This window comes from Anser brachyrhynchus, assembly GCF_964034855.1.
Source record: "Anser brachyrhynchus genome assembly, chromosome: 3".
Classification (NCBI taxonomy): Eukaryota; Metazoa; Chordata; class Aves; order Anseriformes; family Anatidae; genus Anser; species Anser brachyrhynchus.
In genome coordinates this window covers 12973806-13045894 of record NC_137696.1, presented here as the reverse complement: position 1 = coordinate 13045894, position 72089 = coordinate 12973806, and positions in this window count along the sequence as shown.

Below are 72089 nucleotides of genomic sequence, written 5' to 3'. Positions count from 1 at the left end.
ATAACCAATGCCTGAGTCACCGGCCAATGAGACATCACACAAATAAACCACCCAACCTCCTGTCTACTACTGACAGCAGCAATCGCTATTAAACTGGGCCTAGTGCCATTTCACTTCTGATTCCCAGAAGTACTACAAGGATCGCCACTAATAACAGCCCTGCTACTCTCGACCCTCATAAAATTCCCCCCACTAACCCTGCTCCTACTAACATCCAAATCCCTTGACCCAGCTCTACTCACCGCCATGGCCCTAGCCTCAACAGCACTAGGAGGCTGAATAGGACTGAACCAAACACAAACACGCAAAATCCTAGCCTTCTCGTCCATCTCCCACTTAGGCTGAATCGCCATCATCCTAGTTTACAGCCCCAAATTGGCCTTACTTACCTTCTACCTATACACAATCATAACATCAGCCGTATTCCTAGCCCTTAACAAAATCAAAGCCCTTAACCTATCCATGATCACAACCTCATGAACAAAAACCCCAGTGCTAAACGCCACCCTAATACTAGTACTTTTATCCCTAGCAGGCCTCCCCCCATTAACAGGCTTTATACCAAAGTGACTTATCATCCAAGAACTAACTAAACAGGAAATAACACCAGCAGCCATGGCAATTGCCATGCTATCACTGCTCAGCCTCTTCTTCTACCTACGCCTCGCATACCACTCAACAATTACCCTTCCCCCCAACTCCTCTAACCACATAAAACAATGATACACTAGCAAAGCCCCAAGCACACCTACTGCGGTCCTTGCCTCACTATCAATCCTCTTACTTCCCCTGTCCCCAATAATACATGCCATTGTCTAGAAACTTAGGATAACACCCCAAACCGAAGGCCTTCAAAGCCTTAAATAAGAGTTAAACCCTCTTAGTTTCTGCACATTAAGACTTACAGAATATTAACCTGTATCTTCTGAATGCAAGTCAGACGCTTTAATTAAGCTAAAGCCTCCCTAGACAGATGGGCTTCGATCCCACAAAACTCTAGTTAACAGCTAAATGCCTAAACCAATTGGCTTCTGCCTACAAAGACCCTGACGCACCCTAGTGCGCATCGATGAGCTTGCAACTCAACATGAATTTCACTACAGAGCCGATAAGAAGAGGAATTAAACCTCTGTAAAAAGGACTACAGCCTAACGCTTCAACACTCAGCCATCTTACCCGTCACCTTCATCAACCGATGACTATTTTCCACTAACCATAAGGATATTGGCACCCTGTACCTCATCTTCGGGGCATGAGCAGGAATAGTCGGCACCGCACTCAGCCTATTAATCCGCGCAGAACTAGGACAACCAGGAACTCTCCTAGGCGACGACCAAATTTACAATGTAATCGTTACCGCTCACGCCTTTGTAATAAGCTTCTTTATAGTCATACCCATCATGATCGGAGGATTCGGCAACTGATTAGTCCCCCTCATAATCGGTGCCCCCGACATAGCATTCCCGCGAATAAACAACATAAGCTTTTGACTCCTCCCCCCATCATTCCTCCTCCTACTAGCCTCATCCACTGTAGAAGCTGGCGCCGGCACAGGCTGAACTGTCTACCCTCCCCTAGCAGGTGACCTTGCCCACGCCGGAGCTTCAGTAGACCTGGCTATCTTCTCACTCCACTTAGCCGGTATCTCCTCCATCCTTGGGGCCATCAACTTTATCACCACAGCCATCAACATAAAACCCCCCGCACTCTCACAATACCAAACCCCACTATTTGTCTGATCCGTACTAATTACCGCCATCCTACTCCTTCTATCACTCCCCGTACTCGCCGCCGGTATTACAATATTACTAACTGATCGAAACCTAAACACCACATTCTTCGACCCCGCTGGAGGAGGAGACCCAATCCTGTACCAACACCTATTCTGATTCTTCGGACACCCAGAAGTCTATATTCTGATCCTACCGGGGTTCGGAATCATCTCACACGTAGTCACGTACTACTCAGGCAAAAAGGAGCCCTTCGGCTACATGGGAATAGTCTGAGCCATACTATCCATCGGCTTCCTAGGATTCATCGTCTGAGCTCACCACATGTTTACAGTAGGAATAGACGTTGATACCCGAGCCTACTTTACATCAGCCACTATAATCATTGCCATCCCTACCGGAATCAAAGTATTTAGCTGACTAGCCACCCTGCACGGAGGAACAATCAAATGAGACCCCCCCAATACTATGAGCTCTAGGATTTATCTTCCTATTTACCATCGGAGGATTAACAGGAATCGTTCTTGCAAACTCTTCCCTAGACATCGCCCTGCACGACACGTACTACGTAGTTGCCCACTTCCACTACGTCCTATCCATAGGCGCCGTCTTTGCCATTCTAGCAGGATTTACTCACTGATTCCCACTACTCACTGGGTTTACCCTACACCAAACATGAGCAAAAGCCCACTTCGGGGTAATATTTACAGGAGTAAACCTAACGTTCTTCCCCCAGCACTTCCTAGGCCTAGCAGGAATACCCCGACGATACTCGGACTATCCCGACGCCTACACACTATGAAACACCATTTCCTCCATCGGCTCCCTAATCTCAATAGTAGCCGTAATCATACTAATATTCATCATCTGAGAAGCCTTTTCGGCCAAACGAAAAGTCCTACAACCAGAACTAACTACCACAAACGTTGAATGAATCCACGGCTGCCCTCCCCCATACCATACTTTCGAGGAACCGGCCTTCGTCCAAGTACAAGAAAGGAAGGAATCGAACCCTCACATGCTGGTTTCAAGCCAACTGCATTCACCGCTCATGCTTCTTTCTTATGAGACGTTAGTAAACCAATTACATAGCCTTGTCAAGACTAAATCACAGGTAAAAATCCTGTACATCTCATGTGGCCAACCACTCCCAACTAGGATTCCAAGACGCCTCATCACCCATCATAGAAGAACTCGTTGAATTCCACGACCACGCCCTAATCGTTGCCCTAGCTATCTGCAGCCTAGTTCTCTACCTTTTAGCCCACATACTAACAGAAAAACTCTCGTCCAATGCTGTAGACGCCCAAGAAGTAGAGCTGATCTGGACAATCCTACCTGCTATCGTCCTGGTACTCCTCGCCCTCCCATCCCTACAAATCCTCTACATAATGGACAAAATCGATGAACCAGACCTCACCCTAAAAGCCATCGACCACCAATGATACTGAAGCTACGAATACACAGACTTCAAAGACCTATCATTCGACTCCTACATAGTGCCCACCCCAGACTTACCCAACGGCCACTTCCGACTGCTAGAAGTTGACCACCGCGTAGTTATCCCAATAGAATCCCCCATCCGCGTGATCATTACTGCAGGAGACGTACTCCACTCCTGAGCAGTCCCAACGCTCGGAGTTAAAACAGACGCAATCCCAGGCCGACTAAACCAAACTTCATTCATTACCACCCGGCCTGGGATTTTTTACGGACAATGCTCAGAAATTTGCGGGGCTAATCACAGCTACATACCCATTGTAGTAGAATCAACCCCACTCCCACATTTCGAGGCCTGATCGTCCCTTCTATCATCATCCTAATCATTAAGAAGCTATGCAACAGCACTAGCCTTTTAAGCTAGCCAAAGAGGGACTTCCCCCTCCTTAATGATATGCCACAGCTTAACCCCGCACCATGATTTTCAATCATAATTATAACCTGATTAACCCTAGCACTCCTCATCCAACCAAAACTACTAGCCTTCACCACAACCAACCCCCCATCAAATAAGACCTCCCTCACTACCAAACCCACACCATGATCCTGACCATGAACCTAAGCTTCTTTGACCAATTTTCCAGCCCCAATCTATTTGGCATCCCCTTAATCCTACTATCCCTACTCTTCCCAGCCCTACTATTCCCGTCCCCAAACAACCGATGAATCAACAACCGCCTTTCTACTATCCAAACATGACTCCTTCACCTAATCACAAAACAACTAATAGTCCCACTCAACAAAAATGGCCACAAATGAGCCATAATATTTACATCCCTAATAATCATACTTCTTACAATCAACCTTCTAGGCCTCCTTCCATATACATTCACCCCAACCACCCAACTATCTATGAACATAGCCCTAGCCTTCCCACTATGGCTCGCCACACTACTAACAGGCCTACGAAACCAACCATCAGCCTCTTTAGCCCACCTATTACCCGAAGGTACCCCTACACCCCTAATCCCCGCACTAATCCTGATCGAAACAACCAGCCTACTAATCCGCCCCCTAGCCCTCGGAGTCCGCCTTACAGCCAACCTTACAGCAGGACACTTACTCATCCAACTCATCTCTACAGCCTCCATTGCATTAATACCCACCCTTCCTGCAGTATCCATCCTAACAATAATCATCCTACTACTCCTAACCATCCTAGAAGTAGCAGTAGCCATAATCCAGGCCTACGTCTTCGTGCTCCTTCTAAGCCTATACTTACAAGAAAACATCTAATGGCACACCAAGCACACTCATACCACATAGTTGACCCAAGCCCTTGACCAATCTTCGGGGCAGCCGCCGCCCTACTCACAACCTCAGGATTAATCATGTGATTCCACTACAACTCATCCATACTACTAACCCTAGGCCTCATCTCAATACTCCTAGTAATACTCCAATGATGACGAGACATTGTACGAGAAAGCACCTTCCAAGGCCATCACACTCCCACAGTCCAAAAAGGCCTACGATACGGCATAATCCTTTTCATCACATCCGAAGCATTCTTCTTCTTAGGGTTCTTCTGAGCGTTCTTCCACTCGAGCCTGGCCCCAACCCCAGAACTAGGAGGCCAATGACCCCCAACAGGAATTAAACCACTCAACCCGATAGAAGTCCCCCTACTAAACACAGCCATCCTACTAGCCTCAGGCGTTACCGTAACGTGAGCCCATCACAGCATCACAGAAGGAAACCGAAAACATGCCATCCACGCCCTAACCCTAACGATCCTCTTGGGATTCTACTTCACAGCCCTACAAGCAATAGAATACCACGAAGCCCCATTCTCAATCGCCGATAGCGTCTACGGATCTACCTTCTTCGTTGCCACTGGATTCCACGGACTCCACGTAATCATCGGATCCTCCTTCCTGACCGTCTGCCTCTTCCGACTGATCAAGTTCCACTTTACATCAGACCACCACTTCGGATTCGAGGCAGCAGCCTGATACTGACACTTCGTAGACGTCATCTGACTATTCCTCTACATAACCATCTACTGATGAGGATCTTGCTCTTCTAGTATATTAATTACAATTGACTTCCAATCTCTAGAATCTGGTATAAACCCAGAGGAGAGCAATGAACGCACTCATGTTCATATTCGCCCTATCATCAATCCTAAGCGCCGCCCTAACCGCATTAAACTTCTGACTCGCCCAAATAAACCCCGACTCAGAGAAACTCTCACCGTACGAATGTGGATTCGACCCACTTGGATCTGCTCGATTACCATTCTCAGTCCGATTCTTCCTCAGTAGCCATCCTGTTCGTCCTATTCGACCTAGAAATCGCCCTCCTACTCCCCCTGCCATGAGCCGTCCAACTCCAATCCCCCCTAATGACCCTCACCTGAACTGTAGTGATCCTCCTTCTCCTAACACTCGGACTGGCCTACGAGTGAATTCAAGGGGGCCTAGAATGAGCAGAATAACAGAAAGTTAGTCTAACCAAAAAGATAGCTGGTTTCGACCCAGCAGATTACAGCCAACCCTGTAACTTTCTTATGTCGCCCCTACATTTAAGCTTCTACTCAGCCTTCATTTTCAGCGGACTAGGGCTAGCCTTCCACCGAACCCACCTAGTATCCGCCCTACTATGCCTTGAAAGCATAATATTATCGATATTCGTAGGCCTATCAATATGATCCATCGAAAACCAAGTCTCCTCATTCACCATGGTACCAATTCTCATGCTAACCTTCTCAGCGTGTGAGGCGGGCACAGGCCTGGCCATCCTAGTAGCCTCCACCCGCACACATGGCTCCGACCATCTACACAACCTAAACCTCCTGCAATGCTAAAAATCATCCTACCCACAATCATACTTCTTCCAACAGCCCTGCTGTCTCCACCAAAATTTCTATGGACTAACACCACCTTATACAGCCTCCTAATCGCTGCCCTAAGCCTACAGTGATTAATCCCAACCTACTACCCCTACAAATTTTTATCCAACTGAACAGGAATTGACCAAATCTCATCCCCCCTCCTAGTACTATCCTGCTGACTACTCCCACTCATAATCATAGCAAGCCAAAACCACCTGCAACAAGAACCCCTACAACGCAAACGAATCTTTATCTCAACCTTAGTCGCAGTCCAGCCATTCATCCTACTAGCCTTTTCCACCACAGAACTAGCACTATTTTACATCTCATTTGAAGCAACCCTCATTCCCACCCTAATCTTAATCACCCGATGGGGGAACCAACCAGAACGCCTAAGCGCTGGCATCTACCTGCTATTCTACACGCCAGTAAGCTCTCTACCCCTGCTAATCACAATCATACACCTATACGTGAAAATTGGCACCCTGCACCTGCCAACCCTACAACTAACCCACCCAACCCTATCCACCTCATGGACAGGAATACTATCAGGTCTAGCACTGCTCATAGCATTCATAGTAAAAGCCCCACTATACGGCCTACACCTCTGACTGCCAAAAGCCCACGTAGAAGCACCCATCGCAGGCTCAATACTCCTCGCCGCCCTACTACTAAAGCTAGGAGGATACGGAATTATACGAGTCACTCTATTTATGGGCCCACTGTCCAACCTCCTGCACTACCCCTTCCTAACCCTGGCCCTATGAGGCGCCCTAATGACTAGCTCAATCTGCCTACGACAGACAGACCTAAAATCACTAATCGCTTATTCATCCGTTAGCCACATAGGCCTAGTTATCGCCGCAGGAATAATCCAAACCCACTGATCATTCTCAGGGGCAATGATCCTAATAATTTCCCATGGACTAACTTCCTCCATACTATTCTGCCTAGCCAACACAAACTATGAACGTACGCACAGCCGAATTCTACTACTCACACGAGGCCTACAACCTCTCCTACCACTCATAGCTACCTGATGATTGCTGGCCAATCTAACAAACATAGCCTTACCCCCAACAACAAACCTCATAGCAGAGCTAACCATTATAATCACCTTATTCAACTGATCTGCCTTCACGATCATCCTAACAGGAATCGCAACCCTACTAACCGCCTCCTACACCTTATTCATACTACTAATGACCCAACGAGGCTCAATCCCCTCCCACATCACATCTATGCAAAACTCAACCACGCGAGAACACCCGCTCATAACACTCCACATTATCCCAATATTCCTCCTAATCCTCAAACCCGAACTGATCTCCGGAATCCCCTCATGCAAGTATAGTTTAAACCAAACATTAGACTGTGATTCTAAGAATAGAAGTTCAAACCTTCTTACCTGCCGAGGGGAGGGTTTAACCAACAAGAGCTGCTAACTCTTACATCTGAGCCTAAAACCTCAGCCCCCTTACTTTTAAAGGATAACAGCAATCCACTGGTCTTAGGAACCACCCATCTTGGTGCAAATCCAAGTAAAAGTAGTGAACCCCACACTACTAATCAACTCCCTCACACTACTCACGCTGACAATCCTCCTAACCCCAATCATCCTGCCATTTCTATTTAAAAACTTTAAAAACACCCCACAAGCCACCACCCGCGCTGTTAAAACCGCATTCCTAATTAGCCTAGCCCCTACAACCGCATTCATCTACTCGGGAGTAGAATCTGTCACCTGCCACTGGGAGTGAAAATTCATTATAAACTTTAAAATCCCCCTGAGCCTAAAAATAGACCAATACTCAATAACATTTCTTCCAATCGCCCTATTTGTAACATGATCAATCCTACAATTCGCCATATGATACATGGCCTCAGAGCCATACGTAACAAAATTTTTCACCTACCTACTGACATTCCTAGTCGCCATACTCCTCCTAACAACCGCAAACAACATATTCCTCCTATTCGTAGGCTGGGAAGGAGTACGAATCATGTCCTTCCTTCTCATCGGCTGATGACAAGGCCGAGCAGATGCCAACACCGCCGCCCTACGAGCCGTAATCTACAACCGAATCGGAGACATCGGACTGATCCTGAGCATAGCATGACTAGCTTCAACATTCAACACCTGAGAGATCCAACAAGCCGTACACCCCCACCAAACCCCAATCCTCCCCCTCATAGGATTAATCCTCGCAGCCGCAGGAAAATCCGCCCAATTTGGACTCCACCCATGACTGCCCGCAGCAATAGAAGGCCCCACCCCAGTATCAGCCCTACTGCACTCCAGTACCATAGTAGTAGCCGGAATCTTCCTGCTCATCCGCATGCACCCCCTGCTAGCCACCAACCAGACAGCCCTAACTGCCTGCCTATGCCTAGGTGCTCTATCAACCCTATTCGCTGCCACATGCGCCCTAACCCAAAATGACATCAAAAAAATCATTGCTTTCTCAACATCCAGCCAACTAGGACTAATAATAGTCACTATCGGACTAAACCTCCCACAACTAGCCTTCCTACACATCTCAACCCATGCCTTCTTTAAAGCCATACTATTCCTATGCTCAGGGTCTATCATCCACAACCTAAACGGAGAACAAGATATCCGAAAGATAGGAGGCCTACAGAAAATACTCCCAGTCACTACTTCCTGCCTAACCATCGGAAACCTGGCGCTGATAGGAACCCCATTCCTAGCCGGATTCTACTCAAAAGACCTCATCATCGAAAGCTTAAACACATCATACCTAAATACTTGAGCCCTACTCCTAACCCTTATAGCCACAGCATTCACCGCAACCTACAGCATCCGCATAACCATCCTAGTCCAAGCTGGACAAACCCGAATCCCCCCAATAGTATCAATAAACGAAAACAACCCACTAATCACCGCCCCCCTAACCCGACTCGCCCTAGGCAGCATTACAGCAGGAATAATCATTACCTCTTTCATCACACCAACCAAAACCCCCCCAATAACCATACCCCTTATCACCAAAACCGCTGCCATCCTCATAACAATCCTAGGAATCATCCTAGGCCCCTCATGTACAGGGCCACACCCCTCTAACGGCGCAAGCTTACATAGAAACATTATTAACAGACCTAGACAGATACAAAAACCCCTACAAGACCACGTATTAACTAACCCTGTTAACCCGACTCAGGAGCGCCTATAAGAGCGATTAAAATCTGTGAAAGGAACTCGGCAAATTAATAAGGCCCGACTGTTTACCAAAAACATAGCCTTCAGCAAATTAAACAAGTATTGAAGGTGATGCCTGCCCGGTGACTTAGGTTTAACGGCCGCGGTATCCTAACCGTGCAAAGGTAGCGCAATCAATTGTCCCATAAATCGAGACTTGTATGAATGGCTAAACGAGGTCTTAACTGTCTCTCACAGATAATCAGTGAAATTGATCTCCCCGTGCAAAAGCGGGGATGTGAACATAAGACGAGAAGACCCTGTGGAACTTAAAAATCAACGACCACCGCGAATCCTCAATCAACCCCACTGGGGCCACTACCATCGCAGAGCCTGGTCGATATTTTTCGGTTGGGGCGACCTTGGAGGAGAACAAATCCTCCAAAAACAAGACCATACCTCTTTACCTAGAGCTACCCCTCAAAGTGCTAACAGTGACCAGACCCAATATAATTGATTAATGGACCAAGCTACCCCAGGGATAACAGCGCAATCCCCCTCAAGAGCCCATATCGACAGGGGGGTTTACGACCTCGATGTTGGATCAGGACATCCTAATGGTGCAGCCGCTATTAAGGGTTCGTTTGTTCAACGATTAACAGTCCTACGTGATCTGAGTTCAGACCGGAGCAATCCAGGTCGGTTTCTATCTATGACACACTCTCCCCAGTACGAAAGGACCGGGAAAGTGGGGCCAATACCACAAGCACGCCCCCCCCCTCTAAGCAGTGAAACCAACTAAACCGTGAAGAGGGCCTTCCCCCACCACTTTCAATCCTAGAAAAGGACCAGCTAGAGTGGCAGAGCCCGGCAAGTGCAGAAGGCTTAAGCCCTTTCCCCAGAGGTTCAAATCCTCTCCCTAGCTTCACCCATGATTCAAATAACAACACTAAGCTGCCTCGTTATATCCCTCCTATACATCATCCCAATCCTGATTGCCGTAGCCTTCCTAACCCTAGTAGAACGGAAAATCCTAAGCTACATACAATCCCGCAAAGGCCCTAACGTTGTCGGGCCTTTTGGCCTACTTCAACCATTTGCGGACGGACTGAAACTATTTACCAAAGAGCCCATCCGACCCTCTACCTCTTCCCCACTTCTATTCATTCTGATACCAATACTAGCCCTTGTCCTAGCCCTCACCACTTGAGCACCACTACCACTCCCATTTCCCCTAGCAGATCTAAACCTCGGAGTTCTCTTCCTAATAGCCATGTCAAGCCTAGCCGTCTACTCAGTCCTATGATCAGGCTGAGCCTCGAACTCAAAATACGCACTAATCGGAGCCCTACGGGCAGTAGCACAGACCATTTCATACGAAGTGACACTGGCCATAATCCTGCTATCAATAATCATACTAAGCGGAAGCTACACACTCAGCTCCTTTGCCGTCGCACAGGAGCCTCTATACTTCATTTTCTCCTCATGACCCCTAGCAATAATATGATACGTATCCACCCTAGCAGAGACAAACCGAGCTCCTTTTGACCTCACAGAGGGTGAATCTGAGCTAGTCTCAGGGTTTAACGTTGAATACGCCGCAGGACCCTTCGCCTTATTCTTCCTAGCTGAATATGCGAACATTATGCTAATAAATACACTTACAGCCATCATATTCCTAAACCCAAGCGCCCTAGGGCCACCCACAGAACTATTCCCCGTCATCCTAGCCACAAAAGTCCTCCTACTATCTTCTGGTTTCTTATGGGTCCGAGCTTCATACCCACGATTCCGATATGACCAACTAATGCACCTACTATGAAAAAACTTCCTACCCCTCACACTAGCTCTGTGCCTCTGACACATCAGCATACCTATCTGCTATGCAGGCCTACCTCCTTACATAAGGAAATGTGCCTGAACTACAAAGGGTCACTATGATAAAGTGAACATAGAGGTATAACAGCCCTCTCATTTCCTGTTGACCTTAGAAAAGTAGGAATTGAACCCACACAAGAGAAATCAAAATTCTCCATACTTCCCTTATATTATTTTCTAGTAGAGTCAGCTAATCAAGCTATCGGGCCCATACCCCGAAAATGATGGTTTAACCCCCTCCTCTACTAATGAACCCTTACGCGACCCCAATCATAACCTTCAGCCTCATCTTGGGCACCACAATCACAATTTCCAGCAACCACTGAGTTCTGGCCTGGACAGGACTGGAGATCAACGCACTAGCCATCATTCCCCTAATTGCCAAATCCCACCACCCACGAGCTGTAGAAGCCGCAACGAAATACTTCCTAACCCAAGCAGCTGCTTCCGCCCTGGTCCTATTCTCTAGCATAACCAATGCCTGAGTCACCGGCCAATGAGACATCACACAAATAAACCACCCAACCTCCTGTCTACTACTGACAGCAGCAATCGCTATTAAACTGGGCCTAGTGCCATTTCACTTCTGATTCCCAGAAGTACTACAAGGATCGCCACTAATAACAGCCCTGCTACTCTCGACCCTCATAAAATTCCCCCCACTAACCCTGCTCCTACTAACATCCAAATCCCTCGACCCAGCTCTACTCACCGCCATGGCCCTAGCCTCAACAGCACTAGGAGGCTGAATAGGACTGAACCAAACACAAACACGCAAAATCCTAGCCTTCTCGTCCATCTCCCACTTAGGCTGAATCGCCATCATCCTAGTTTACAGCCCCAAATTGGCCTTACTTACCTTCTACCTATACACAATCATAACATCAGCCGTATTCCTAGCCCTTAACAAAATCAAAGCCCTTAACCTATCCATGATCACAACCTCATGAACAAAAACCCCAGTGCTAAACGCCACCCTAATACTAGTACTTTTATCCCTAGCAGGCCTCCCCCCATTAACAGGCTTTATACCAAAGTGACTTATCATCCAAGAACTAACTAAACAGGAAATAACACCAGCAGCCATGGCAATTGCCATGCTATCACTGCTCAGCCTCTTCTTCTACCTACGCCTCGCATACCACTCAACAATTACCCTTCCCCCCAACTCCTCTAACCACATAAAACAATGATACACTAGCAAAGCCCCAAGCACACCTACTGCGGTCCTTGCCTCACTATCAATCCTCTTACTTCCCCTGTCCCCAATAATACATGCCATTGTCTAGAAACTTAGGATAACACCCCAAACCGAAGGCCTTCAAAGCCTTAAATAAGAGTTAAACCCTCTTAGTTTCTGCACATTAAGACTTACAGAATATTAACCTGTATCTTCTGAATGCAAGTCAGACGCTTTAATTAAGCTAAAGCCTCCCTAGACAGATGGGCTTCGATCCCACAAAACTCTAGTTAACAGCTAAATGCCTAAACCAATTGGCTTCTGCCTACAAAGACCCTGACGCACCCTAGTGCGCATCGATGAGCTTGCAACTCAACATGAATTTCACTACAGAGCCGATAAGAAGAGGAATTAAACCTCTGTAAAAAGGACTACAGCCTAACGCTTCAACACTCAGCCATCTTACCCGTCACCTTCATCAACCGATGACTATTTTCCACTAACCATAAGGATATTGGCACCCTGTACCTCATCTTCGGGGCATGAGCAGGAATAGTCGGCACCGCACTCAGCCTATTAATCCGCGCAGAACTAGGACAACCAGGAACTCTCCTAGGCGACGACCAAATTTACAATGTAATCGTTACCGCTCACGCCTTTGTAATAAGCTTCTTTATAGTCATACCCATCATGATCGGAGGATTCGGCAACTGATTAGTCCCCCTCATAATCGGTGCCCCCGACATAGCATTCCCGCGAATAAACAACATAAGCTTTTGACTCCTCCCCCCATCATTCCTCCTCCTACTAGCCTCATCCACTGTAGAAGCTGGCGCCGGCACAGGCTGAACTGTCTACCCTCCCCTAGCAGGTAACCTTGCCCACGCCGGAGCTTCAGTAGACCTGGCTATCTTCTCACTCCACTTAGCCGGTATCTCCTCCATCCTTGGGGCCATCAACTTTATCACCACAGCCATCAACATAAAACCCCCCGCACTCTCACAATACCAAACCCCACTATTTGTCTGATCCGTACTAATTACCGCCATCCTACTCCTTCTATCACTCCCCGTACTCGCCGCCGGTATTACAATATTACTAACTGATTGAAACCTAAACACCACATTCTTCGACCCCGCTGGAGGAGGAGACCCAATCCTGTACCAACACCTATTCTGATTCTTCGGACACCCAGAAGTCTATATTCTGATCCTACCGGGGTTCGGAATCATCTCACACGTAGTCACGTACTACTCAGGCAAAAAGGAGCCCTTCGGCTACATGGGAATAGTCTGAGCCATACTATCCATCGGCTTCCTAGGATTCATCGTCTGAGCTCACCACATGTTTACAGTAGGAATAGACGTTGATACCCAAGCCTACTTTACATCAGCCACTATAATCATTGCCATCCCTACCGGAATCAAAGTATTTAGCTGACTAGCCACCCTGCACGGAGGAACAATCAAATGAGACCCCCCCAATACTATGAGCTCTAGGATTTATCTTCCTATTTACCATCGGAGGATTAACAGGAATCGTTCTTGCAAACTCTTCCCTAGACATCGCCCTGCACGACACGTACTACGTAGTTGCCCACTTCCACTACGTCCTATCCATAGGCGCCGTCTTTGCCATTCTAGCAGGATTTACTCACTGATTCCCACTACTCACTGGGTTTACCCTACACCAAACATGAGCAAAAGCCCACTTCGGGGTAATATTTACAGGAGTAAACCTAACGTTCTTCCCCCAGCACTTCCTAGGCCTAGCAGGAATACCCCGACGATACTCGGACTATCCCGACGCCTACACACTATGAAACACCATTTCCTCCATCGGCTCCCTAATCTCAATAGTAGCCGTAATCATACTAATATTCATCATCTGAGAAGCCTTTTCGGCCAAACGAAAAGTCCTACAACCAGAACTAACTACCACAAACGTTGAATGAATCCACGGCTGCCCTCCCCCATACCATACTTTCGAGGAACCGGCCTTCGTCCAAGTACAAGAAAGGAAGGAATCGAACCCTCACATGCTGGTTTCAAGCCAACTGCATTCACCGCTCATGCTTCTTTCTTATGAGACGTTAGTAAACCAATTACATAGCCTTGTCAAGACTAAATCACAGGTAAAAATCCTGTACATCTCATGTGGCCAACCACTCCCAACTAGGATTCCAAGACGCCTCATCACCCATCATAGAAGAACTCGTTGAATTCCACGACCACGCCCTAATCGTTGCCCTAGCTATCTGCAGCCTAGTTCTCTACCTTTTAGCCCACATACTAACAGAAAAACTCTCGTCCAATGCTGTAGACGCCCAAGAAGTAGAGCTGATCTGGACAATCCTACCTGCTATCGTCCTGGTACTCCTCGCCCTCCCATCCCTACAAATCTTCTACATAATGGACAAAATCGATGAACCAGACCTCACCCTAAAAGCCATCGACCACCAATGATACTGAAGCTACGAATACACAGACTTCAAAGACCTATCATTCGACTCCTACATAGTGCCCACCCCAGACTTACCCAACGGCCACTTCCGACTGCTAGAAGTTGACCACCGCGTAGTTATCCCAATAGAATCCCCCATCCGCGTGATCATTACTGCAGGAGACGTACTCCACTCCTGAGCAGTCCCAACGCTCGGAGTTAAAACAGACGCAATCCCAGGCCGACTAAACCAAACTTCATTCATTACCACCCAGCCTGGGATTTTTTACGGACAATGCTCAGAAATTTGCGGGGCTAATCACAGCTACATACCCATTGTAGTAGAATCAACCCCACTCCCACATTTCGAGGCCTGATCGTCCCTTCTATCATCATCCTAATCATTAAGAAGCTATGCAACAGCACTAGCCTTTTAAGCTAGCCAAAGAGGGACTTCCCCCTCCTTAATGATATGCCACAGCTTAACCCCGCACCATGATTTTCAATCATAATTATAACCTGATTAACCCTAGCACTCCTCATCCAACCAAAACTACTAGCCTTCACCACAACCAACCCCCCATCAAATAAGACCTCCCTCACTACCAAACCCACACCATGATCCTGACCATGAACCTAAGCTTCTTTGACCAATTTTCCAGCCCCAATCTATTTGGCATCCCCTTAATCCTACTATCCCTACTCTTCCCAGCCCTACTATTCCCGTCCCCAAACAACCGATGAATCAACAACCGCCTTTCTACTATCCAAACATGACTCCTTCACCTAATCACAAAACAACTAATAGTCCCACTCAACAAAAATGGCCACAAATGAGCCATAATATTTACATCCCTAATAATCATACTTCTTACAATCAACCTTCTAGGCCTCCTTCCATATACATTCACCCCAACCACCCAACTATCTATGAACATAGCCCTAGCCTTCCCACTATGGCTCGCCACACTACTAACAGGCCTACGAAACCAACCATCAGCCTCTTTAGCCCACCTATTACCCGAAGGTACCCCTACACCCCTAATCCCCGCACTAATCCTGATCGAAACAACCAGCCTACTAATCCGCCCCCTAGCCCTCGGAGTCCGCCTTACAGCCAACCTTACAGCAGGACACTTACTCATCCAACTCATCTCTACAGCCTCCATTGCATTAATACCCACCCTTCCTGCAGTATCCATCCTAACAATAATCATCCTACTACTCCTAACCATCCTAGAAGTAGCAGTAGCCATAATCCAGGCCTACGTCTTCGTGCTCCTTCTAAGCCTATACTTACAAGAAAACATCTAATGGCACACCAAGCACACTCATACCACATAGTTGACCCAAGCCCTTGACCAATCTTCGGGGCAGCCGCCGCCCTACTCACAACCTCAGGATTAATCATGTGATTCCACTACAACTCATCCATACTACTAACCCTAGGCCTCATCTCAATACTCCTAGTAATACTCCAATGATGACGAGACATTGTACGAGAAAGCACCTTCCAAGGCCATCACACTCCCACAGTGAGTCCAGAGAGTGCACTGGCTCCACTGGGGATGCAGTGCAGTGAGTCCAGAGAGTGCACTGGCACCACTGGGGATGCAGTGCAGTGAGTCCAGAGACTGCACTGGCACCACTGGGGATGCACTGCAGTGAGTCCAGAGACTGCACTGGCACCACTGGGGATGCACTGCAGTGAGTCCAGAGAGTGCACTGGCACCACTGGGGATGCAGTGCAGTGAGTCCAGAGAGTGCACTGGCACCACTGGTGATGCAGTCCAGTGAGTCCAGTGAATGCACTGGCACCACTGGGGATGCTGTGCAGTGAGTGCAGAGAGTGCACTGGCACCACCTGTAATGCAGTACAGTGTGTCCAGTGAGTGCACTGGCACCACTGGGGATGCAGTGCTGTGACTCCGGAGAGCGCACTGGCACCACTGGGGATGCAGTGCAGTCAGTCCAGTGAGTGCACTGGCACCACTGGGGATGCAGTGCAGTGAGTGCAGAGAGTGCAATGGCACCAATGGGGATGCACTTCAGTGAGTCCAGAGAGTGCACTGGCACCACTGGGGATGCAGTGCAGTGAGTCCAGAGAGTGCACTGGCACCACTGGGGATGCCCTGCAGTGAGTCCAGAGAGTGCACTGGCACCACTGGGGATGCAGTGCAGTGAGTCCAGAGAGTGCACTGGCACCACTGGGGATGCACTGCAGTGAGTCCAGCGTGTGCACTGGCACCACTGTGGATGCAGTACAGTGAGTCCAGAGAGAGCACTGGCACCACTGGGGATGCACTACAGTGAGTCCAGAGAGTGCACTGGCACCACTGGGGATGCAGTGCAGTGAGTCCAGAGAGTGCACTGGCACCACTGGGGATGCAGTGCTGTGACTCCAGAGAGCGCACTGGCACCACTGGGGATGCAGTGCAGTGAGTGCAGAGAGTGCACTGGCACCACTGGGGATGGGTTTCAAGCCAACTGCATTAACCGCTCATGCTTCTTTCTTATGAGACGTTAGTAAACCAATTACATAGCCTTGTCAAGACTAAATCACAGGTAAAAATCCTGTACATCTCATGTGGCCAACCACTCCCAACTAGGATTCCAAGAACCAGGAGGTTCGGTGAAAATAGGGCTAGTGCTATTAGAGGGGTGATTATTAGGGTAAGCCCTAAGCTGTCTTTCATGGAGAAGTGTGGGTGGAATGGGATTTTGTCGCAGTCTGATACGATTCCTAGTGGGTTATTTGAGCCTGATTCGTGTAGGAAGGTTAGGTGGACTAGGGTGATTCCTGCAATTAGGAAGGGCAGTAGGAAGTGGATGGCGAAGAATCGGGTTAAGGTTGGATTGTCTACTGAGAATCCTCCTCAGGCTCATTCTACTAGAGTTTGCCCAATGTACGGGATGGCTGAGAATAGGTTGGTGATTACGGTGGCCCCTCAGAATGACATTTGTCCTCATGGTAGGACATACCCTACGAAGGCAGTTGCTATTAGGGTGAGTAGGAGGATTACTCCTGTGTTTCAGGTTTCTTTGTATAGGTAGGAGCCGTAGTAGAGGCCTCGTCCGATGTGTAAGTAGATGCAGATAAAGAAGAGCGAAACACCATTGGCGTGGAGGTTGCGGATGAGCCATCCGTACTGGACGTCTCGGCATGTGTGAGCTACTGAGGAGAAGGCGAGTGAAGTGTCTGCGGTGTAGTGTATGGCTAGTAGCAGGCCTGTTAGGATTTGTGTGGCTAAGCAGATGGCTAGAAGGGAGCTGAAGTTTCATCAGGCAGAGATGTTGGAGGGGGCAGGTAGGTCGATTAGGGAGTTGTTGATTATTTTTAGTAGGGGATGGGATTTGCGGATGTTAGAGGCCATTAGTGAGTCTGTGTGTTATTAGGATTATTACCAGGATGGAGAGGGCGAAGGATCCTAGGTAGGCCTTAATTAGCCCTGTGTGTATTGAGGTTGCGGCTTTGCTTGCGGCTACTTGTAGTTCAGCAAGGCCCTCTGGCCCTATTTTTTTGAGTCAGGAGAGGTCGATCAAGTGTAGGGCAATGTTTTGTCCCTTTTCTAGTAGGTTTTTGGAGAAGAATCGGTGTACTAGGGGGTTGAAGTACCCTAATGCAGAGGAGAAGTTTATGAGGGGGGTTGGTTTGGGGTGAGTGAGGGTGTGTGTTATGTTCGATAGTTCTAGGGCTAGGATGATTCCTAGGATTGTTATGAGGATGGCAGCGGTTTTGGTGATAAGGGGTATGGTTATTGGGGGGGTTTTGGTTGGTGTGATGAAAGAGGTAATGATTATTCCTGCTGTAATGCTGCCTAGGGCGAGTCGGGTTAGGGGGGCGGTGATTAGTGGGTTGTTTTCGTTTATTGATACTATTGGGGGGATTCGGGTTTGTCCAGCTTGGACTAGGATGGTTATGCGGATGCTGTAGGTTGCGGTGAATGCTGTGGCTATAAGGGTTAGGAGTAGGGCTCAAGTATTTAGGTATGATGTGTTTAAGCTTTCGATGATGAGGTCTTTTGAGTAGAATCCGGCTAGGAATGGGGTTCCTATCAGCGCCAGGTTTCCGATGGTTAGGCAGGAAGTAGTGACTGGGAGTATTTTCTGTAGGCCTCCTATCTTTCGGATATCTTGTTCTCCGTTTAGGTTGTGGATGATAGACCCTGAGCATAGGAATAGTATGGCTTTAAAGAAGGCATGGGTTGAGATGTGTAGGAAGGCTAGTTGTGGGAGGTTTAGTCCGATAGTGACTATTATTAGTCCTAGTTGGCTGGATGTTGAGAAAGCAATGATTTTTTTGATGTCATTTTGGGTTAGGGCGCATGTGGCAGCGAATAGGGTTGATAGAGCACCTAGGCATAGGCAGGCAGTTAGGGCTGTCTGGTTGGTGGCTAGCAGGGGGTGCATGCGGATGAGCAGGAAGATTCCGGCTACTACTATGGTACTGGAGTGCAGTAGGGCTGATACTGGGGTGGGGCCTTCTATTGCTGCGGGCAGTCATGGGTGGAGTCCAAATTGGGCGGATTTTCCTGCGGCTGCGAGGATTAATCCTATGAGGGGGAGGATTGGGGTTTGGTGGGGGTGTACGGCTTGTTGGATCTCTCAGGTGTTGAATGTTGAAGCTAGTCATGCTATGCTCAGGATCAGTCCGATGTCTCCGATTCGGTTGTAGATTACGGCTCGTAGGGCGGCGGTGTTGGCATCTGCTCGGCCTTGTCATCAGCCGATGAGAAGGAAGGACATGATTCGTACTCCTTCCCAGCCTACGAATAGGAGGAATATGTTGTTTGCGGTTGTTAGGAGGAGTATGGCGACTAGGAATGTCAGTAGGTAGGTGAAAAATTTTGTTACGTATGGCTCTGAGGCCATGTATCATATGGCGAATTGTAGGATTGATCATGTTACAAATAGGGCGATTGGAAGAAATGTTATTGAGTATTGGTCTATTTTTAGGCTCAGGGGGATTTTAAAGTTTATAATGAATTTTCACTCCCAGTGGCAGGTGACAGATTCTACTCCCGAGTAGATGAATGCGGTTGTAGGGGCTAGGCTAATTAGGAATGCGGTTTTAACAGCGCGGGTGGTGGCTTGTGGGGTGTTTTTAAAGTTTTTAAATAGAAATGGCAGGATGATTGGGGTTAGGAGGATTGTCAGCGTGAGTAGTGTGAGGGAGTTGATTAGTAGTGTGGGGTTCACTACTTTTACTTGGATTTGCACCAAGATGGGTGGTTCCTAAGACCAGTGGATTGCTGTTATCCTTTAAAAGTAAGGGGGCTGAGGTTTTAGGCTCAGATGTAAGAGTTAGCAGCTCTTGTTGGTTAAACCCTCCCCTCGGCAGGTAAGAAGGTTTGAACTTCTATTCTTAGAATCACAGTCTAATGTTTGGTTTAAACTATACTTGCATGAGGGGATTCCGGAGATCAGTTCGGGTTTGAGGATTAGGAGGAATATTGGGATAATGTGGAGTGTTATGAGCGGGTGTTCTCGCGTGGTTGAGTTTTGCATAGATGTGATGTGGGAGGGGATTGAGCCTCGTTGGGTCATTAGTAGTATGAATAAGGTGTAGGAGGCGGTTAGTAGGGTTGCGATTCCTGTTAGGATGATCGTGAAGGCAGATCAGTTGAATAAGGTGATTATAATGGTTAGCTCTGCTATGAGGTTTGTTGTTGGGGGTAAGGCTATGTTTGTTAGATTGGCCAGCAATCATCAGGTAGCTATGAGTGGTAGGAGAGGTTGTAGGCCTCGTGTGAGTAGTAGAATTCGGCTGTGCGTACGTTCATAGTTTGTGTTGGCTAGGCAGAATAGTATGGAGGAAGTTAGTCCATGGGAAATTATTAGGATCATTGCCCCTGAGAATGATCAGTGGGTTTGGATTATTCCTGCGGCGATAACTAGGCCTATGTGGCTAACGGATGAATAAGCGATTAGTGATTTTAGGTCTGTCTGTCGTAGGCAGATTGAGCTAGTCATTAGGGCGCCTCATAGGGCCAGGGTTAGGAAGGGGTAGTGCAGGAGGTTGGACAGTGGGCCCATAAATAGAGTGACTCGTATAATTCCGTATCCTCCTAGCTTTAGTAGTAGGGCGGCGAGGAGTATTGAGCCTGCGATGGGTGCTTCTACGTGGGCTTTTGGCAGTCAGAGGTGTAGGCCGTATAGTGGGGCTTTTACTATGAATGCTATGAGCAGTGCTAGACCTGATAGTATTCCTGTCCATGAGGTGGATAGGGTTGGGTGGGTTAGTTGTAGGGTTGGCAGGTGCAGGGTGCCAATTTTCACGTATAGGTGTATGATTGTGATTAGCAGGGGTAGAGAGCTTACTGGCGTGTAGAATAGCAGGTAGATGCCAGCGCTTAGGCGTTCTGGTTGGTTCCCCCATCGGGTGATTAAGATTAGGGTGGGAATGAGGGTTGCTTCAAATGAGATGTAAAATAGTGCTAGTTCTGTGGTGGAAAAGGCTAGTAGGATGAATGGCTGGACTGCGACTAAGGTTGAGATAAAGATTCGTTTGCGTTGTAGGGGTTCTTGTTGCAGGTGGTTTTGGCTTGCTATGATTATGAGTGGGAGTAGTCAGCAGGATAGTACTAGGAGGGGGGATGAGATTTGGTCAATTCCTGTTCAGTTGGATAAAAATTTGTAGGGGTAGTAGGTTGGGATTAATCACTGTAGGCTTAGGGCAGCGATTAGGAGGCTGTATAAGGTGGTGTTAGTCCATAGAAATTTTGGTGGAGACAGCAGGGCTGTTGGAAGAAGTATGATTGTGGGTAGGATGATTTTTAGCATTGCAGGAGGTTTAGGTTGTGTAGATGGTCGGAGCCATGTGTGCGGGTGGAGGCTACTAGGATGGCCAGGCCTGTGCCCGCCTCACACGCTGAGAAGGTTAGCATGAGAATTGGTACCATGGTGAATGAGGAGACTTGGTTTTCGATGGATCATATTGATAGGCCTACGAATATCGATAATATTATGCTTTCAAGGCATAGTAGGGCGGATACTAGGTGGGTTCGGTGGAAGGCTAGCCCTAGTCCGCTGAAAATGAAGGCTGAGTAGAAGCTTAAATGTAGGGGCGACATAAGAAAGTTACAGGGTTGGCTGTAATCTGCTGGGTCGAAACCAGCTATCTTTTTGGTTAGACTAACTTTCTGTTATTCTGCTCATTCTAGGCCCCCTTGAATTCACTCGTAGGCCAGTCCGAGTGTTAGGAGAAGGAGGATCACTACAGTTCAGGTGAGGGTCATTAGGGGGGATTGGAGTTGGACGGCTCATGGCAGGGGGAGTAGGAGGGCGATTTCTAGGTCGAATAGGACGAACAGGATGGCTACTGAGGAAGAATCGGACTGAGAATGGTAATCGAGCAGATCCAAGTGGGTCGAATCCACATTCGTACGGTGAGAGTTTCTCTGAGTCGGGGTTTATTTGGGCGAGTCAGAAGTTTAATGCGGTTAGGGCGGCGCTTAGGATTGATGATAGGGCGAATATGAACATGAGTGCGTTCATTGCTCTCCTCTGGGTTTATACCAGATTCTAGAGATTGGAAGTCAATTGTAATTAATATACTAGAAGAGCAAGATCCTCATCAGTAGATGGTTATGTAGAGGAATAGTCAGATGACGTCTACGAAGTGTCAGTATCAGGCTGCTGCCTCGAATCCGAAGTGGTGGTCTGATGTAAAGTGGAACTTGATCAGTCGGAAGAGGCAGACGGTCAGGAAGGAGGATCCGATGATTACGTGGAGTCCGTGGAATCCAGTGGCAACGAAGAAGGTAGATCCGTAGACGCTATCGGCGATTGAGAATGGGGCTTCGTGGTATTCTATTGCTTGTAGGGCTGTGAAGTAGAATCCCAAGAGGATCGTTAGGGTTAGGGCGTGGATGGCATGTTTTCGGTTTCCTTCTGTGATGCTGTGATGGGCTCACGTTACGGTAACGCCTGAGGCTAGTAGGATGGCTGTGTTTAGTAGGGGGACTTCTATCGGGTTGAGTGGTTTAATTCCTGTTGGGGGTCATTGGCCTCCTAGTTCTGGGGTTGGGGCCAGGCTCGAGTGGAAGAACGCTCAGAAGAACCCTAAGAAGAAGAATGCTTCGGATGTGATGAAAAGGATTATGCCGTATCGTAGGCCTTTTTGGACTGTGGGAGTGTGATGGCCTTGGAAGGTGCTTTCTCGTACAATGTCTCGTCATCATTGGAGTATTACTAGGAGTATTGAGATGAGGCCTAGGGTTAGTAGTATGGATGAGTTGTAGTGGAATCACATGATTAATCCTGAGGTTGTGAGTAGGGCGGCGGCTGCCCCAAAGATTGGTCAAGGGCTTGGGTCAACTATGTGGTATGAGTGTGCTTGGTGTGCCATTAGATGTTTTCTTGTAAGTATAGGCTTAGAAGGAGCACGAAGACGTAGGCCTGGATTATGGCTACTGCTACTTCTAGGATGGTTAGGAGTAGTAGGATGATTATTGTTAGGATGGATACTGCAGGAAGGGTGGGTATTAATGCAATGGAGGCTGTAGAGATGAGTTGGATGAGTAAGTGTCCTGCTGTAAGGTTGGCTGTAAGGCGGACTCCGAGGGCTAGGGGGCGGATTAGTAGGCTGGTTGTTTCGATCAGGATTAGTGCGGGGATTAGGGGTGTAGGGGTACCTTCGGGTAATAGGTGGGCTAAAGAGGCTGATGGTTGGTTTCGTAGGCCTGTTAGTAGTGTGGCGAGCCATAGTGGGAAGGCTAGGGCTATGTTCATAGATAGTTGGGTGGTTGGGGTGAATGTATATGGAAGGAGGCCTAGAAGGTTGATTGTAAGAAGTATGATTATTAGGGATGTAAATATTATGGCTCATTTGTGGCCATTTTTGTTGAGTGGGACTATTAGTTGTTTTGTGATTAGGTGAAGGAGTCATGTTTGGATAGTAGAAAGGCGGTTGTTGATTCATCGGTTGTTTGGGGACGGGAATAGTAGGGCTGGGAAGAGTAGGGATAGTAGGATTAAGGGGATGCCAAATAGATTGGGGCTGGAAAATTGGTCAAAGAAGCTTAGGTTCATGGTCAGGATCATGGTGTGGGTTTGGTAGTGAGGGAGGTCTTATTTGATGGGGGGTTGGTTGTGGTGAAGGCTAGTAGTTTTGGTTGGATGAGGAGTGCTAGGGTTAATCAGGTTATAATTATGATTGAAAATCATGGTGCGGGGTTAAGCTGTGGCATATCATTAAGGAGGGGGAAGTCCCTCTTTGGCTAGCTTAAAAGGCTAGTGCTGTTGCATAGCTTCTTAATGATTAGGATGATGATAGAAGGGACGATCAGGCCTCGAAATGTGGGAGTGGGGTTGATTCTACTACAATGGGTATGTAGCTGTGATTAGCCCCGCAAATTTCTGAGCATTGTCCGTAAAAAATCCCAGGCCGGGTGGTAATGAATGAAGTTTGGTTTAGTCGGCCTGGGATTGCGTCTGTTTTAACTCCGAGCGTTGGGACTGCTCAGGAGTGGAGTACGTCTCCTGCAGTAATGATCACGCGGATGGGGGATTCTATTGGGATAACTACGCGGTGGTCAACTTCTAGCAGTCGGAAGTGGCCGTTGGGTAAGTCTGGGGTGGGCACTATGTAGGAGTCGAATGATAGGTCTTTGAAGTCTGTGTATTCGTAGCTTCAGTATCATTGGTGGTCGATGGCTTTTAGGGTGAGGTCTGGTTCATCGATTTTGTCCATTATGTAGAGGATTTGTAGGGATGGGAGGGCGAGGAGTACCAGGACGATAGCAGGTAGGATTGTCCAGATCAGCTCTACTTCTTGGGCGTCTACAGCATTGGACGAGAGTTTTTCTGTTAGTATGTGGGCTAAAAGGTAGAGAACTAGGCTGCAGATAGCTAGGGCAACGATTAGGGCGTGGTCGTGGAATTCAACGAGTTCTTCTATGATGGGTGATGAGGCGTCTTGGAATCCTAGTTGGGAGTGGTTGGCCACATGAGATGTACAGGATTTTTACCTGTGATTTAGTCTTGACAAGGCTATGTAATTGGTTTACTAACGTCTCATAAGAAAGAAGCATGAGCGGTGAATGCAGTTGGCTTGAAACCAGCATGTGAGGGTTCGATTCCTTCCTTTCTTGTACTTGGACGAAGGCCGGTTCCTCGAAAGTATGGTATGGGGGAGGGCAGCCGTGGATTCATTCAACGTTTGTGGTAGTTAGTTCTGGTTGTAGGACTTTTCGTTTGGCCGAAAAGGCTTCTCAGATGATGAATATTAGTATGATTACGGCTACTATTGAGATTAGGGAGCCGATGGAGGAAATGGTGTTTCATAGTGTGTAGGCGTCGGGATAGTCCGAGTATCGTCGGGGTATTCCTGCTAGGCCTAGGAAGTGCTGGGGGAAGAACGTTAGGTTTACTCCTGTAAATATTACCCCGAAGTGGGCTTTTGCTCATGTTTGGTGTAGGGTAAACCCAGTGAGTAGTGGGAATCAGTGAGTAAATCCTGCTAGAATGGCAAAGACGGCGCCTATGGATAGGACGTAGTGGAAGTGGGCAACTACGTAGTACGTGTCGTGCAGGGCGATGTCTAGGGAAGAGTTTGCAAGAACGATTCCTGTTAATCCTCCGATGGTAAATAGGAAGATAAATCCTAGAGCTCATAGTATTGGGGGGGTCTCATTTGATTGTTCCTCCGTGCAGGGTGGCTAGTCAGCTAAATACTTTGATTCCGGTAGGGATGGCAATGATTATAGTGGCTGATGTAAAGTAGGCTTGGGTATCAACGTCTATTCCTACTGTAAACATGTGGTGAGCTCAGACGATGAATCCTAGGAAGCCGATGGATAGTATGGCTCAGACTATTCCCATGTAGCCGAAGGGCTCCTTTTTGCCTGAGTAGTACGTGACTACGTGTGAGATGATTCCGAACCCCGGTAGGATCAGAATATAGACTTCTGGGTGTCCGAAGAATCAGAATAGGTGTTGGTACAGGATTGGGTCTCCTCCTCCAGCGGGGTCGAAGAATGTGGTGTTTAGGTTTCAATCAGTTAGTAATATTGTAATACCGGCGGCGAGTACGGGGAGTGATAGAAGGAGTAGGATGGCGGTAATTAGTACGGATCAGACAAATAGTGGGGTTTGGTATTGTGAGAGTGCGGGGGGTTTTATGTTGATGGCTGTGGTGATAAAGTTGATGGCCCCAAGGATGGAGGAGATACCGGCTAAGTGGAGTGAGAAGATAGCCAGGTCTACTGAAGCTCCGGCGTGGGCAAGGTTACCTGCTAGGGGAGGGTAGACAGTTCAGCCTGTGCCGGCGCCAGCTTCTACAGTGGATGAGGCTAGTAGGAGGAGGAATGATGGGGGGAGGAGTCAAAAGCTTATGTTGTTTATTCGCGGGAATGCTATGTCGGGGGCACCGATTATGAGGGGGACTAATCAGTTGCCGAATCCTCCGATCATGATGGGTATGACTATAAAGAAGCTTATTACAAAGGCGTGAGCGGTAACGATTACATTGTAAATTTGGTCGTCGCCTAGGAGAGTTCCTGGTTGTCCTAGTTCTGCGCGGATTAATAGGCTGAGTGCGGTGCCGACTATTCCTGCTCATGCCCCGAAGATGAGGTACAGGGTGCCAATATCCTTATGGTTAGTGGAAAATAGTCATCGGTTGATGAAGGTGACGGGTAAGATGGCTGAGTGTTGAAGCGTTAGGCTGTAGTCCTTTTTACAGAGGTTTAATTCCTCTTCTTATCGGCTCTGTAGTGAAATTCATGTTGAGTTGCAAGCTCATCGATGCGCACTAGGGTGCGTCAGGGTCTTTGTAGGCAGAAGCCAATTGGTTTAGGCATTTAGCTGTTAACTAGAGTTTTGTGGGATCGAAGCCCATCTGTCTAGGGAGGCTTTAGCTTAATTAAAGCGTCTGACTTGCATTCAGAAGATACAGGTTAATATTCTGTAAGTCTTAATGTGCAGAAACTAAGAGGGTTTAACTCTTATTTAAGGCTTTGAAGGCCTTCGGTTTGGGGTGTTATCCTAAGTTTCTAGACAATGGCATGTATTATTGGGGACAGGGGAAGTAAGAGGATTGATAGTGAGGCAAGGACCGCAGTAGGTGTGCTTGGGGCTTTGCTAGTGTATCATTGTTTTATGTGGTTAGAGGAGTTGGGGGGAAGGGTAATTGTTGAGTGGTATGCGAGGCGTAGGTAGAAGAAGAGGCTGAGCAGTGATAGCATGGCAATTGCCATGGCTGCTGGTGTTATTTCCTGTTTAGTTAGTTCTTGGATGATAAGTCACTTTGGTATAAAGCCTGTTAATGGGGGGAGGCCTGCTAGGGATAAAAGTACTAGTATTAGGGTGGCGTTTAGCACTGGGGTTTTTGTTCATGAGGTTGTGATCATGGATAGGTTAAGGGCTTTGATTTTGTTAAGGGCTAGGAATACGGCTGATGTTATGATTGTGTATAGGTAGAAGGTAAGTAAGGCCAATTTGGGGCTGTAAACTAGGATGATGGCGATTCAGCCTAAGTGGGAGATGGACGAGAAGGCTAGGATTTTGCGTGTTTGTGTTTGGTTCAGTCCTATTCAGCCTCCTAGTGCTGTTGAGGCTAGGGCCATGGCGGTGAGTAGAGCTGGGTCAAGGGATTTGGATGTTAGTAGGAGCAGGGTTAGTGGGGGGAATTTTATGAGGGTCGAGAGTAGCAGGGCTGTTATTAGTGGCGATCCTTGTAGTACTTCTGGGAATCAGAAGTGAAATGGCACTAGGCCCAGTTTAATAGCGATTGCTGCTGTCAGTAGTAGACAGGAGGTTGGGTGGTTTATTTGTGTGATGTCTCATTGGCCGGTGACTCAGGCATTGGTTATGCTAGAGAATAGGACCAGGGCGGAAGCAGCTGCTTGGGTTAGGAAGTATTTCGTTGCGGCTTCTACTGCTCGTGGGTGGTGGGATTTGGCAATTAGGGGAATGATGGCTAGTGCGTTGATCTCCAGTCCTGTCCAGGCCAGAACTCAGTGGTTGCTGGAAATTGTGATTGTGGTGCCCAAGATGAGGCTGAAGGTTATGATTGGGGTCGCGTAAGGGTTCATTAGTAGAGGAGGGGGTTAAACCATCATTTTCGGGGTATGGGCCCGATAGCTTGATTAGCTGACTCTACTAGAAAATAATATAAGGGAAGTATGGAGAATTTTGATTTCTCTTGTGTGGGTTCAATTCCTACTTTTCTAAGGTCAACAGGAAATGAGAGGGCTGTTATACCTCTATGTTCACTTTATCATAGTGACCCTTTGTAGTTCAGGCACATTTCCTTATGTAAGGAGGTAGGCCTGCATAGCAGATAGGTATGCTGATGTGTCAGAGGCACAGAGCTAGTGTGAGGGGTAGGAAGTTTTTTCATAGTAGGTGCATTAGTTGGTCATATCGGAATCGTGGGTATGAAGCTCGGACCCATAAGAAACCAGAAGATAGTAGGAGGACTTTTGTGGCTAGGATGACGGGGAATAGTTCTGTGGGTGGCCCTAGGGCGCTTGGGTTTAGGAATATGATGGCTGTAAGTGTATTTATTAGCATAATGTTCGCATATTCAGCTAGGAAGAATAAGGCGAAGGGTCCTGCGGCGTATTCAACGTTAAACCCTGAGACTAGCTCAGATTCACCCTCTGTGAGGTCAAAAGGAGCTCGGTTTGTCTCTGCTAGGGTGGATACGTATCATATTATTGCTAGGGGTCATGAGGAGAAAATGAAGTATAGAGGCTCCTGTGCGACGGCAAAGGAGCTGAGTGTGTAGCTTCCGCTTAGTATGATTATTGATAGCAGGATTATGGCCAGTGTCACTTCGTATGAAATGGTCTGTGCTACTGCCCGTAGGGCTCCGATTAGTGCGTATTTTGAGTTCGAGGCTCAGCCTGATCATAGGACTGAGTAGACGGCTAGGCTTGACATGGCTATTAGGAAGAGAACTCCGAGGTTTAGATCTGCTAGGGGAAATGGGAGTGGTAGTGGTGCTCAAGTGGTGGGGGCTAAGACAAGGGCTAGTATTGGTATCAGAATGAATAGAAGTGGGGAAGAGGTAGAGGGTCGGATGGGCTCTTTGGTAAATAGTTTCAGTCCGTCCGCAAATGGTTGAAGTAGGCCAAAAGGCCCGACAACGTTAGGGCCTTTGCGGGATTGTATGTAGCTTAGGATTTTCCGTTCTACTAGGGTTAGGAAGGCTACGGCAATCAGGATTGGGATGATGTATAGGAGGGATATAATGAGGCAGCTTAGTGTTGTTATTTGAATCATGGGTGAAGCTAGGGAGAGGATTTGAACCTCTGGGGAAAGGGCTTAAGCCTTCTGCACTTGCCGGGCTCTGCCACTCTAGCTGGTCCTTTTCTAGGATTGAAAGTGGTGGGGGAAGGCCCTCTTCACGGTTTAGTTGGTTTCACTGCTTAGAGGGGGGGGGCGTGCTTGTGGTATTGGCCCCACTTTCCCGGTCCTTTCGTACTGGGGAGAGTGTGTCATAGATAGAAACCGACCTGGATTGCTCCGGTCTGAACTCAGATCACGTAGGACTGTTAATCGTTGAACAAACGAACCCTTAATAGCGGCTGCACCATTAGGATGTCCTGATCCAACATCGAGGTCGTAAACCCCCCTGTCGATATGGGCTCTTGAGGGGGATTGCGCTGTTATCCCTGGGGTAGCTTGGTCCATTAATCAATTATATTGGGTCTGGTCACTGTTAGCACTTTGAGGGGTAGCTCTAGGTAAAGAGGTATGGTCTTGTTTTTGGAGGATTTGTTCTCCTCCAAGGTCGCCCCAACCGAAAAATATCGACCAGGCTCTGCGATGGTAGTGGCCCCAGTGGGGTTGATTGAGGATTCGCGGTGGTCGTTGATTTTTAAGTTCCACAGGGTCTTCTCGTCTTATGTTCACATCCCCGCTTTTGCCCTGGGGATGCACTGCTGTGACTCCAGAGAGTGCACTGGCACCACTGGGGATGAACTGCAGTGAGTCCAGAGATTGCACTGGCACCACCGGGGATGCAGTGCAGTGAGTCCAGAGACTTCACTGGCACCACCGGGAATGCAGTGCAGTGAGTGCAGAGAGTGCACTGGCACCACTGGGGATGCAGTGCAGTGAGTCCAGAGAGTGCACTGGCACCACTGGGGATGCACTGCAGTGAGTCCAGAGAGTGCACTGGCACCACTGGGGATGCAGTGCAGTGAGTCCAGAGAGTGCACTGGCACCACTGGGAATGCACTGCAGTGAGTCCAGAGAGTGCACTGGCACCACTGGGGATGAACTGCAGTGAGTCCAGAGATTGCACTGGCACCACTGGGGATGCAGTGCAGTGAGTCCAGAGACTTCACTGGCACCACTGGGAATGCAGTGCAGTGAGTCCAGAGAGTGCACTGGCACCACCGGGGATGCACTGCAGTGAGTCCAGAGAGTGCACTGGCACCACTGGGGATGCACTACAGTGAGTCCAGAGATTGTACCATCACCACTGGGGATGCAGTGCAGTGAGTCCAGAGAGTGCACTGGCACCACTGGGGATGCACTGCAGTGAGTCCAGAGAGTGCACTGGCACCACTGGGGATGCACTTCAGTGAGTCCAGAGAGTGCACTGACACCACTGGGGATGCAGTGCAGTGAGTCCAGAGAGTGCACTGGCACCACTGGGGATGCAGTTCAGTGAGTCCAGAGAGTGCACTGGCACCACTGGGGATGCAGTCCAGTGAGTCCAGTGAGTGCACTGGCACCACTGGGGATGCTGTGCAGTGAGTGCAGAGAGTGCACTGGCACCACCGGGGATTCACTGTAGTGAGTCCAGAGAGTGCACTGGCACCACCTGTGATGCAGTACAGTGAGTCCAGTGAGTGCACTGGCACCACTGGGGATGCAGTGCTGTGACTCCGGAGAGCGCACTGGCACCACTGGGGATGCAGTGCAGTCAGTCCAGTGAGTGCACTGACACCACTGGGGATGCACTTCAGTGACTCGAGAGAGTGCACTGGCACCACTGGCGATGCACTGCAGTGAGTCCAGAGACTGCACTGGCACCACTGGGGATGCACTGCAGTGAGTCCAGAGAGTGCACTGGCACCACTGGGGATGCAGTGCAGTGAGTCCAGAGAGTGCACTGGCACCACTGGGGATGCAGTGCAGTGAGTCCAGAGACTGCACTGGCACCACTGGGGATGCACTGCAGTGAGTCCAGAGACTGCACTGGCACCACTGGGGATGCACTGCAGTGAGTCCAGAGAGTGCACTGGCACCACTGGGGATGCAGTGCAGTGAGTCCAGAGAGTGCACTGGCACCACTGGTGATGCAGTCCAGTGAGTCCAGTGAATGCACTGGCACCACTGGGGATGCTGTGCAGTGAGTGCAGAGAGTGCACTGGCACCACCTGTAATGCAGTACAGTGTGTCCAGTGAGTGCACTGGCACCACTGGGAATGCAGTGCTGTGACTCCGGAGAGCGCACTGGCACCACTGGGGATGCAGTGCAGTCAGTCCAGTGAGTGCACTGGCACCACTGGGGATGCAGTGCAGTGAGTGCAGAGAGTGCAATGGCACCAATGGGGATGCACTTCAGTGAGTCCAGAGAGTGCACTGGCACCACTGGGGATGCAGTGCAGTGAGTCCAGAGAGTGCACTGGCACCACTGGGGATGCCCTGCAGTGAGTCCAGAGAGTGCACTGGCACCACTGGGGATGCAGTGCAGTGAGTCCAGAGAGTGCACTGGCACCACTGGGGATGCACTGCAGTGAGTCCAGCGTGTGCACTGGCACCACTGTGGATGCAGTACAGTGAGTCCAGAGAGAGCACTGGCGCCACTGGGGATGCACTACAGTGAGTCCAGAGAGTGCACTGGCACCACTGGGGATGCAGTGCAGTGATTCCAGAGAGTGCACTGGCACCACTGGGGATGCAGTGCTGTGACTCCTGAGAGCGCACTGGCACCACTGGGGATGCAGTGCAGTGAGTGCAGAGAGTGCACTGGCACCACTGGGGATGGGTTTCAAGCCAACTGCATTAACCGCTCATGCTTCTTTCTTATGAGACGTTAGTAAACCAATTACATAGCCTTGTCAAGACTAAATCACAGGTAAAAATCCTGTACATCTCATGTGGCCAACCACTCCCAACTAGGATTCCAAGAACCAGGAGGTTCGGTGAAAATAGGGCTAGTGCTATTAGAGGGGTGATTATTAGGGTAAGCCCTAAGCTGTCTTTCATGGAGAAGTGTGGGTGGAATGGGATTTTGTCGCAGTCTGATACGATTCCTAGTGGGTTATTTGAGCCTGATTCGTGTAGGAAGGTTAGGTGGACTAGGGTGATTCCTGCAATTAGGAAGGGCAGTAGGAAGTGGATGGCGAAGAATCGGGTTAAGGTTGGATTGTCTACTGAGAATCCTCCTCAGGCTCATTCTACTAGAGTTTGCCCAATGTACGGGATGGCTGAGAATAGGTTGGTGATTACGGTGGCCCCTCAGAATGACATTTGTCCTCATGGTAGGACATACCCTACGAAGGCAGTTGCTATTAGGGTGAGTAGGAGGATTACTCCTGTGTTTCAGGTTTCTTTGTATAGGTAGGAGCCGTAGTAGAGGCCTCGTCCGATGTGTAAGTAGATGCAGATAAAGAAGAGCGAAGCACCATTGGCGTGGAGGTTGCGGATGAGCCATCCGTACTGGACGTCTCGGCATGTGTGAGCTACTGAGGAGAAGGCGAGTGAAGTGTCTGCGGTGTAGTGTATGGCTAGTAGCAGGCCTGTTAGGATTTGTGTGGCTAAGCAGATGGCTAGAAGGGAGCCGAAGTTTCATCAGGCAGAGATGTTGGAGGGGGCAGGTAGGTCGATTAGGGAGTTGTTGATTATTTTTAGTAGGGGATGGGATTTGCGGATGTTAGAGGCCATTAGTGAGTCTGTGTGTTATTAGGATTATTACCAGGATGGAGAGGGCGAAGGATCCTAGGTAGGCCTTAATTAGCCCTGTGTGTATTGAGGTTGCGGCTTTGCTTGCGGCTACTTGTAGTTCAGCAAGGCCCTCTGGCCCTATTTTTTTGAGTCAGGAGAGGTCGATCAAGTGTAGGGCAATGTTTTGTCCCTTTTCTAGTAGGTTTTTGGAGAAGAATCGGTGTACTAGGGGGTTGAAGTACCCTAATGCAGAGGAGAAGTTTATGAGGGGGTTTGGTTTGGGGTGAGTGAGGGTGTGTGTTATGTTCGATAGTTCTAGGGCTAGGATGATTCCTAGGATTGTTATGAGGATGGCAGCAGTTTTGGTGATAAGGGGTATGGTTATTGGGGGGGTTTTGGTTGGTGTGATGAAAGAGGTAATGATTATTCCTGCTGTAATGCTGCCTAGGGCGAGTCGGGTTAGGGGGGCGGTGATTAGTGGGTTGTTTTCGTTTATTGATACTATTGGGGGGATTCGGGTTTGTCCAGCTTGGACTAGGATGGTTATGCGGATGCTGTAGGTTGCGGTGAATGCTGTGGCTATAAGGGTTAGGAGTAGGGCTCAAGTATTTAGGTATGATGTGTTTAAGCTTTCGATGATGAGGTCTTTTGAGTAGAATCCGGCTAGGAATGGGGTTCCTATCAGCGCCAGGTTTCCGATGGTTAGGCAGGAAGTAGTGACTGGGAGTATTTTCTGTAGGCCTCCTATCTTTCGGATATCTTGTTCTCCGTTTAGGTTGTGGATGATAGACCCTGAGCATAGGAATAGTATGGCTTTAAAGAAGGCATGGGTTGAGATGTGTAGGAAGGCTAGTTGTGGGAGGTTTAGTCCGATAGTGACTATTATTAGTCCTAGTTGGCTGGATGTTGAGAAAGCAATGATTTTTTTGATGTCATTTTGGGTTAGGGCGCATGTGGCAGCGAATAGGGTTGATAGAGCACCTAGGCATAGGCAGGCAGTTAGGGCTGTCTGGTTGGTGGCTAGCAGGGGGTGCATGCGGATGAGCAGGAAGATTCCGGCTACTACTATGGTACTGGAGTGCAGTAGGGCTGACACTGGGGTGGGGCCTTCTATTGCTGCGGGCAGTCATGGGTGGAGTCCAAATTGGGCGGATTTTCCTGCGGCTGCGAGGATTAATCCTATGAGGGGGAGGATTGGGGTTTGGTGGGGGTGTACGGCTTGTTGGATCTCTCAGGTGTTGAATGTTGAAGCTAGTCATGCTATGCTCAGGATCAGTCCGATGTCTCCGATTCGGTTGTAGATTACGGCTCGTAGGGCGGCGGTGTTGGCATCTGCTTGGCCTTGTCATCAGCCGATGAGAAGGAAGGACATGATTCGTACTCCTTCCCAGCCTACGAATAGGAGGAATATGTTGTTTGCGGTTGTTAGGAGGAGTATGGCGACTAGGAATGTCAGTAGGTAGGTGAAAAATTTTGTTACGTATGGCTCTGAGGCCATGTATCATATGGCGAATTGTAGGATTGATCATGTTACAAATAGGGCGATTGGAAGAAATGTTATTGAGTATTGGTCTATTTTTAGGCTCAGGGGGATTTTAAAGTTTATAATGAATTTTCACTCCCAGTGGCAGGTGACAGATTCTACTCCCGAGTAGATGAATGCGGTTGTAGGGGCTAGGCTAATTAGGAATGCGGTTTTAACAGCGCGGGTGGTGGCTTGTGGGGTGTTTTTAAAGTTTTTAAATAGAAATGGCAGGATGATTGGGGTTAGGAGGATTGTCAGCGTGAGTAGTGTGAGGGAGTTGATTAGTAGTGTGGGGTTCACTACTTTTACTTGGATTTGCACCAAGATGGGTGGTTCCTAAGACCAGTGGATTGCTGTTATCCTTTAAAAGTAAGGGGGCTGAGGTTTTAGGCTCAGATGTAAGAGTTAGCAGCTCTTGTTGGTTAAACCCTCCCCTCGGCAGGTAAGAAGGTTTGAACTTCTATTCTTAGAATCACAGTCTAATGTTTGGTTTAAACTATACTTGCATGAGGGGATTCCGGAGATCAGTTCGGGTTTGAGGATTAGGAGGAATATTGGGATAATGTGGAGTGTTATGAGCGGGTGTTCTCGCGTGGTTGAGTTTTGCATAGATGTGATGTGGGAGGGGATTGAGCCTCGTTGGGTCATTAGTAGTATGAATAAGGTGTAGGAGGCGGTTAGTAGGGTTGCGATTCCTGTTAGGATGATCGTGAAGGCAGATCAGTTGAATAAGGTGATTATAATGGTTAGCTCTGCTATGAGGTTTGTTGTTGGGGGTAAGGCTATGTTTGTTAGATTGGCCAGCAATCATCAGGTAGCTATGAGTGGTAGGAGAGGTTGTAGGCCTCGTGTGAGTAGTAGAATTCGGCTGTGCGTACGTTCATAGTTTGTGTTGGCTAGGCAGAATAGTATGGAGGAAGTTAGTCCATGGGAAATTATTAGGATCATTGCCCCTGAGAATGATCAGTGGGTTTGGATTATTCCTGCGGCGATAACTAGGCCTATGTGGCTAACGGATGAATAAGCGATTAGTGATTTTAGGTCTGTCTGTCGTAGGCAGATTGAGCTAGTCATTAGGGCGCCTCATAGGGCCAGGGTTAGGAAGGGGTAGTGCAGGAGGTTGGACAGTGGGCCCATAAATAGAGTGACTCGTATAATTCCGTATCCTCCTAGCTTTAGTAGTAGGGCGGCGAGGAGTATTGAGCCTGCGATGGGTGCTTCTACGTGGGCTTTTGGCAGTCAGAGGTGTAGGCCGTATAGTGGGGCTTTTACTATGAATGCTATGAGCAGTGCTAGACCTGATAGTATTCCTGTCCATGAGGTGGATAGGGTTGGGTGGGTTAGTTGTAGGGTTGGCAGGTGCAGGGTGCCAATTTTCACGTATAGGTGTATGATTGTGATTAGCAGGGGTAGAGAGCTTACTGGCGTGTAGAATAGCAGGTAGATGCCAGCGCTTAGGCGTTCTGGTTGGTTCCCCCATCGGGTGATTAAGATTAGGGTGGGAATGAGGGTTGCTTCAAATGAGATGTAAAATAGTGCTAGTTCTGTGGTGGAAAAGGCTAGTAGGATGAATGGCTGGACTGCGACTAAGGTTGAGATAAAGATTCGTTTGCGTTGTAGGGGTTCTTGTTGCAGGTGGTTTTGGCTTGCTATGATTATGAGTGGGAGTAGTCAGCAGGATAGTACTAGGAGGGGGGATGAGATTTGGTCAATTCCTGTTCAGTTGGATAAAAATTTGTAGGGGTAGTAGGTTGGGATTAATCACTGTAGGCTTAGGGCAGCGATTAGGAGGCTGTATAAGGTGGTGTTAGTCCATAGAAATTTTGGTGGAGACAGCAGGGCTGTTGGAAGAAGTATGATTGTGGGTAGGATGATTTTTAGCATTGCAGGAGGTTTAGGTTGTGTAGATGGTCGGAGCCATGTGTGCGGGTGGAGGCTACTAGGATGGCCAGGCCTGTGCCCGCCTCACACGCTGAGAAGGTTAGCATGAGAATTGGTACCATGGTGAATGAGGAGACTTGGTTTTCGATGGATCATATTGATAGGCCTACGAATATCGATAATATTATGCTTTCAAGGCATAGTAGGGCGGATACTAGGTGGGTTCGGTGGAAGGCTAGCCCTAGTCCGCTGAAAATGAAGGCTGAGTAGAAGCTTAAATGTAGGGGCGACATAAGAAAGTTACAGGGTTGGCTGTAATCTGCTGGGTCGAAACCAGCTATCTTTTTGGTTAGACTAACTTTCTGTTATTCTGCTCATTCTAGGCCCCCTTGAATTCACTCGTAGGCCAGTCCGAGTGTTAGGAGAAGGAGGATCACTACAGTTCAGGTGAGGGTCATTAGGGGGGATTGGAGTTGGACGGCTCATGGCAGGGGGAGTAGGAGGGCGATTTCTAGGTCGAATAGGACGAACAGGATGGCTACTGAGGAAGAATCGGACTGAGAATGGTAATCGAGCAGATCCAAGTGGGTCGAATCCACATTCGTACGGTGAGAGTTTCTCTGAGTCGGGGTTTATTTGGGCGAGTCAGAAGTTTAATGCGGTTAGGGCGGCGCTTAGGATTGATGATAGGGCAAATATGAACATGAGTGCGTTCATTGCTCTCCTCTGGGTTTATACCAGATTCTAGAGATTGGAAGTCAATTGTAATTAATATACTAGAAGAGCAAGATCCTCATCAGTAGATGGTTATGTAGAGGAATAGTCAGATGACGTCTACGAAGTGTCAGTATCAGGCTGCTGCCTCGAATCCGAAGTGGTGGTCTGATGTAAAGTGGAACTTGATCAGTCGGAAGAGGCAGACGGTCAGGAAGGAGGATCCGATGATTACGTGGAGTCCGTGGAATCCAGTGGCAACGAAGAAGGTAGATCCGTAGACGCTATCGGCGATTGAGAATGGGGCTTCGTGGTATTCTATTGCTTGTAGGGCTGTGAAGTAGAATCCCAGGAGGATCGTTAGGGTTAGGGCGTGGATGGCGTGTTTTCGGTTTCCTTCTGTGATGCTGTGATGGGCTCACGTTACGGTAACGCCTGAGGCTAGTAGGATGGCTGTGTTTAGTAGGGGGACTTCTATCGGGTTGAGTGGTTTAATTCCTGTTGGGGGTCATTGGCCTCCTAGTTCTGGGGTTGGGGCCAGGCTCGAGTGGAAGAACGCTCAGAAGAACCCTAAGAAGAAGAATGCTTCGGATGTGATGAAAAGGATTATGCCGTATCGTAGGCCTTTTTGGACTGTGGGAGTGTGATGGCCTTGGAAGGTGCTTTCTCGTACAATGTCTCGTCATCATTGGAGTATTACTAGGAGTATTGAGATGAGGCCTAGGGTTAGTAGTATGGATGAGTTGTAGTGGAATCACATGATTAATCCTGAGGTTGTGAGTAGGGCGGCGGCTGCCCCGAAGATTGGTCAAGGGCTTGGGTCAACTATGTGGTATGAGTGTGCTTGGTGTGCCATTAGATGTTTTCTTGTAAGTATAGGCTTAGAAGGAGCACGAAGACGTAGGCCTGGATTATGGCTACTGCTACTTCTAGGATGGTTAGGAGTAGTAGGATGATTATTGTTAGGATGGATACTGCAGGAAGGGTGGGTATTAATGCAATGGAGGCTGTAGAGATGAGTTGGATGAGTAAGTGTCCTGCTGTAAGGTTGGCTGTAAGGCGGACTCCGAGGGCTAGGGGGCGGATTAGTAGGCTGGTTGTTTCGATCAGGATTAGTGCGGGGATTAGGGGTGTAGGGGTACCTTCGGGTAATAGGTGGGCTAAAGAGGCTGATGGTTGGTTTCGTAGGCCTGTTAGTAGTGTGGCGAGCCATAGTGGGAAGGCTAGGGCTATGTTCATAGATAGTTGGGTGGTTGGGGTGAATGTATATGGAAGGAGGCCTAGAAGGTTGATTGTAAGAAGTATGATTATTAGGGATGTAAATATTATGGCTCATTTGTGGCCATTTTTGTTGAGTGGGACTATTAGTTGTTTTGTGATTAGGTGAAGGAGTCATGTTTGGATAGTAGAAAGGCGGTTGTTGATTCATCGGTTGTTTGGGGACGGGAATAGTAGGGCTGGGAAGAGTAGGGATAGTAGGATTAAGGGGATGCCAAATAGATTGGGGCTGGAAAATTGGTCAAAGAAGCTTAGGTTCATGGTCAGGATCATGGTGTGGGTTTGGTAGTGAGGGAGGTCTTATTTGATGGGGGGTTGGTTGTGGTGAAGGCTAGTAGTTTTGGTTGGATGAGGAGTGCTAGGGTTAATCAGGTTATAATTATGATTGAAAATCATGGTGCGGGGTTAAGCTGTGGCATATCATTAAGGAGGGGGAAGTCCCTCTTTGGCTAGCTTAAAAGGCTAGTGCTGTTGCATAGCTTCTTAATGATTAGGATGATGATAGAAGGGACGATCAGGCCTCGAAATGTGGGAGTGGGGTTGATTCTACTACAATGGGTATGTAGCTGTGATTAGCCCCGCAAATTTCTGAGCATTGTCCGTAAAAAATCCCAGGCCGGGTGGTAATGAATGAAGTTTGGTTTAGTCGGCCTGGGATTGCGTCTGTTTTAACTCCGAGCGTTGGGACTGCTCAGGAGTGGAGTACGTCTCCTGCAGTAATGATCACGCGGATGGGGGATTCTATTGGGATAACTACGCGGTGGTCAACTTCTAGCAGTCGGAAGTGGCCGTTGGGTAAGTCTGAGGTGGGCACTATGTAGGAGTCGAATGATAGGTCTTTGAAGTCTGTGTATTCGTAGCTTCAGTATCATTGGTGGCCGATGGCTTTTAGGGTGAGGTCTGGTTCATCGATTTTGTCCATTATGTAGAGGATTTGTAGGGATGGGAGGGCGAGGAGTACCAGGACGATAGCAGGTAGGATTGTCCAGATCAGCTCTACTTCTTGGGCGTCTACAGCATTGGACGAGAGTTTTTCTGTTAGTATGTGGGCTAAAAGGTAGAGAACTAGGCTGCAGATAGCTAGGGCAACGATTAGGGCGTGGTCGTGGAATTCAACGAGTTCTTCTATGATGGGTGATGAGGCGTCTTGGAATCCTAGTTGGGAGTGGTTGGCCACATGAGATGTACAGGATTTTTACCTGTGATTTAGTCTTGACAAGGCTATGTAATTGGTTTACTAACGTCTCATAAGAAAGAAGCATGAGCGGTTAACCTCCTGGGAGACCCAGAAAACTTCACCCCAGCAAACCCGCTAGTAACCCCACCACACATCAAGCCAGAATGATACTTCCTATTCGCCTACGCCATCCTATGTTCAATCCCAAATAAACTAGGAGGCGTATTAGCACTGGCCGCCTCCGTACTGATCCTATTCCTAATCCCATTCCTGCACAAATCAAAACAACGAGCAATAACATTCCGACCACTCTCCCAGCTCCTATTCTGAGTACTAGTCGCCGACCTCCTCGTCCTAACATGAGTAGGAAGCCAACCCGTCGAACACCCATTCATCATCATCGGCCAACTCGCTTCAATCGCCTACTTCACTATCCTCCTATTTCTCCTCCCCGCCGCAAGCGCCCTAGAAAACAAAATACTCAACTGCTAAATACTCTAATAGTTTATAAAAACATTGGTCTTGTAAACCAAAGATTGAAGACTTACCACTTCTTAGAGTACCCCAAACTCAGAAAAAAAGGACTCAAACCTTTATCTCCAGCTCCCAAAGCTGGCATTTTCAATAAACTATTCTCTGACCCTAACCCCTAAACCGCCCGAATAGCACCCCGCGACAACCCCCGCACAAGCTCCAATACAACAAACAAAGTCAACAACAGCCCCCAACCCGCCACTAAAAACATCCCTGCCCCATGTGAATAAAACATGGAAACTCCACTAAAATCCGACCGAACAACAAACACCCCAACATTATTCACAGTAGAAACCCCGAACTTCCAAGCCCCCATAAACCCCCCAAACACCAACCCCCCAAAAACAATTGCCACAAACGCTACTGCACATCCAATCACCCGTCAATCCCCCCAAGCCCCAGGGAAAGGCTCCGCTGCTAAAGCTACTGAATAAACAAACACCACCAGCGTTCCCCCCAAATACACCATAAACAGCACTAAAGCCACGAACGAAACCCCAAGGCCCAGCAACCACCCGCACCCCGCCACAGACGCTAACACCAAACCAACAACCCCATAATACGGCGAAGGATTCGACGCCACACCCAAAACACCCACCGCAAAGCAAATCCCTAAAAAAAACATAAAATAAGTCATTATTCCTGCCCGGACACTACCCGAGGCCTGCGGCTCGAAAAGCCGCCATTGTTCTCAACTACAGGAACTAACCGCAAGCCCCCAATAATTCTACCCCATCTATGCCATTATGCTTAACCCCCCCCCCCCTCCCCCCCCGAGGCGGGGGTATTTGGTTATGCATATTCGTGCATAAATTTATATACCCCATATACATACATACTATAGTACCAGTAATATACATTATATACGGACTATCTTATAAGCAGGTGCTAAACCCATACATGTACACGGCCATTAAACCCTTAAACACACTCCTACCAAACCACCCGGCATGAATGTTCTAGGACCATACCCCACAACACCCAATACAACTCCACTCAAGCGCATAACAAGACCCCATTTTAATGAATGCTCACAGGACATGCTCCAACAACAACTCTCCACCACATATCTCATGCAGTTCGTATCAGACGGATTTATTAATCGTACTCCTCACGTGAAATCAGCAACCCGTTGCACATAATGTCCGGTATGACTAGCTTCAGGTCCATACGTTCCCCCTAAACCCCTCGCCCTCCTCACATTTTTGCGCCTCTGGTTCCTCGGTCAGGGCCATCCATTGGGTTCACTCACCCCTCCTTGCCCTTCAAAGTGGCATCTGTGAGTACTTTCACCTTCTCAATGCGTAATCGCGGCATGTTCCAGCTTTTTGGCGCCTCTGGTTCCTCTTATTTTTTCCGGGGTTACCTCACAGGTGGCTATTCCCAGTGATCTCGGGGGTCCCACAATCTAAGCCTGGACACACCTGCCTCACGGCCTATCCTATATTTCAAGGGTCCCTCGATGAGACGGTTGGCGTATATGGGGAATCATCCTGACACTGATGCACTTTGACCACATTCAGTTAATGTTACCTCCACCCTCCGGGTTAAATGGGGCTATTGGATGAATGCTCGTTGGACATAGCACAAAACAACAAATCATTAAGCGCAACCCCTGCGCTTCACAAACTAAACCAGTAAACTTTCGCTAACCACCATGTAGCATAAACCTTCATCGCCCAATCCCAGCAAACTACCTCTAAAACTCCATTAATCATCCCTTCCATGACATCATCGGAACGATGTACATATACACACAAACACATACAAAATAACTTAAACTTATTAGAGAAACTCCAGTACTAAAAATAGTAAACACAAGCAATAATTTCATATACTTCACTCTCACTCACCACTCAACTATCAGCTAACCACACCCCCGTCCACATAGCTTAACACAAAGCATGGCACTGAAGTTGCCAAGATGGCATAAAACATGCCTGCGGACAAAAGACTTAGCCCTAACCTTACGGTTGGTTTTTGCTAAATATATACATGCAAGTATCCGCGCCCCAGTGTAAACGCCCTCGACCACCTACCCCCATACAGGCCTTGAGGAGCGGGTATCAGGCACACCCAAGTAGTAGCCCAAGACGCCTCGCTAAGCCACGCCCCCACGGGTATTCAGCAGTAATTAACATTAAGCAATGAGTGCAAACTTGACTTAGTTATAGCAACAGCCTAACTTCAAGGGTTGGTAAATCTTGTGCCAGCCACCGCGGTCATACAAGAAACCCAAATCAACCGTCCTATTGACACGGCGTAAAGAGTGGTAAAATGCCTATCCTAGCTAACTAAGATCAAAATGCAACTGAGCTGTCATAAGCCCAAGATGCACCTAAACACACCATTAAGATGATCTTAGGAACTAACGACTGATTTAAACCCACGAAAGCCAGGGCCCAAACTGGGATTAGATACCCCACTATGCCTGGCCCTAAATCTTGATACTTACTTTACCGAAGTATCCGCCAGAGAACTACGAGCACAAACGCTTAAAACTCTAAGGACTTGGCGGTGCCCCAAACCCACCTAGAGGAGCCTGTTCTACAATCGATAATCCCCGATTAACCCAACCACCCCTTGCCAACACAGCCTACATACCGCCGTCGCCAGCCCACCTCGAATGAGAGCACAACAGTGGACACAATAGCACCCCGCTAATAAGACAGGTCAAGGTATAGCCTATGGAGTGGAAGAAATGGGCTACATTCCCTATTCATAGGGCACACGGAAAGAAGCGTGAAACCACTTCTGGAAGGCGGATTTAGCAGTAAAGTGGGACAATAGAGCCTACTTTAAGCCGGCCCTGGGGCACGTACATACCGCCCGTCACCCTCCTCAAAAGCCACATCCCACATAACTAATACCATAAATACGCTGAGGATGAGGTAAGTCGTAACAAGGTAAGTGTACCGGAAGGTGTACTTAGAATATCAAGACGTAGCTATAACACCAAAGCACTCAGCTTACACCTGAAAGATATCTACTAGACCGGATCGTCTTGAAGCCCCCCCTCTAGCTCAACCACACAAATAGTACACCAAAACTAAAGAATTTACTAAACTAATTAAACTAAAGCATTTTACAGTCTTAGTATAGGCGATAGAAAAGACACTTAGACGCGATAGAGACCCCAGTACCGTAAGGGAAAGATGAAATAGCAGTGAAACAATCAAAGCGACAGACAGCAAAGATCAACCCTTGTACCTTTTGCATCATGGTTTAGCGAGAACAACCAAGCAAAGTGAACTAAAGTTTGCCCCCCCGAAACCCAAGCGAGCTACTTTCAAGCAGTTAAAGAGAGCGAACCCGTCTCTGTTGCAAAAGAGTGGGATGACGTGTCAGTAGAGGTGAAAAGCCAACCGAGCTGGGTGATAGCTGGTTACCTGTGAAACGAATCTAAGTTCCCCCTTAATCCTCCCTACCGGACATCCTGAACCCTAATGAGATGATTAAGAGCTATTTAATGGAGGGACAGCTCCATTAAAAAAGGACACAACCTCGACTAGCGGATAATTCTTACTACTGATCCTACCGTGGGCCCTAAAGCAGCCATCAAAAAAGAGTGCGTCAAAGCTCCACCACCTAAAAATACCAAAATAAGATGATTCCCTTATCACAAACAGGTCAACCTATGAATATAGGAGAATTAATGCTAAAATAAGTAACTCAGGGCCACACCCCTCTAACGGCGCAAGCTTACATAGAAACATTATTAACAGACCTAGACAGATACAAAAACCCCTACAAGACCACGTATTAACTAACCCTGTTAACCCGACTCAGGAGCGCCTATAAGAGCGATTAAAATCTGTGAAAGGAACTCGGCAAATTAATAAGGCCCGACTGTTTACCAAAAACATAGCCTTCAGCAAATTAAACAAGTATTGAAGGTGATGCCTGCCCGGTGACTTAGGTTTAACGGCCGCGGTATCCTAACCGTGCAAAGGTAGCGCAATCAATTGTCCCATAAATCGAGACTTGTATGAATGGCTAAACGAGGTCTTAACTGTCTCTCACAGATAATCAGTGAAATTGATCTCCCCGTGCAAAAGCGGGGATGTGAACATAAGACGAGAAGACCCTGTGGAACTTAAAAATCAACGACCACCGCGAATCCTCAATCAACCCCACTGGGGCCACTACCATCGCAGAGCCTGGTCGATATTTTTCGGTTGGGGCGACCTTGGAGGAGAACAAATCCTCCAAAAACAAGACCATACCTCTTTACCTAGAGCTACCCCTCAAAGTGCTAACAGTGACCAGACCCAATATAATTGATTAATGGACCAAGCTACCCCAGGGATAACAGCGCAATCCCCCTCAAGAGCCCATATCGACAGGGGGGTTTACGACCTCGATGTTGGATCAGGACATCCTAATGGTGCAGCCGCTATTAAGGGTTCGTTTGTTCAACGATTAACAGTCCTACGTGATCTGAGTTCAGACCGGAGCAATCCAGGTCGGTTTCTATCTATGACACACTCTCCCCAGTACGAAAGGACCGGGAAAGTGGGGCCAATACCACAAGCACGCCCCCCCCCTCTAAGCAGTGAAACCAACTAAACCGTGAAGAGGGCCTTCCCCCACCACTTTCAATCCTAGAAAAGGACCAGCTAGAGTGGCAGAGCCCGGCAAGTGCAGAAGGCTTAAGCCCTTTTCCCAGAGGTTCAAATCCTCTCCCTAGCTTCACCCATGATTCAAATAACAACACTAAGCTGCCTCGTTATATCCCTCCTATACATCATCCCAATCCTGATTGCCGTAGCCTTCCTAACCCTAGCAGAACGGAAAATCCTAAGCTACATACAATCCCGCAAAGGCCCTAACGTTGTCGGGCCTTTTGGCCTACTTCAACCATTTGCGGACGGACTGAAACTATTTACCAAAGAGCCCATCCGACCCTCTACCTCTTCCCCACTTCTATTCATTCTGATACCAGTACTAGCCCTTGTCCTAGCCCTCACCACTTGAGCACCACTACCACTCCCATTTCCCCTAGCAGATCTAAACCTCGGAGTTCTCTTCCTAATAGCCATGTCAAGCCTAGCCGTCTACTCAGTCCTATGATCAGGCTGAGCCTCGAACTCAAAATACGCACTAATCGGAGCCCTACGGGCAGTAGCACAGACCATTTCATACGAAGTGACACTGGCCATAATCCTGCTATCAATAATCATACTAAGCGGAAGCTACACACTCAGCTCCTTTGCCGTCGCACAGGAGCCTCTATACTTCATTTTCTCCTCATGACCCCTAGCAATAATATGATACGTATCCACCCTAGCAGAGACAAACCGAGCTCCTTTTGACCTCACAGAGGGTGAATCTGAGCTAGTCTCAGGGTTTAACGTTGAATACGCCGCAGGACCCTTCGCCTTATTCTTCCTAGCTGAATATGCGAACATTATGCTAATAAATACACTTACAGCCATCATATTCCTAAACCCAAGCGCCCTAGGGCCACCCACAGAACTATTCCCCGTCATCCTAGCCACAAAAGTCCTCCTACTATCTTCTGGTTTCTTATGGGTCCGAGCTTCATACCCACGATTCCGATATGACCAACTAATGCACCTACTATGAAAAAACTTCCTACCCCTCACACTAGCTCTGTGCCTCTGACACATCAGCATACCTATCTGCTATGCAGGCCTACCTCCTTACATAAGGAAATGTGCCTGAACTACAAAGGGTCACTATGATAAAGTGAACATAGAGGTATAACAGCCCTCTCATTTCCTGTTGACCTTAGAAAAGTAGGAATTGAACCCACACAAGAGAAATCAAAATTCTCCATACTTCCCTTATATTATTTTCTAGTAGAGTCAGCTAATCAAGCTATCGGGCCCATACCCCGAAAATGATGGTTTAACCCCCTCCTCTACTAATGAACCCTTACGCGACCCCAATCATAACCTTCAGCCTCATCTTGGGCACCACAATCACAATTTCCAGCAACCACTGAGTTCTGGCCTGGACAGGACTGGAGATCAACGCACTAGCCATCATTCCCCTAATTGCCAAATCCCACCACCCACGAGCAGTAGAAGCCGCAACGAAATACTTCCTAACCCAAGCAGCTGCTTCCGCCCTGGTCCTATTCTCTAGCATAACCAATGCCTGAGTCACCGGCCAATGAGACATCACACAAATAAACCACCCAACCTCCTGTCTACTACTGACAGCAGCAATCGCTATTAAACTGGGCCTAGTGCCATTTCACTTCTGATTCCCAGAAGTACTACAAGGATCGCCACTAATAACAGCCCTGCTACTCTCGACCCTCATAAAATTCCCCCCACTAACCCTGCTCCTACTAACATCCAAATCCCTCGACCCAGCTCTACTCACCGCCATGGCCCTAGCCTCAACAGCACTAGGAGGCTGAATAGGACTGAACCAAACACAAACACGCAAAATCCTAGCCTTCTCGTCCATCTCCCACTTAGGCTGAATCGCCATCATCCTAGTTTACAGCCCCAAATTGGCCTTACTTACCTTCTACCTATACACAATCATAACATCAGCCGTATTCCTAGCCCTTAACAAAATCAAAGCCCTTAACCTATCCATGATCACAACCTCATGAACAAAAACCCCAGTGCTAAACGCCACCCTAATACTAGTACTTTTATCCCTAGCAGGCCTCCCCCCATTAACAGGCTTTATACCAAAGTGACTTATCATCCAAGAACTAACTAAACAGGAAATAACACCAGCAGCCATGGCAATTGCCATGCTATCACTGCTCAGCCTCTTCTTCTACCTACGCCTCGCATACCACTCAACAATTACCCTTCCCCCCAACTCCTCTAACCACATAAAACAATGATACACTAGCAAAGCCCCAAGCACACCTACTGCGGTCCTTGCCTCACTATCAATCCTCTTACTTCCCCTGTCCCCAATAATACATGCCATTGTCTAGAAACTTAGGATAACACCCCAAACCGAAGGCCTTCAAAGCCTTAAATAAGAGTTAAACCCTCTTAGTTTCTGCACATTAAGACTTACAGAATATTAACCTGTATCTTCTGAATGCAAGTCAGACGCTTTAATTAAGCTAAAGCCTCCCTAGACAGATGGGCTTCGATCCCACAAAACTCTAGTTAACAGCTAAATGCCTAAACCAATTGGCTTCTGCCTACAAAGACCCTGACGCACCCTAGTGCGCATCGATGAGCTTGCAACTCAACATGAATTTCACTACAGAGCCGATAAGAAGAGGAATTAAACCTCTGTAAAAAGGACTACAGCCTAACGCTTCAACACTCAGCCATCTTACCCGTCACCTTCATCAACCGATGACTATTTTCCACTAACCATAAGGATATTGGCACCCTGTACCTCATCTTCGGGGCATGAGCAGGAATAGTCGGCACCGCACTCAGCCTATTAATCCGCGCAGAACTAGGACAACCAGGAACTCTCCTAGGCGACGACCAAATTTACAATGTAATCGTTACCGCTCACGCCTTTGTAATAAGCTTCTTTATAGTCATACCCATCATGATCGGAGGATTCGGCAACTGATTAGTCCCCCTCATAATCGGTGCTCCCGACATAGCATTCCCGCGAATAAACAACATAAGCTTTTGACTCCTCCCCCCATCATTCCTCCTCCTACTAGCCTCATCCACTGTAGAAGCTGGCGCCGGCACAGGCTGAACTGTCTACCCTCCCCTAGCAGGTGACCTTGCCCACGCCGGAGCTTCAGTAGACCTGGCTATCTTCTCACTCCACTTAGCCGGTATCTCCTCCATCCTTGGGGCCATCAACTTTATCACCACAGCCATCAACATAAAACCCCCCGCACTCTCACAATACCAAACCCCACTATTTGTCTGATCCGTACTAATTACCGCCATCCTACTCCTTCTATCACTCCCCGTACTCGCCGCCGGTATTACAATATTACTAACTGATCGAAACCTAAACACCACATTCTTCGACCCCGCTGGAGGAGGAGACCCAATCCTGTACCAACACCTATTCTGATTCTTCGGACACCCAGAAGTCTATATTCTGATCCTACCAGGGTTCGGAATCATCTCACACGTAGTCACGTACTACTCAGGCAAAAAGGAGCCCTTCGGCTACATGGGAATAGTCTGAGCCATACTATCCATCGGCTTCCTAGGATTCATCGTCTGAGCTCACCACATGTTTACAGTAGGAATAGACGTTGATACCCGAGCCTACTTTACATCAGCCACTATAATCATTGCCATCCCTACCGGAATCAAAGTATTTAGCTGACTAGCCACCCTGCACGGAGGAACAATCAAATGAGACCCCCCCAATACTATGAGCTCTAGGATTTATCTTCCTATTTACCATCGGAGGATTAACAGGAATCGTTCTTGCAAACTCTTCCCTAGACATCGCCCTGCACGACACGTACTACGTAGTTGCCCACTTCCACTACGTCCTATCCATAGGCGCCGTCTTTGCCATTCTAGCAGGATTTACTCACTGATTCCCACTACTCACTGGGTTTACCCTACACCAAACATGAGCAAAAGCCCACTTCGGGGTAATATTTACAGGAGTAAACCTAACGTTCTTCCCCCAGCACTTCCTAGGCCTAGCAGGAATACCCCGACGATACTCGGACTATCCCGACGCCTACACACTATGAAACACCATTTCCTCCATCGGCTCCCTAATCTCAATAGTAGCCGTAATCATACTAATATTCATCATCTGAGAAGCCTTTTCGGCCAAACGAAAAGTCCTACAACCAGAACTAACTACCACAAACGTTGAATGAATCCACGGCTGCCCTCCCCCATACCATACTTTCGAGGAACCGGCCTTCGTCCAAGTACAAGAAAGGAAGGAATCGAACCCTCACATGCTGGTTTCAAGCCAACTGCATTCACCGCTCATGCTTCTTTCTTATGAGACGTTAGTAAACCAATTACATAGCCTTGTCAAGACTAAATCACAGGTAAAAATCCTGTACATCTCATGTGGCCAACCACTCCCAACTAGGATTCCAAGACGCCTCATCACCCATCATAGAAGAACTCGTTGAATTCCACGACCACGCCCTAATCGTTGCCCTAGCTATCTGCAGCCTAGTTCTCTACCTTTTAGCCCACATACTAACAGAAAAACTCTCGTCCAATGCTGTAGACGCCCAAGAAGTAGAGCTGATCTGGACAATCCTACCTGCTATCATCCTGGTACTCCTCGCCCTCCCATCCCTACAAATCCTCTACATAATGGACAAAATCGATGAACCAGACCTCACCCTAAAAGCCATCGACCACCAATGATACTGAAGCTACGAATACACAGACTTCAAAGACCTATCATTCGACTCCTACATAGTGCCCACCCCAGACTTACCCAACGGCCACTTCCGACTGCTAGAAGTTGACCACCGCGTAGTTATCCCAATAGAATCCCCCATCCGCGTGATCATTACTGCAGGAGACGTACTCCACTCCTGAGCAGTCCCAACGCTCGGAGTTAAAACAGACGCAATCCCAGGCCGACTAAACCAAACTTCATTCATTACCACCCGGCCTGGGATTTTTTACGGACAATGCTCAGAAATTTGCGGGGCTAATCACAGCTACATACCCATTGTAGTAGAATCAACCCCACTCCCACATTTCGAGGCCTGATCGTCCCTTCTATCATCATCCTAATCATTAAGAAGCTATGCAACAGCACTAGCCTTTTAAGCTAGCCAAAGAGGGACTTCCCCCTCCTTAATGATATGCCACAGCTTAACCCCGCACCATGATTTTCAATCATAATTATAACCTGATTAACCCTAGCACTCCTCATCCAACCAAAACTACTAGCCTTCACCACAACCAACCCCCCATCAAATAAGACCTCCCTCACTACCAAACCCACACCATGATCCTGACCATGAACCTAAGCTTCTTTGACCAATTTTCCAGCCCCAATCTATTTGGCATCCCCTTAATCCTACTATCCCTACTCTTCCCAGCCCTACTATTCCCGTCCCCAAACAACCGATGAATCAACAACCGCCTTTCTACTATCCAAACATGACTCCTTCACCTAATCACAAAACAACTAATAGTCCCACTCAACAAAAATGGCCACAAATGAGCCATAATATTTACATCCCTAATAATCATACTTCTTACAATCAACCTTCTAGGCCTCCTTCCATATACATTCACCCCAACCACCCAACTATCTATGAACATAGCCCTAGCCTTCCCACTATGGCTCGCCACACTACTAACAGGCCTACGAAACCAACCATCAGCCTCTTTAGCCCACCTATTACCCGAAGGTACCCCTACACCCCTAATCCCCGCACTAATCCTGATCGAAACAACCAGCCTACTAATCCGCCCCCTAGCCCTCGGAGTCCGCCTTACAGCCAACCTTACAGCAGGACACTTACTCATCCAACTCATCTCTACAGCCTCCATTGCATTAATACCCACCCTTCCTGCAGTATCCATCCTAACAATAATCATCCTACTACTCCTAACCATCCTAGAAGTAGCAGTAGCCATAATCCAGGCCTACGTCTTCGTGCTCCTTCTAAGCCTATACTTACAAGAAAACATCTAATGGCACACCAAGCACACTCATACCACATAGTTGACCCAAGCCCTTGACCAATCTTCGGGGCAGCCGCCGCCCTACTCACAACCTCAGGATTAATCATGTGATTCCACTACAACTCATCCATACTACTAACCCTAGGCCTCATCTCAATACTCCTAGTAATACTCCAATGATGACGAGACATTGTACGAGAAAGCACCTTCCAAGGCCATCACACTCCCACAGTCCAAAAAGGCCTACGATACGGCATAATCCTTTTCATCACATCCGAAGCATTCTTCTTCTTAGGGTTCTTCTGAGCGTTCTTCCACTCGAGCCTGGCCCCAACCCCAGAACTAGGAGGCCAATGACCCCCAACAGGAATTAAACCACTCAACCCGATAGAAGTCCCCCTACTAAACACAGCCATCCTACTAGCCTCAGGCGTTACCGTAACGTGAGCCCATCACAGCATCACAGAAGGAAACCGAAAACATGCCATCCACGCCCTAACCCTAACGATCCTCTTGGGATTCTACTTCACAGCCCTACAAGCAATAGAATACCACGAAGCCCCATTCTCAATCGCCGATAGCGTCTACGGATCTACCTTCTTCGTTGCCACTGGATTCCACGGACTCCACGTAATCATCGGATCCTCCTTCCTGACCGTCTGCCTCTTCCGACTGATCAAGTTCCACTTTACATCAGACCACCACTTCGGATTCGAGGCAGCAGCCTGATACTGACACTTCGTAGACGTCATCTGACTATTCCTCTACATAACCATCTACTGATGAGGATCTTGCTCTTCTAGTATATTAATTACAATTGACTTCCAATCTCTAGAATCTGGTATAAACCCAGAGGAGAGCAATGAACGCACTCATGTTCATATTCGCCCTATCATCAATCCTAAGCGCCGCCCTAACCGCATTAAACTTCTGACTCGCCCAAATAAACCCCGACTCAGAGAAACTCTCACCGTACGAATGTGGATTCGACCCACTTGGATCTGCTCGATTACCATTCTCAGTCCGATTCTTCCTCAGTAGCCATCCTGTTCGTCCTATTCGACCTAGAAATCGCCCTCCTACTCCCCCTGCCATGAGCCGTCCAACTCCAATCCCCCCTAATGACCCTCACCTGAACTGTAGTGATCCTCCTTCTCCTAACACTCGGACTGGCCTACGAGTGAATTCAAGGGGGCCTAGAATGAGCAGAATAACAGAAAGTTAGTCTAACCAAAAAGATAGCTGGTTTCGACCCAGCAGATTACAGCCAACCCTGTAACTTTCTTATGTCGCCCCTACATTTAAGCTTCTACTCAGCCTTCATTTTCAGCGGACTAGGGCTAGCCTTCCACCGAACCCACCTAGTATCCGCCCTACTATGCCTTGAAAGCATAATATTATCGATATTCGTAGGCCTATCAATATGATCCATCGAAAACCAAGTCTCCTCATTCACCATGGTACCAATTCTCATGCTAACCTTCTCAGCGTGTGAGGCGGGCACAGGCCTGGCCATCCTAGTAGCCTCCACCCGCACACATGGCTCCGACCATCTACACAACCTAAACCTCCTGCAATGCTAAAAATCATCCTACCCACAATCATACTTCTTCCAACAGCCCTGCTGTCTCCACCAAAATTTCTATGGACTAACACCACCTTATACAGCCTCCTAATCGCTGCCCTAAGCCTACAGTGATTAATCCCAACCTACTACCCCTACAAATTTTTATCCAACTGAACAGGAATTGACCAAATCTCATCCCCCCTCCTAGTACTATCCTGCTGACTACTCCCACTCATAATCATAGCAAGCCAAAACCACCTGCAACAAGAACCCCTACAACGCAAACGAATCTTTATCTCAACCTTAGTCGCAGTCCAGCCATTCATCCTACTAGCCTTTTCCACCACAGAACTAGCACTATTTTACATCTCATTTGAAGCAACCCTCATTCCCACCCTAATCTTAATCACCCGATGGGGGAACCAACCAGAACGCCTAAGCGCTGGCATCTACCTGCTATTCTACACGCCAGTAAGCTCTCTACCCCTGCTAATCACAATCATACACCTATACGTGAAAATTGGCACCCTGCACCTGCCAACCCTACAACTAACCCACCCAACCCTATCCACCTCATGGACAGGAATACTATCAGGTCTAGCACTGCTCATAGCATTCATAGTAAAAGCCCCACTATACGGCCTACACCTCTGACTGCCAAAAGCCCACGTAGAAGCACCCATCGCAGGCTCAATACTCCTCGCCGCCCTACTACTAAAGCTAGGAGGATACGGAATTATACGAGTCACTCTATTTATGGGCCCACTGTCCAACCTCCTGCACTACCCCTTCCTAACCCTGGCCCTATGAGGCGCCCTAATGACTAGCTCAATCTGCCTACGACAGACAGACCTAAAATCACTAATCGCTTATTCATCCGTTAGCCACATAGGCCTAGTTATCGCCGCAGGAATAATCCAAACCCACTGATCATTCTCAGGGGCAATGATCCTAATAATTTCCCATGGACTAACTTCCTCCATACTATTCTGCCTAGCCAACACAAACTATGAACGTACGCACAGCCGAATTCTACTACTCACACGAGGCCTACAACCTCTCCTACCACTCATAGCTACCTGATGATTGCTGGCCAATCTAACAAACATAGCCTTACCCCCAACAACAAACCTCATAGCAGAGCTAACCATTATAATCACCTTATTCAACTGATCTGCCTTCACGATCATCCTAACAGGAATCGCAACCCTACTAACCGCCTCCTACACCTTATTCATACTACTAATGACCCAACGAGGCTCAATCCCCTCCCACATCACATCTATGCAAAACTCAACCACGCGAGAACACCTGCTCATAACACTCCACATTATCCCAATATTCCTCCTAATCCTCAAACCCGAACTGATCTCCGGAATCCCCTCATGCAAGTATAGTTTAAACCAAACATTAGACTGTGATTCTAAGAATAGAAGTTCAAACCTTCTTACCTGCCGAGGGGAGGGTTTAACCAACAAGAGCTGCTAACTCTTACATCTGAGCCTAAAACCTCAGCCCCCTTACTTTTAAAGGATAACAGCAATCCACTGGTCTTAGGAACCACCCATCTTGGTGCAAATCCAAGTAAAAGTAGTGAACCCCACACTACTAATCAACTCCCTCACACTACTCACGCTGACAATCCTCCTAACCCCAATCATCCTGCCATTTCTATTTAAAAACTTTAAAAACACCCCACAAGCCACCACCCGCGCTGTTAAAACCGCATTCCTAATTAGCCTAGCCCCTACAACCGCATTCATCTACTCGGGAGTAGAATCTGTCACCTGCCACTGGGAGTGAAAATTCATTATAAACTTTAAAATCCCCCTGAGCCTAAAAATAGACCAATACTCAATAACATTTCTTCCAATCGCCCTATTTGTAACATGATCAATCCTACAATTCGCCATATGATACATGGCCTCAGAGCCATACGTAACAAAATTTTTCACCTACCTACTGACATTCCTAGTCGCCATACTCCTCCTAACAACCGCAAACAACATATTCCTCCTATTCGTAGGCTGGGAAGGAGTACGAATCATGTCCTTCCTTCTCATCGGCTGATGACAAGGCCGAGCAGATGCCAACACCGCCGCCCTACGAGCCGTAATCTACAACCGAATCGGAGACATCGGACTGATCCTGAGCATAGCATGACTAGCTTCAACATTCAACACCTGAGAGATCCAACAAGCCGTACACCCCCACCAAACCCCAATCCTCCCCCTCATAGGATTAATCCTCGCAGCCGCAGGAAAATCCGCCCAATTTGGACTCCACCCATGACTGCCCGCAGCAATAGAAGGCCCCACCCCAGTATCAGCCCTACTGCACTCCAGTACCATAGTAGTAGCCGGAATCTTCCTGCTCATCCGCATGCACCCCCTGCTAGCCACCAACCAGACAGCCCTAACTGCCTGCCTATGCCTAGGTGCTCTATCAACCCTATTCGCTGCCACATGCGCCCTAACCCAAAATGACATCAAAAAAATCATTGCTTTCTCAACATCCAGCCAACTAGGACTAATAATAGTCACTATCGGACTAAACCTCCCACAACTAGCCTTCCTACACATCTCAACCCATGCCTTCTTTAAAGCCATACTATTCCTATGCTCAGGGTCTATCATCCACAACCTAAACGGAGAACAAGATATCCGAAAGATAGGAGGCCTACAGAAAATACTCCCAGTCACTACTTCCTGCCTAACCATCGGAAACCTGGCGCTGATAGGAACCCCATTCCTAGCCGGATTCTACTCAAAAGACCTCATCATCGAAAGCTTAAACACATCATACCTAAATACTTGAGCCCTACTCCTAACCCTTATAGCCACAGCATTCACCGCAACCTACAGCATCCGCATAACCATCCTAGTCCAAGCTGGACAAACCCGAATCCCCCCAATAGTATCAATAAACGAAAACAACCCACTAATCACCGCCCCCCTAACCCGACTCGCCCTAGGCAGCATTACAGCAGGAATAATCATTACCTCTTTCATCACACCAACCAAAACCCCCCCAATAACCATACCCCTTATCACCAAAACCGCTGCCATCCTCATAACAATCCTAGGAATCATCCTAGGCCCCTCATGTACAGGGCCACACCCCTCTAACGGCGCAAGCTTACATAGAAACATTATTAACAGACCTAGACAGATACAAAAACCCCTACAAGACCACGTATTAACTAACCCTGTTAACCCGACTCAGGAGCGCCTATAAGAGCGATTAAAATCTGTGAAAGGAACTCGGCAAATTAATAAGGCCCGACTGTTTACCAAAAACATAGCCTTCAGCAAATTAAACAAGTATTGAAGGTGATGCCTGCCCGGTGACTTAGGTTTAACGGCCGCGGTATCCTAACCGTGCAAAGGTAGCGCAATCAATTGTCCCATAAATCGAGACTTGTATGAATGGCTAAACGAGGTCTTAACTGTCTCTCACAGATAATCAGTGAAATTGATCTCCCCGTGCAAAAGCGGGGATGTGAACATAAGACGAGAAGACCCTGTGGAACTTAAAAATCAACGACCACCGCGAATCCTCAATCAACCCCACTGGGGCCACTACCATCGCAGAGCCTGGTCGATATTCTTCGGTTGGGGCGACCTTGGAGGAGAACAAATCCTCCAAAAACAAGACCATACCTCTTTACCTAGAGCTACCCCTCAAAGTGCTAACAGTGACCAGACCCAATATAATTGATTAATGGACCAAGCTACCCCAGGGATAACAGCGCAATCCCCCTCAAGAGCCCATATCGACAGGGGGGTTTACGACCTCGATGTTGGATCAGGACATCCTAATGGTGCAGCCGCTATTAAGGGTTCGTTTGTTCAACGATTAACAGTCCTACGTGATCTGAGTTCAGACCGGAGCAATCCAGGTCGGTTTCTATCTATGACACACTCTCCCCAGTACGAAAGGACCGGGAAAGTGGGGCCAATACCACAAGCACGCCCCCCCCCTCTAAGCAGTGAAACCAACTAAACCGTGAAGAGGGCCTTCCCCCACCACTTTCAATCCTAGAAAAGGACCAGCTAGAGTGGCAGAGCCCGGCAAGTGCAGAAGGCTTAAGCCCTTTCCCCAGAGGTTCAAATCCTCTCCCTAGCTTCACCCATGATTCAAATAACAACACTAAGCTGCCTCGTTATATCCCTCCTATACATCATCCCAATCCTGATTGCCGTAGCCTTCCTAACCCTAGCAGAACGGAAAATCCTAAGCTACATACAATCCCGCAAAGGCCCTAACGTTGTCGGGCCTTTTGGCCTACTTCAACCATTTGCGGACGGACTGAAACTATTTACCAAAGAGCCCATCCGACCCTCTACCTCTTCCCCACTTCTATTCATTCTGATACCAATACTAGCCCTTGTCCTAGCCCTCACCACTTGAGCACCACTACCACTCCCATTTCCCCTAGCAGATCTAAACCTCGGAGTTCTCTTCCTAATAGCCATGTCAAGCCTAGCCGTCTACTCAGTCCTATGATCAGGCTGAGCCTCGAACTCAAAATACGCACTAATCGGAGCCCTACGGGCAGTAGCACAGACCATTTCATACGAAGTGACACTGGCCATAATCCTGCTATCAATAATCATACTAAGCGGAAGCTACACACTCAGCTCCTTTGCCGTCGCACAGGAGCCTCTATACTTCATTTTCTCCTCATGACCCCTAGCAATAATATGATACGTATCCACCCTAGCAGAGACAAACCGAGCTCCTTTTGACCTCACAGAGGGTGAATCTGAGCTAGTCTCAGGGTTTAACGTTGAATACGCCGCAGGACCCTTCGCCTTATTCTTCCTAGCTGAATATGCGAACATTATGCTAATAAATACACTTACAGCCATCATATTCCTAAACCCAAGCGCCCTAGGGCCACCCACAGAACTATTCCCCGTCATCCTAGCCACAAAAGTCCTCCTACTATCTTCTGGTTTCTTATGGGTCCGAGCTTCATACCCACGATTCCGATATGACCAACTAATGCACCTACTATGAAAAAACTTCCTACCCCTCACACTAGCTCTGTGCCTCTGACACATCAGCATACCTATCTGCTATGCAGGCCTACCTCCTTACATAAGGAAATGTGCCTGAACTACAAAGGGTCACTATGATAAAGTGAACATAGAGGTATAACAGCCCTCTCATTTCCTGTTGACCTTAGAAAAGTAGGAATTGAACCCACACAAGAGAAATCAAAATTCTCCATACTTCCCTTATATTATTTTCTAGTAGAGTCAGCTAATCAAGCTATCGGGCCCATACCCCGAAAATGATGGTTTAACCCCCTCCTCTACTAATGAACCCTTACGCGACCCCAATCATAACCTTCAGCCTCATCTTGGGCACCACAATCACAATTTCCAGCAACCACTGAGTTCTGGCCTGGACAGGACTGGAGATCAACGCACTAGCCATCATTCCCCTAATTGCCAAATCCCACCACCCACGAGCAGTAGAAGCCGCAACGAAATACTTCCTAACCCAAGCAGCTGCTTCCGCCCTGGTCCTATTCTCTAGCATAACCAATGCCTGAGTCACCGGCCAATGAGACATCACACAAATAAACCACCCAACCTCCTGTCTACTACTGACAGCAGCAATCGCTATTAAACTGGGCCTAGTGCCATTTCACTTCTGATTCCCAGAAGTACTACAAGGATCGCCACTAATAACAGCCCTGCTACTCTCGACCCTCATAAAATTCCCCCCACTAACCCTGCTCCTACTAACATCCAAATCCCTCGACCCAGCTCTACTCACCGCCATGGCCCTAGCCTCAACAGCACTAGGAGGCTGAATAGGACTGAACCAAACACAAACACGCAAAATCCTAGCCTTCTCGTCCATCTCCCACTTAGGCTGAATCGCCATCATCCTAGTTTACAGCCCCAAATTGGCCTTACTTACCTTCTACCTATACACAATCATAACATCAGCCGTATTCCTAGCCCTTAACAAAATCAAAGCCCTTAACCTATCCATGATCACAACCTCATGAACAAAAACCCCAGTGCTAAACGCCACCCTAATACTAGTACTTTTATCCCTAGCAGGCCTCCCCCCATTAACAGGCTTTATACCAAAGTGACTTATCATCCAAGAACTAACTAAACAGGAAATAACACCAGCAGCCATGGCAATTGCCATGCTATCACTGCTCAGCCTCTTCTTCTACCTACGCCTCGCATACCACTCAACAATTACCCTTCCCCCCAACTCCTCTAACCACATAAAACAATGATACACTAGCAAAGCCCCAAGCACACCTACTGCGGTCCTTGCCTCACTATCAATCCTCTTACTTCCCCTGTCCCCAATAATACATGCCATTGTCTAGAAACTTAGGATAACACCCCAAACCGAAGGCCTTCAAAGCCTTAAATAAGAGTTAAACCCTCTTAGTTTCTGCACATTAAGACTTACAGAATATTAACCTGTATCTTCTGAATGCAAGTCAGACGCTTTAATTAAGCTAAAGCCTCCCTAGACAGATGGGCTTCGATCCCACAAAACTCTAGTTAACAGCTAAATGCCTAAACCAATTGGCTTCTGCCTACAAAGACCCTGACGCACCCTAGTGCGCATCGATGAGCTTGCAACTCAACATGAATTTCACTACAGAGCCGATAAGAAGAGGAATTAAACCTCTGTAAAAAGGACTACAGCCTAACGCTTCAACACTCAGCCATCTCACCCGTCACCTTCATCAACCGATGACTATTTTCCACTAACCATAAGGATATTGGCACCCTGTACCTCATCTTCGGGGCATGAGCAGGAATAGTCGGCACCGCACTCAGCCTATTAATCCGCGCAGAACTAGGACAACCAGGAACTCTCCTAGGCGACGACCAAATTTACAATGTAATCGTTACCGCTCACGCCTTTGTAATAAGCTTCTTTATAGTCATACCCATCATGATCGGAGGATTCGGCAACTGATTAGTCCCCCTCATAATCGGTGCCCCCGACATAGCATTCCCGCGAATAAACAACATAAGCTTTTGACTCCTCCCCCCATCATTCCTCCTCCTACTAGCCTCATCCACTGTAGAAGCTGGCGCCGGCACAGGCTGAACTGTCTACCCTCCCCTAGCAGGTGACCTTGCCCACGCCGGAGCTTCAGTAGACCTGGCTATCTTCTCACTCCACTTAGCCGGTATCTCCTCCATCCTTGGGGCCATCAACTTTATCACCACAGCCATCAACATAAAACCCCCCGCACTCTCACAATACCAAACCCCACTATTTGTCTGATCCGTACTAATTACCGCCATCCTACTCCTTCTATCACTCCCCGTACTCGCCGCCGGTATTACAATATTACTAACTGATCGAAACCTAAACACCACATTCTTCGACCCCGCTGGAGGAGGAGACCCAATCCTGTACCAACACCTATTCTGATTCTTCGGACACCCAGAAGTCTATATTCTGATCCTACCAGGGTTCGGAATCATCTCACACGTAGTCACGTACTACTCAGGCAAAAAGGAGCCCTTCGGCTACATGGGAATAGTCTGAGCCATACTATCCATCGGCTTCCTAGGATTCATCGTCTGAGCTCACCACATGTTTACAGTAGGAATAGACGTTGATACCCGAGCCTACTTTACATCAGCCACTATAATCATTGCCATCCCTACCGGAATCAAAGTATTTAGCTGACTAGCCACCCTGCACGGAGGAACAATCAAATGAGACCCCCCCAATACTATGAGCTCTAGGATTTATCTTCCTATTTACCATCGGAGGATTAACAGGAATCGTTCTTGCAAACTCTTCCCTAGACATCGCCCTGCACGACACGTACTACGTAGTTGCCCACTTCCACTACGTCCTATCCATAGGCGCCGTCTTTGCCATTCTAGCAGGATTTACTCACTGATTCCCACTACTCACTGGGTTTACCCTACACCAAACATGAGCAAAAGCCCACTTCGGGGTAATATTTACAGGAGTAAACCTAACGTTCTTCCCCCAGCACTTCCTAGGCCTAGCAGGAATACCCCGACGATACTCGGACTATCCCGACGCCTACACACTATGAAACACCATTTCCTCCTAGTCCTAGGACTTAGAGAAACTCCAGTACTAAAAATAGTAAACACAAGCAATAATTTCATATACTTCACTCTCACTCACCACTCAACTATCAGCTAACCACACCCCCGTCCACATAGCTTAACACAAAGCATGGCACTGAAGTTGCCAAGATGGCATAAAACATGCCTGCGGACAAAAGACTTAGTCCTAACCTTACGGTTGGTTTTTGCTAAATATATACATGCAAGTATCCGCGCCCCAGTGTAAACGCCCTCGACCACCTACCCCCATACAGGCCTTGAGGAGCGGGTATCAGACACACCCAAGTAGTAGCCCAAGACGCCTCGCTAAGCCACGCCCCCACGGGTATTCAGCAGTAATTAACATTAAGCAATGAGTGCAAACTTGACTTAGTTATAGCAACAGCCTAACTTCAAGGGTTGGTAAATCTTGTGCCAGCCACCGCGGTCATACAAGAAACCCAAATCAACCGTCCTATTGACACGGCGTAAAGAGTGGTAAAATGCCTATCCTAGCTAACTAAGATCAAAATGCAACTGAGCTGTCATAAGCCCAAGATGCACCTAAACACACCATTAAGATGATCTTAGGAACTAACGACTGATTTAAACCCACGAAAGCCAGGGCCCAAACTGGGATTAGATACCCCACTATGCCTGGCCCTAAATCTTGATACTTTACCGAAGTATCCGCCAGAGAACTACGAGCACAAACGCTTAAAACTCTAAGGACTTGGCGGTGCCCCAAACCCACCTAGAGGAGCCTGTTCTACAATCGATAATCCCCGATTAACCCAACCACCCCTTGCCAACACAGCCTACATACCGCCGTCGCCAGCCCACCTCGAATGAGAGCACAACAGTGGACACAATAGCACCCCGCTAATAAGACAGGTCAAGGTATAGCCTATGGAGTGGAAGAAATGGGCTACATTCCCTATTCATAGGGCACACGGAAAGAAGCGTGAAACCACTTCTGGAAGGCGGATTTAGCAGTAAAGTGGGACAATAGAGCCTACTTTAAGCCGGCCCTGGGGCACGTACATGGTTAAACATGCCTGTTAGTAGTGTGGCGAGCCATAGTGGGAAGGCTAGGGCTATGTTCATAGATAGTTGGGTGGTTGGGGTGAATGTATATGGAAGGAGGCCTAGAAGGTTGATTGTAAGAAGTATGATTATTAGGGATGTAAATATTATGGCTCATTTGTGGCCATTTTTGTTGAGTGGGACTATTAGTTGTTTTGTGATTAGGTGAAGGAGTCATGTTTGGATAGTAGAAAGGCGGTTGTTGATTCATCGGTTGTTTGGGGACGGGAATAGTAGGGCTGGGAAGAGTAGGGATAGTAGGATTAAGGGGATGCCAAATAGATTGGGGCTGGAAAATTGGTCAAAGAAGCTTAGGTTCATGGTCAGGATCATGGTGTGGGTTTGGTAGTGAGGGAGGTCTTATTTGATGGGGGGTTGGTTGTGGTGAAGGCTAGTAGTTTTGGTTGGATGAGGAGTGCTAGGGTTAATCAGGTTATAATTATGATTGAAAATCATGGTGCGGGGTTAAGCTGTGGCATATCATTAAGGAGGGGGAAGTCCCTCTTTGGCTAGCTTAAAAGGCTAGTGCTGTTGCATAGCTTCTTAATGATTAGGATGATGATAGAAGGGACGATCAGGCCTCGAAATGTGGGAGTGGGGTTGATTCTACTACAATGGGTATGTAGCTGTGATTAGCCCCGCAAATTTCTGAGCATTGTCCGTAAAAAATCCCAGGCCGGGTGGTAATGAATGAAGTTTGGTTTAGTCGGCCTGGGATTGCGTCTGTTTTAACTCCGAGCGTTGGGACTGCTCAGGAGTGGAGTACGTCTCCTGCAGTAATGATCACGCGGATGGGGGATTCTATTGGGATAACTACGCGGTGGTCAACTTCTAGCAGTCGGAAGTGGCCGTTGGGTAAGTCTGGGGTGGGCACTATGTAGGAGTCGAATGATAGGTCTTTGAAGTCTGTGTATTCGTAGCTTCAGTATCATTGGTGGCCGATGGCTTTTAGGGTGAGGTCTGGTTCGTCGATTTCGTCCATTATGTAGAGGATTTGTAGGGATGGGAGGGCGAGGAGTACCAGGACGATAGCAGGTAGGATTGTCCAGATCAGCTCTACTTCTTGGGCGTCTACAGCATTGGACGAGAGTTTTTCTGTTAGTATGTGGGCTAAAAGGTAGAGAACTAGGCTGCAGATAGCTAGGGCAACGATTAGGGCGTGGTCGTGGAATTCAACGAGTTCTTCTATGATGGGTGATGAGGCGTCTTGGAATCCTAGTTGGGAGTGGTTGGCCACATGAGATGTACAGGATTTTTACCTGTGATTTAGTCTTGACAAGGCTATGTAATTGGTTTACTAACGTCTCATAAGAAAGAAGCATGAGTGGTTAACCTCCTGGGAGACCCAGAAAACTTCACCCCAGCAAACCCGCTAGTAACCCCACCACACATCAAGCCAGAATGATACTTCCTATTCGCCTACGCCATCCTACGTTCAATCCCAAATAAACTAGGAGGCGTATTAGCACTGGCCGCCTCCGTACTGATCCTATTCCTAATCCCATTCCTGCACAAATCAAAACAACGAGCAATAACATTCCGACCACTCTCCCAGCTCCTATTCTGAGTACTAGTCGCCGACCTCCTCGTCCTAACATGAGTAGGAAGCCAACCCGTCGAACACCCATTCATCATCATCGGCCAACTCGCTTCAATCGCCTACTTCACTATCCTCCTATTTCTCCTCCCCGCCGCAAGCGCCCTAGAAAACAAAATACTCAACTGCTAAATACTCTAATAGTTTATAAAAACATTGGTCTTGTAAACCAAAGATTGAAGACTTACCACTTCTTAGAGTACCCCAAACTCAGAAAAAAAGGACTCAAACCTTTATCTCCAGCTCCCAAAGCTGGCATTTTCAATAAACTATTCTCTGACCCTAACCCCTAAACCGCCCGAATAGCACCCCGCGACAACCCCCGCACAAGCTCCAATACAACAAACAAAGTCAACAACAGCCCCCAACCCGCCACTAAAAACATCCCTGCCCCATGTGAATAAAACATGGAAACTCCACTAAAATCCGACCGAACAACAAACACCCCAACATTATTCACAGTAGAAACCCCGAACTTCCAAGCCCCCATAAACCCCCCAAACACCAACCCCCCAAAAACAATTGCCACAAACGCTACTGCACATCCAATCACCCGTCAATCCCCCCAAGCCCCAGGGAAAGGCTCCGCTGCTAAAGCTACTGAATAAACAAACACCACCAGCATACCCCCCAAATACACCATAAACAGCACTAAAGCCACGAACGAAACCCCAAGGCCCAGCAACCACCCGCACCCCGCCACAGACGCTAACACCAAACCAACAACCCCATAATACGGCGAAGGATTCGACGCCACACCCAAAACACCCACCGCAAAGCAAATCCCTAAAAAAAATATAAAATAAGTCATTATTCCTGCCCGGACACTACCCGAGGCCTGCGGCTCGAAAAGCCGCCATTGTTCTCAACTACAGGAACTAACCGCAAGCCCCCAATAATTCTACCCCATCTATGCCATTATGCTTAACCCCCCCCCCCTCCCCCCCCGAGGCGGGGGTATTTGGTTATGCATATTCGTGCATAAATTTATATACCCCATATACATACATACTATAGTACCAGTAATATACATTATATACGGACTATCTTATAAGCAGGTGCTAAACCCATACATGTACACGGCCATTAAACCCTTAAACACACTCCTACCAAACCACCCGGCATGAATGTTCTAGGACCATACCCCACAACACCCAATACAACTCCACTCAAGCGCATAACAAGACCCCATTTTAATGAATGCTCACAGGACATGCTCCAACAACAACTCTCCACCACATATCTCATGCAGTTCGTATCAGACGGATTTATTAATCGTACTCCTCACGTGAAATCAGCAACCCGTTGCACATAATGTCCGGTATGACTAGCTTCAGGCCCATACGTTCCCCCTAAACCCCTCGCCCTCCTCACATTTTTGCGCCTCTGGTTCCTCGGTCAGGGCCATCCATTGGGTTCACTCACCCCTCCTTGCCCTTCAAAGTGGCATCTGTGAGTACTTTCACCTTCTCAATGCGTAATCGCGGCATGTTCCAGCTTTTTGGCGCCTCTGGTTCCTCTTATTTTTTCTGGGGTTATCTCACAGGTGGCTATTCCCAGTGATCTCGGGGGTCCCACAATCTAAGCCTGGACACACCTGCCTCACGGCCTATCCTATATTTCAAGGGTCCCTCGATGAGACGGTTGGCGTATATGGGGAATCATCCTGACACTGATGCACTTTGACCACATTCAGTTAATGTTACCTCCACCCTCCGGGTTAAATGGGGCTATTGGATGAATGCTCGTTGGACATAGCACAAAACAACAAATCATTAAGCGCAACCCCTGCGCTTCACAAACTAAACCAGTAAACTTTCGCTAACCACCATGTAGCATAAACCTTCATCGCCCAATCCCAGCAAACTACCTCTAAAACTCCATTAATCATCCCTTCCATGACATCATCGGAACGATGTACATATACACACAAACACATACAAAATAACTTAAACTTATTAGAGAAACTCCAGTACTAAAAATAGTAAACACAAGCAATAATTTCATATACTTCACTCTCACTCACCACTCAACTATCAGCTAACCACACCCCCGTCCACATAGCTTAACACAAAGCATGGCACTGAAGTTGCCAAGATGGCATAAAACATGCCTGCGGACAAAAGACTTAGCCCTAACCTTACGGTTGGTTTTTGCTAAATATATACATGCAAGTATCCGCGCCCCAGTGTAAACGCCCTCGACCACCTACCCCCATACAGGCCTTGAGGAGCGGGTATCAGGCACACCCAAGTAGTAGCCCAAGACGCCTCGCTAAGCCACGCCCCCACGGGTATTCAGCAGTAATTAACATTAAGCAATGAGCGCAAACTTGACTTAGTTATAGCAACAGCCTAACTTCAAGGGTTGGTAAATCTTGTGCCAGCCACCGCGGTCATACAAGAAACCCAAATCAACCGTCCTATTGACACGGCGTAAAGAGTGGTAAAATGCCTATCCTAGCTAACTAAGATCAAAATGCAACTGAGCTGTCATAAGCCCAAGATGCACCTAAACACACCATTAAGATGATCTTAGGAACTAACGACTGATTTAAACCCACGAAAGCCAGGGCCCAAACTGGGATTAGATACCCCACTATGCCTGGCCCTAAATCTTGATACTTACTTTACCGAAGTATCCGCCAGAGAACTACGAGCACAAACGCTTAAAACTCTAAGGACTTGGCGGTGCCCCAAACCCACCTAGAGGAGCCTGTTCTACAATCGATAATCCCCGATTAACCCAACCACCCCTTGCCAACACAGCCTACATACCGCCGTCGCCAGCCCACCTCGAATGAGAGCACAACAGTGGACACAATAGCACCCCGCTAATAAGACAGGTCAAGGTATAGCCTATGGAGTGGAAGAAATGGGCTACATTCCCTATTCATAGGGCACACGGAAAGAAGCGTGAAACCACTTCTGGAAGGCGGATTTAGCAGTAAAGTGGGACAATAGAGCCTACTTTAAGCCGGCCCTGGGGCACGTACATACCGCCCGTCACCCTCCTCAAAAGCCACATCCCACATAACTAATACCATAAATACGCTGAAGATGAGGTAAGTCGTAACAAGGTAAGTGTACCGGAAGGTGTACTTAGAATATCAAGACGTAGCTATAACACCAAAGCACTCAGCTTACACCTGAAAGATATCTACTAGACCGGATCGTCTTGAAGCCCCCCCTCTAGCTCAACCACACAAATAGTACACCAAAACTAAAGAATTTACTAAACTAATTAAACTAAAGCATTTTACAGTCTTAGTATAGGCGATAGAAAAGACACTTAGACGCGATAGAGACCCCAGTACCGTAAGGGAAAGATGAAATAGCAGTGAAACAATCAAAGCGACAGACAGCAAAGATCAACCCTTGTACCTTTTGCATCATGGTTTAGCGAGAACAACCAAGCAAAGTGAACTAAAGTTTGCCCCCCCGAAACCCAAGCGAGCTACTTTCAAGCAGTTAAAGAGAGCGAACCCGTCTCTGTTGCAAAAGAGTGGGATGACTTGTCAGTAGAGGTGAAAAGCCAACGGAGCTGGGTGATAGCTGGTTACCTGTGAAACGAATCTAAGTTCCCCCTTAATCCTCCCTACCGGACATCCTGAACCCTAATGAGATGATTAAGAGCTATTTAATGGAGGGACAGCTCCATTAAAAAAGGACACAACCTCGACTAGCAGATAATTCTTACTACTGATCCTACCGTGGGCCCTAAAGCAGTCATCAAAAAAGAGTGCGTCAAAGCTCCACCACCTAAAAATACCAAAATAAGATGATTCCCTTATCACAAACAGGTCAACCTATGAATATAGGAGAATTAATGCTAAAATAAGTAACTCAGGGCCACACCCCTCTAACAGCGCAAGCTTACATAGAAACATTATTAACAGACCTAGACAGATACAAAAACCCCTACAAGACCACGTATTAACTAACCCTGTTAACCCGACTCAGGAGCGCCTATAAGAGCGATTAAAATCTGTGAAAGGAACTCGGCAAATTAATAAGGCCCGACTGTTTACCAAAAACATAGCCTTCAGCAAATTAAACAAGTATTGAAGGTGATGCCTGCCCGGTGACTTAGGTTTAACGGCCGCGGTATCCTAACCGTGCAAAGGTAGCGCAATCAATTGTCCCATAAATCGAGACTTGTATGAATGGCTAAACGAGGTCTTAACTGTCTCTCACAGATAATCAGTGAAATTGATCTCCCCGTGCAAAAGCGGGGATGTGAACATAAGACGAGAAGACCCTGTGGAACTTAAAAATCAACGACCACCGCGAATCCTCAATCAACCCCACTGGGGCCACTACCATCGCAGAGCCTGGTCGATATTTTTCGGTTGGGGCGACCTTGGAGGAGAACAAATCCTCCAAAAACAAGACCATACCTCTTTACCTAGAGCTACCCCTCAAAGTGCTAACAGTGACCAGACCCAATATAATTGATTAATGGACCAAGCTACCCCAGGGATAACAGCGCAATCCCCCTCAAGAGCCCATATCGACAGGGGGGTTTACGACCTCGATGTTGGATCAGGACATCCTAATGGTGCAGCCGCTATTAAGGGTTCGTTTGTTCAACGATTAACAGTCCTACGTGATCTGAGTTCAGACCGGAGCAATCCAGGTCGGTTTCTATCTATGACACACTCTCCCCAGTACGAAAGGACCGGGAAAGTGGGGCCAATACCACAAGCACGCCCCCCCCCTCTAAGCAGTGAAACCAACTAAACCGTGAAGAGGGCCTTCCCCCACCACTTTCAATCCTAGAAAAGGACCAGCTAGAGTGGCAGAGCCCGGCAAGTGCAGAAGGCTTAAGCCCTTTCCCCAGAGGTTCAAATCCTCTCCCTAGCTTCACCCATGATTCAAATAACAACACTAAGCTGCCTCGTTATATCCCTCCTATACATCATCCCAATCCTGATTGCCGTAGCCTTCCTAACCCTAGCAGAACGGAAAATCCTAAGCTACATACAATCCCGCAAAGGCCCTAACGTTGTCGGGCCTTTTGGCCTACTTCAACCATTTGCGGACGGACTGAAACTATTTACCAAAGAGCCCATCCGACCCTCTACCTCTTCCCCACTTCTATTCATTCTGATACCAATACTAGCCCTTGTCCTAGCCCTCACCACTTGAGCACCACTACCACTCCCATTTCCCCTAGCAGATCTAAACCTCGGAGTTCTCTTCCTAATAGCCATGTCAAGCCTAGCCGTCTACTCAGTCCTATGATCAGGCTGAGCCTCGAACTCAAAATACGCACTAATCGGAGCCCTACGGGCAGTAGCACAGACCATTTCATACGAAGTGACACTGGCCATAATCCTGCTATCAATAATCATACTAAGCGGAAGCTACACACTCAGCTCCTTTGCCGTCGCACAGGAGCCTCTATACTTCATTTTCTCCTCATGACCCCTAGCAATAATATGATACGTATCCACCCTAGCAGAGACAAACCGAGCTCCTTTTGACCTCACAGAGGGTGAATCTGAGCTAGTCTCAGGGTTTAACGTTGAATACGCCGCAGGACCCTTCGCCTTATTCTTCCTAGCTGAATATGCGAACATTATGCTAATAAATACACTTACAGCCATCATATTCCTAAACCCAAGCGCCCTAGGGCCACCCACAGAACTATTCCCCGTCATCCTAGCCACAAAAGTCCTCCTACTATCTTCTGGTTTCTTATGGGTCCGAGCTTCATACCCACGATTCCGATATGACCAACTAATGCACCTACTATGAAAAAACTTCCTACCCCTCACACTAGCTCTGTGCCTCTGACACATCAGCATACCTATCTGCTATGCAGGCCTACCTCCTTACATAAGGAAATGTGCCTGAACTACAAAGGGTCACTATGATAAAGTGAACATAGAGGTATAACAGCCCTCTCATTTCCTGTTGACCTTAGAAAAGTAGGAATTGAACCCACACAAGAGAAATCAAAATTCTCCATACTTCCCTTATATTATTTTCTAGTAGAGTCAGCTAATCAAGCTATCGGGCCCATACCCCGAAAATGATGGTTTAACCCCCTCCTCTACTAATGAACCCTTACGCGACCCCAATCATAACCTTCAGCCTCATCTTGGGCACCACAATCACAATTTCCAGCAACCACTGAGTTCTGGCCTGGACAGGACTGGAGATCAACGCACTAGCCATCATTCCCCTAATTGCCAAATCCCACCACCCACGAGCAGTAGAAGCCGCAACGAAATACTTCCTAACCCAAGCAGCTGCTTCCGCCCTGGTCCTATTCTCTAGCATAACCAATGCCTGAGTCACCGGCCAATGAGACATCACACAAATAAACCACCCAACCTCCTGTCTACTACTGACAGCAGCAATCGCTATTAAACTGGGCCTAGTGCCATTTCACTTCTGATTCCCAGAAGTACTACAAGGATCGCCACTAATAACAGCCCTGCTACTCTCGACCCTCATAAAATTCCCCCCACTAACCCTGCTCCTACTAACATCCAAATCCCTCGACCCAGCTCTACTCACCGCCATGGCCCTAGCCTCAACAGCACTAGGAGGCTGAATAGGACTGAACCAAACACAAACACGCAAAATCCTAGCCTTCTCGTCCATCTCCCACTTAGGCTGAATCGCCATCATCCTAGTTTACAGCCCCAAATTGGCCTTACTTACCTTCTACCTATACACAATCATAACATCAGCCGTATTCCTAGCCCTTAACAAAATCAAAGCCCTTAACCTATCCATGATCACAACCTCATGAACAAAAACCCCAGTGCTAAACGCCACCCTAATACTAGTACTTTTATCCCTAGCAGGCCTCCCCCCATTAACAGGCTTTATACCAAAGTGACTTATCATCCAAGAACTAACTAAACAGGAAATAACACCAGCAGCCATGGCAATTGCCATGCTATCACTGCTCAGCCTCTTCTTCTACCTACGCCTCGCATACCACTCAACAATTACCCTTCCCCCCAACTCCTCTAACCACATAAAACAATGATACACTAGCAAAGCCCCAAGCACACCTACTGCGGTCCTTGCCTCACTATCAATCCTCTTACTTCCCCTGTCCCCAATAATACATGCCATTGTCTAGAAACTTAGGATAACACCCCAAACCGAAGGCCTTCAAAGCCTTAAATAAGAGTTAAACCCTCTTAGTTTCTGCACATTAAGACTTACAGAATATTAACCTGTATCTTCTGAATGCAAGTCAGACGCTTTAATTAAGCTAAAGCCTCCCTAGACAGATGGGCTTCGATCCCACAAAACTCTAGTTAACAGCTAAATGCCTAAACCAATTGGCTTCTGCCTACAAAGACCCTGACGCACCCTAGTGCGCATCGATGAGCTTGCAACTCAACATGAATTTCACTACAGAGCCGATAAGAAGAGGAATTAAACCTCTGTAAAAAGGACTACAGCCTAACGCTTCAACACTCAGCCATCTTACCCGTCACCTTCATCAACCGATGACTATTTTCCACTAACCATAAGGATATTGGCACCCTGTACCTCATCTTCGGGGCATGAGCAGGAATAGTCGGCACCGCACTCAGCCTATTAATCCGCGCAGAACTAGGACAACCAGGAACTCTCCTAGGCGACGACCAAATTTACAATGTAATCGTTACCGCTCACGCCTTTGTAATAAGCTTCTTTATAGTCATACCCATCATGATCGGAGGATTCGGCAACTGATTAGTCCCCCTCATAATCGGTGCCCCCGACATAGCATTCCCGCGAATAAACAACATAAGCTTTTGACTCCTCCCCCCATCATTCCTCCTCCTACTAGCCTCATCCACTGTAGAAGCTGGCGCCGGCACAGGCTGAACTGTCTACCCTCCCCTAGCAGGTGACCTTGCCCACGCCGGAGCTTCAGTAGACCTGGCTATCTTCTCACTCCACTTAGCCGGTATCTCCTCCATCCTTGGGGCCATCAACTTTATCACCACAGCCATCAACATAAAACCCCCTGCACTCTCACAATACCAAACCCCACTATTTGTCTGATCCGTACTAATTACCGCCATCCTACTCCTTCTATCACTCCCCGTACTCGCCGCCGGTATTACAATATTACTAACTGATCGAAACCTAAACACCACATTCTTCGACCCCGCTGGAGGAGGAGACCCAATCCTGTACCAACACCTATTCTGATTCTTCGGACACCCAGAAGTCTATATTCTGATCCTACCGGGGTTCGGAATCATCTCACACGTAGTCACGTACTACTCAGGCAAAAAGGAGCCCTTCGGCTACATGGGAATAGTCTGAGCCATACTATCCATCGGCTTCCTAGGATTCATCGTCTGAGCTCACCACATGTTTACAGTAGGAATAGACGTTGATACCCGAGCCTACTTTACATCAGCCACTATAATCATTGCCATCCCTACCGGAATCAAAGTATTTAGCTGACTAGCCACCCTGCACGGAGGAACAATCAAATGAGACCCCCCCAATACTATGAGCTCTAGGATTTATCTTCCTATTTACCATCGGAGGATTAACAGGAATCGTTCTTGCAAACTCTTCCCTAGACATCGCCCTGCACGACACGTACTACGTAGTTGCCCACTTCCACTACGTCCTATCCATAGGCGCCGTCTTTGCCATTCTAGCAGGATTTACTCACTGATTCCCACTACTCACTGGGTTTACCCTACACCAAACATGAGCAAAAGCCCACTTCGGGGTAATATTTACAGGAGTAAACCTAACGTTCTTCCCCCAGCACTTCCTAGGCCTAGCAGGAATACCCCGACGATACTCGGACTATCCCGACGCCTACACACTATGAAACACCATTTCCTCCATCGGCTCCCTAATCTCAATAGTAGCCGTAATCATACTAATATTCATCATCTGAGAAGCCTTTTCGGCCAAACGAAAAGTCCTACAACCAGAACTAACTACCACAAACGTTGAATGAATCCACGGCTGCCCTCCCCCATACCATACTTTCGAGGAACCGGCCTTCGTCCAAGTACAAGAAAGGAAGGAATCGAACCCTCACATGCTGGTTTCAAGCCAACTGCATTCACCGCTCATGCTTCTTTCTTATGAGACGTTAGTAAACCAATTACATAGCCTTGTCAAGACTAAATCACAGGTAAAAATCCTGTACATCTCATGTGGCCAACCACTCCCAACTAGGATTCCAAGACGCCTCATCACCCATCATAGAAGAACTCGTTGAATTCCACGACCACGCCCTAATCGTTGCCCTAGCTATCTGCAGCCTAGTTCTCTACCTTTTAGCCCACATACTAACAGAAAAACTCTCGTCCAATGCTGTAGACGCCCAAGAAGTAGAGCTGATCTGGACAATCCTACCTGCTATCGTCCTGGTACTCCTCGCCCTCCCATCCCTACAAATCCTCTACATAATGGACAAAATCGATGAACCAGACCTCACCCTAAAAGCCATCGACCACCAATGATACTGAAGCTACGAATAC